Source organism: Peromyscus maniculatus, chromosome X (genome assembly GCF_049852395.1).
Source record: "Peromyscus maniculatus bairdii isolate BWxNUB_F1_BW_parent chromosome X, HU_Pman_BW_mat_3.1, whole genome shotgun sequence".
NCBI classification, from domain to species: domain Eukaryota; kingdom Metazoa; phylum Chordata; class Mammalia; order Rodentia; family Cricetidae; genus Peromyscus; species Peromyscus maniculatus.
The window spans coordinates 78688275-78760363 of record NC_134875.1 but is presented as its reverse complement, the minus strand read 5'-3'; the positions used below and the strand labels follow the sequence as shown (position 1 = coordinate 78760363).

Genomic DNA, 72089 nt, shown 5'->3' with positions numbered 1-72089 from the left:
CACTGTGACCATAATGGGAACCTGATCTAGGTCCTTTGTAAGAACTGCAAGTGCTCTTAACCACTGAGCCATATCTCCAACCCTCTTCTCAAAGATTTTAAAGAAAGGCATAGAAACTGTGTGTGTGTGTGTGTGTGTGTGTGTGTGTGTGTGTGTGTGTGTGTGTGTACATGCTCATAAACACAAAAAGGCATAAAGATAGAAAGTCTCCCATGGGGGATATTTTTTTTTTAAAAAAAGGCAAGGTAGGTAAGTGAATTCCTTTGTCTCAGAATGTTTGTGTTAACTCTGAAGAGAGCAGTTCTAAAACTGCTGTATGCTGGAAAGATTAAAAACAACAGCAACAACTAAAATCTGTTTCTGAGAGCCAAGACTTTTCTTTCATTTTTACTGTAAAGATATGGTGATACATCAAGACAAGACCCTTGTTATTATTGATATATTGTCTGGCTTTTCTAGCTTAAAGACATGCTTTCTCTGTTACCCCAATTTATGATGGACATAATGAGCTGTTACATACACAGTAGGAGTTAAGACAAAACAGTTTCGTTACAAGTATTTTTTATAATAACCACAATCCATTTTATCACTATTGATAAATAGATTAATAATATTTAGTATATGAATGGTATGATACTGAATACTTTTCTGAGCATATTCACAACTAATAAATAAATGCCCACAACTATTCTATGAATTAAGTGGAGCAAGACTTGTCATCTCTGTTTAACAGGTGAGAAAAAAATGCCTATATAATTTAGGTATCAACTTCAGATATTGAACAAGTTTGTATCTGAGATTACTCCCCAAGTTGAAACTCAAAGACTTTACAGTGTAAATGAGACTTGCTTTGCACTTTGCATCTAATTATATGTATCACCTATAGACTTTTAGCTACTGTTGTTTATAAATCAGTCGACAGAGGCACAAAATTCCTATTTTACTTTCAAATGAATGCTTGCTGCATAGTTGAAGAAGAAAGGTGCTGAGCTGGAGGTATACATGGGGCTTTCATGTTGCCAAAGAGTGTAAATCCTGAAGTGGAACAGAGGGCCTGTGAGGACTTACAAGGGTGGATAAAGGAGTAGTTCACAACTGTGGGAGAAATGCAAGGTTATGCAGCAACCTAGGAATTTCACAGCTCTAGGGCCAAATCTGCAGACTCTGTGGCTCAAGCTGGGTGATTGGAATGGAGCATGGGGAATGTGCTCCTTGGGCTCCAGGAGCTGCTGGAAAAGAGCTTCCCCAGGTATGAAGCCCTTCCAAAGCAAACTGACTCAGAGGATGCAGCTGCAGTGAAATCCAGAAATACTTAGTTGATTTAACAAATTTAGGTAGTTGCAAGTGACCTCAGAGATAACCTACCTTAGCACATCTTTTCATGGAGGAAGAAGCAAGCCTGAGTTCCATACAGAATTACAGGGGGAGCTGGGCTAAAAGGCCAGCCTACCACTCCTTGTCTGCTGTTCTTTCCAATGCACCTTGATTGAATGACTGCAATAGATTTGTAGCAAGCAAACAGCAGTCTGAGCCAAGGGACTGCTCAGTTAAATGAAACCTCCATTAGGAAACAGAATATGATTTCATTTCATATGCTACTTAAAAATATGCTCTCCAGCTGCCCAGAGAGCCTGAAAAGTAAATAATTTAGGTGTTCCTGTGTGCAGAGGGGATTTAATCATGGAAAGAGTACAAATATCTATGAAGAGGACAAGAGTGCTTTCCATAACAAGGGAACCAGCAATGCACAGCTGTGGGATAACAGAAGAGTTACAAAACATGCTTGGAATGTCACAGCTTTAGGGCCAAATTTGCAAAATCTGTGTCCCATCCTGAGAACACTGTACTGAGCATGGAAAATGTGGACCCCTGTGTTCCTACAGCTCCACGGTGGAGAGGGCTTCAGCTTTGGATTAAGAATACCTTTCAAACAGCAAATAGCTGCTTCTGCGGTGCTTATAATGAATTAGGCCATGAAACTTGTATGTTTTCTTGTAAATCGATCCAAAGTAGAAAGCATAATGCTAAAAATATGAGTAGCAACAAACAAGAATGATTTATAACTCATCAAGGGACTCTCTCAACATTCTATTACTAGTCCAGTGGATCCTATTTTGATACTCTGAGGCATCATTCACCCTTTCATTGCTCCCCATTTTCTTTGTTAGTCTCCTATCTTAGACAATTCTCCCCTGTCTTTCCTTTCCTTAGACACATTCTCCCATAACAATCTCTCCTTTCCTTAGTAGTGACTTGTCACATAACAGTTACTAACTCTAAATTGAAATTTCCATTCTTTTGAAGCTGATCAAACTCATTATATAATTTGGATCTATAGCAAACCCATCTATATAGCTATACCCTTTTGGCTATTTATGAATATTCCTTTAAGTTATTATTTGTATTCATTCTGCCTCAAAATATTACAGTGATATGAAATAGTCATGAGTCTAATTAAATTAGGAGGTGAAAAGTAATTTCTAGAAGAGTCCAGTAGTAAACATTGTACATTTTGAAGGCTCTATTGTAGGCCCTCAACTCTACCATTGAGTAGAAAATACGATACAGACAACATATGCATTAAACAATCAAATCTGTGGTAAATTAAATTATTTGTAAAGTGTTCTGTCTGTGTAAAGCACTTAGCAGATCATCTCCACAGAAAAACAAAAATTTAACTGGTTAAAATTATTTTAAACAGCATTAAGTTTTCCTGAAACCTCATCTGTGTAACACATTATAAATTATTGAATTATTTATCCAAAAAGATTTGTGGAATATAACAGTCGGAGTCAGAGTCACTGGCACTTGAACTATGACATTTTCTTTTGCTCTGTCCTTTGCATCTCTTTCTTATGGAAACTTTGTTTATGAGCTCTTTGGGGGCAGGTGTGAACAAAAGGAAGAACTTTCTTCCTTTACAGCTAGAACTCCACCCTGAGAGAAGCAAGATATAAGCTTATCTCAGCCATCACACATGCAAATTGCCTAAACTCTATATCCAGAAAACATGATTGTGAGAAAAGTGTATATTTACTCAAATTATTTCTATTTTTTTTCCTGAGACAGGGTTTCTCTGTGTAGTTCTGGTTGTCCTGGAACTCACTCTGTAGACCAGGCTGGCCTCAAACTCAGAGATCCACCTGCCTCTGCCTCTAGATTGCTGGTATTAAAGGCATGCACTACCACCTTGCTTCAAATTTTTTAATAAGGCCAGGATTTAACCCTAGAATTGACAGAGAATCCTAGAGACTCATCAATACCAATATGCTCATAGAACAGATGTTCCTTGCTGGGAGAGGCCAGCCAAGAAAACCAGGGGTTATTGTACTTCTCCACTTACCACTCACAAGTAGAAAAACGTTTCTTCCAAAACAAAGATGTTGTAATCTCTATCCTTGTGAAATGGCATAGGGGATATGCCTACTGAAAGATGTGGATCATGAAGACAGTTTTAACAGGTCTGACAGTTTTGGAATAGAGGTGTTAAAGAATAGAGGTTTAATATTCACTGTCAACTTGACAGGCTCTATGATCAACTAGGAGACAAACCTCTGGACAAGCCTGTGAAGGATTATCTGGATTAAGTTAATTGAAGTGGAAATACGCTTCTGGAGGGTGACACCGTTCCATAAGCTGGTGTTTCAAATTATGTAAAGGAAGAAAATGAGCTGGACACTTGCATTAATGGCTCTCGGCTTCTTGACCAAGGATATAATGTGACAAGCAGCCTCATGTTCCTGCTGCCATTGGCTTCTTCACTGCCATGATAGACTTTATTCTGGAACTGTGATCCAAAAGACACCCTTCCTTCCATAAATTGACTTTCCCAGGTATTTTGTTGCAGCAACAGGGCTACTAGCTTATATAAGGATGGAGACTAAGAGTCTTGTGAAAAGGGAAGATTTTGAAAAAGACCAACTAAGATACAACAAAATAGAAGATGATTCAGAAATTTAATAGACTTAATGAGGAGATGAGATAGCTTGAAACAGCTCTCTGGTAATGCAGTAACTCTTGGGGTTCAGAACTGTATATGCCTATACTACTTATAAATAATCAAAACAGGATCTAGATAGACTTGGAAAGCTTCCCCAAGCCACACGCAGATCACAAAGTAAAGAGTAGTTGGAAGGGTCTTGAGAATAACCTTTGACCAAAAACTGACTAAATAATAAACAAAGAACCTAGGAATAAAAATAAGATCACATTTAACTTTGGCCATCTATAAGACTGCATATGCCCAAGGTTGTTAGCAGAGTTAATTTCTCTTATGCATGGCCACGAAGTAGTCACTTACTAATCACAGTAAGAAAGAAGAGCAAAATAAGACTCACTTAAACTGTTGACATAGTCCTAAGACACATGTGCACATATAATGATAAAGAATGTAGTTCCACTGCCTCTGTGTATTTAACTATACCTCTGATTATTAAGTATTTTATGCTAAACTAGGGAATCCAAATTAAAGAAATTAGATCAAATGATATAATAGCACAGGGAAAGATTTGAGAAGGGTTGTCAGATACTGATATTTCAAGAGAAAAAAATTTTCATATATAGGAGTCAACTCATTGAACATAGATTGATAGCAAAATAAATAACCACAGTAATGACTGCCATAAAGGGGGATGCTTAGTAGCCAGTATTGCTATAAAATATGACTTCTCTTGTTTTTAGCAGTAACAAAAATCAAGATATATAAAGACATAGGAAAACATGACCCCTACACAGGAAATGTGACTCATTCTCAGGAAACGAAACAATCATTAAAAAGACATTTGAGAGGCTGGAGAAATGAAATGGCTTAGTGGTTAAGAACAAGTATTGCACTTGCAGATGACCAGAGTTTGGTTCCCAGCAACCATGTCAGCCAGCTCACAACCACCTATAACTACAGCTCCAGGGATCTGATGCTGTCTTCTGGCCCGCATGAGGACTCTGTTACACATATATCCACACAGGCATGTACACAGAGATGTGTGCATGCATACATACATATAAAGGAAAATATTTTTTAAAAAGACCTTTGGCAACACTTGGACTTTGTACTTTGTAAATAAAGTTATCAAATCAACTATTATACATATGTATAAGGAATAAAAACTGCTTTCAGTAAAACAATTAAGTTTATATAAAATGAAAATTCTCAAATGAAAGCTAAAATGAAGCATGTACTAGAGGATAACAAGAATGCATTTTGCTTTCAAATTGAAGAGTTACCAAAATTGAAGACAGATGAATACAGGTTGTGATGTATAATGAACAGAAAGAGAAAAGTATGAAGAAAAGAAGCAAAGCCCTAGAGAAAAGTAAGACATGATGAACAGTGACACATATACAGTAGCTATAGTAGGAATACAGGAAATAGACCAATAGTTAGGAAAAAATAAAGAAAGGATGTCTATGGATTTCATAAGCTTTTAAAAATCATTAACTGTCCAATCTAAGAAATACAATGAATATCAAATTGAGTAAACAGAAAGTCATATCACAGTAAGAATGTTAACAGTCAAAACAGAGAAAATATTGAAAGTAGCAGAGGAAAGGAACTACTGATACAGATACAGCCAAAATTTGATGAACAATGGAACAATGGAAATCATAAGAAGTGAGATGAACTACTCAAAATGTGAAAAGACAAAAGTATCAACTAAGTGTCAGTTGCATTCAATAATAACATCCTTCAAAAACAAAAAATTTAAGGCATTTTTAGAAAAACTGAAACAGATTTTATTGCTAGAAGACATGGTTTGTAAGAAATAGTAAATGAGGTGAGATGAAATCTCAATACTATTTTAATTTTCATTTTCCTAACTATGATGGTGAATACATTTGGGAATATTTCTTGACCATTTTTAGTTCTATTGAGAACTTGTTTTTTTAGATCCTGTCTTAGTAAGGGTTCTATTGCTGCAATGAAACACTGTGGCCAAAAAGCAGCTTGGGGAAGAAAGTGTTTGTTTGCCTTACACTTACCTATCACTGTTCATCATGGAAGTCAGGACAGGAACTTAAAAGGGGAAAGAATGTGGAGGCAGGAGCACAGGTCATGGACGAGTGCTGCTTACTGGCTTGTTCCTCATGGCTTGCTCAGGCTGCTTTCTTACATAACCCAGGACCACCAGCCCAGGGGTGGCGCCACAGGCTGGTCCCTCCACTGTAGATCACTAATTGAGAAAATTCCTTACAGAAAAATAGAGGCATTTTTTTTTTCAATTGAGGCTCCCTCTTCTCTGATGACTTTAGCTTGTGTCAAGTTGACAAACAAAAAGCAAACAAACAAACAAACTATCCAGCCCAAATTCCTTAATTGGGACATTGTTTCTTTGACCTTTTATTTTGGTGAGTTCTTTGTATATTCTGCATATTAATTCTCTACTAGATGTACAGCAGGCAAAGATTCTCTCCCATTCTGCGGGCTTCCTCTTCATTCATTTAATTGTTTCCTTAGTTGTACAGAAGACTTTTAGTCTTACGAGGTCACAGCTGTTGACCTTAATTCCTTAGCAAATGAAGTCCTTCTCAGAAAGTCCTTTCCTATACTCACATCTTGTAGGATACTGCCTATGTTTACTTCTATCAATTTTAGTGTTTCAGTTCTTAAATTGAGGTGTTTGATCCACTTGGCACTAAATTTAGTTTAGAGTGATAAATACAAGGCTAATTTCATTCTTCTTTATGTAAATACACAGTTTTCTCAGCATCATCTGACAAGGGCTTAATATAAAAAATATACAAGGAAGTAAGATAATTTTAGAAAATCTCAGACAACATGAATTGTAAAATAGCCGATAGATCTAAGTAGGCATTTCTCAAAGAAAGACATGCACATAGTTCACAAACATATGAAAAATCCTCAATATTGCTAATGATCATGGAAATGCAAATGAAAACCACAGCCATATAATTCCAGTAATTCTATATATTACCAAAGGTACTAAAATAAGATTACTGGTAAGAACATAGAGACAAGGGATATCTTTTGTGTCAGTGGTGTGAATATAAATTCATAAAGCCAATATAAAAATATTAAAAACTTAATCAAGTATTTAAAATAAGAAACTATATGGTTCACCAACCCCTCAATTGGGTATAGTAACTAAAGGAAATTATGTTAACATGCACTTTTATTATAACCCAATTCAAAATTGCTGCAATAAAATGGATACAACTTAGCCTTCCAACTAATTAATCATAAAAGAAAGACATCCTGACATGGTGACAATATAGCTGGAACTAGGGGTGAAGGTGGGGATTATTATATTAATTACAAGCCAAACACAGAAAGAAAAATATGTTGTTGCATTATTAGACATAATCTAATAAATCTCATTACCCAGAAGTTGAGAGTAGAATAGTGATAGCCAGAAGCTGAGGAGAGTGGGAGAAGGGGGGTGGAGAACGAATGATCAATGAATACTACATAATCATAAAGCAAAACTAAGAATTTCTGGTGTGCTACTGCAAAGTAGGATGGCTACAGATAATTATATATTGTATATGTGAAAAGGTAGAAGAAAGGAAGATGAGGGCTAGACAGATGGCTCAGAGGTTAAGAGCACCGACTGCTCTTCCAGAGGTCCTGAGTTCAATCCCCAGCACCCACATGGTGGCTCACAACCATCTGTAATGAGATCTAGCACCCTCTTCTGTATGCATAATAAATAAATAAATCTTTTAAAAAAAAGGAAGGAAGATGAAAGTATTATTGAATAATTTCACAAAAGGAAAGTAAACATTATACAACATGTATTGAAATATTATCTGATACTACATTGATATGCAATTAATAAAATTAATAAGCAAAAATGAAAGTATTCACTTCAAGTGAACTTAAAATACATTCAATACTAAAGACTCCATTGCTTTACAACTGGCCAAAACACAAAGAGTAAGTGACTGTGGAGTACTCAGCCACAAATAGAACATATCTATCATACTCCCTCTTCCCAAGACTCAGGGATCATCTTGAAAGATGGAGCAGGAAGACTGTAAGAATTAGAAGTTGGGGAATATCAGAGCAAAACTGTCTTCTGGACACTACAAGACTGCTATTCTTGTGAATTCACCACAGCAGCTAGGAATTGCCTGCATAGGACCTGTACAAAATCAAGCCAACCAACATTCTAGAACAGACAGGGGAACAGCTTATGAGGCTCCACCCTTAGCTGAGGAGCTTTTGACAATTGATGGCTTCTGGGAGACTGTAAGTCAGTTTTCTATAAGGGGTTGGTTCCTTGTAAGTCAGTGGATGGCCTTACACCATAGTCCAGTGGATGGCCTCACACCAGGAGGACATGGACCATCATAAGTTTGAGTCAATGAGTTATTAAATTAAAAAAAAAAGAGGATATGGAGTTGGGAGTGTGAAGGTGGTAGTGGTGTCAAGGGGAGGAGTTGTCAGCATGATCAGAATACACTTTATGAATTTCTCAAAGAACTAACAAAATGTTTATTTAAAGTGTCACTCAAAACGAGTGAATAAACAGCGGCAAATCAAATATGTAAGTCACAGCAACCAAAATCATAAAGCCTGTAGTTCTGACGGTGCCATTAATTTGTATTTTATACAGATTTTTCAGGGGACCTTTATTAATTTCAATTGTCCCATTAAACATTAAAATGCCTGTACCTATATTTAAGAGTTATCCTGCAAAATAATGAGGTAGTTGCTACAAAATTCTTTTTTTTTTTGGGGGGGGGGCGGGGGTTTGAGACAGGGTTTCTCTGTGTAGCTTTGCGCCTTTCCTGGAGCTCACTTGGTAGCCCAGGCTGGCCTCGAACTCACAGAGATCTGCCTGGCTCTGCCTCCCAAGTGCTGGGATCAAAGGCGTGCACCACCACCGCCCAGCTTACAAAATTCTAAGCACAATTCCATTGAGAGATTATGTGCTACACAAATGTAAACAATTCCTCCTATCTAATGTTCTCTACAACTAAAAACAATCCAAATTTAACAACAAAAAAGGACACTATTGCTGAAGACTCTACCTACTTTGGTGTCAGGGCACAGAGAAATGAAGCTAAAACTAAGCTGGAAACTTCAACTGCTGGGTTAGCCCTCAGAGTTCCAGAAGGAGAATTGTCATCATTAGTCCTACTCAGATGTGGCTCCTGTGTGATTACTAAGTGTTCAGGAAGTGTTGGTTCGCTGTTAAAACAGTGGTAAGTGTGGTATAGGGATGGCCAAATGCTTTCTGATTGGATTTGAGGTTGGCTCCACAGGAATATATCCATGTCCAGTACTATATACCTTATCAAAAGCTCATAGCAGAGGAGAATCCTAGAGGAGAAACTACTGCTGTCATATTGCTAAACTGATACAATGTGTCTATAAAATCACTTGCTAAGCATTTATCTTTATACCCACAGATTAATGATTTTATATGCAGTGGGTAGTGGTTAATACAGAGGCTAATAATGTCTTAAGATATTGTGAATAATGGATGTTGCCTGCTTAGGTTCCAGGACATCTACACCACCCGTCTCATCCCCAGGCTCAAGGAAAAACAGTTAAGAATGGGAAGCAAGAATGTAAGAGCTAGAGGAGGTAGATTGTTGTGGAATACTGTATTCTGGGTATAATGTTGCCATTGACTCTGGAACTCTCAGTAGCTGTGACTAACTGCACAAACCTTGCAAAAGATTAGGCCTGTCAGCATTTTTTTTTTCGAGACAGGGTTTCTCTGTGTAGCTTTGCACCTTTCCTGGGACTCACTTGGTAGTCCAGGCTGGCCTTGAACTCACAGAGATCCTCTTGGCTCTGCTGCCCGAGTGCTGGGATTAAAGGCGTGCACCACCACCACCTGGCACCTGTCAGCATTCTATCTTGGGGATGGTGTTAAGGAGGCCCCATCTCTCCTTGAAGATTTATAAGCAGCTAATAGTTTCTAGAGGAAGGAACTCACGAGACCTCACCACTCCCTGATGATCTATAGGGAATCGATGGTTGTTAGAAGAGAAAGAGACATTTGCATCAGTCACTGATAAGTTGCCCATGCTCCTTCTATAACCTTTCATCAACGTTCTTGTAAGCAATCCTAATTTTTCAACTCTCTGGTTCACACAAAAAAGTCATAAATATAGAAGAGGAACTACTTAGGAAAGAGAAGGGGTGTGCAAAAGTGCAAGGGAGATGAGGGGGTGAATAGAATCAAAGTTATATACTTGTGTGTGCTGGCTAGCTAGTTTTATGTCAACATCACACAGGCTAGAGTCATTTGGGATTGGAGAATCTCAGCTGAGAAAATGAAAACACCCACAGGTTTTTTTCTTGGTTAATGACTGATGTGAGTAGGCCTAGCTCAATGAGGATGGTGATGCACAAGAAAGTAAGCTGAACAAGCCATGAGTGGTAAGCCAGTAATCAGTGGTCCTCCATGGCCTCTGCTTCGGTTCTTTCCTCCAGGTACCTTCCCGGCTTGAGTTCTTGCTCTAACTTCCTTCATTGGTGGGAGTGTGATCCAAGAATTGTAAACTGAAATAAATCCTTTACTCCCCAAGTTCCTTTGGTCATGGTATTTTATCAAAGTATGGAAACACTAACTAAGCCAAAGTATGTTTATAATTTTTATTGCTTAATATTAGTGACATTTTCAGAATTGCAATATTTAACTTGCATGCAATATAAGTAAATACATTATAGAGGAAACCAAGCAATAACATATTATCATTTTAATTGGTACATATAATATGTTATAATTTTTATTGGCACCCAGTAAAAGGCTTAATAAAATAATTTTAATGAAAAACTATATAAATATGTTTTTATCCTTTATTTTTTCTTGTTTCCTTAAAAGAAATGATTATATAAAGATTATACCTAAGAACACAGCTTAAAGGAATATAAATGGGAACTAACACAGAAACCTAGAACTGGACAATGTGCAGAGACTGAGAGATTTGGGAACACTTAGTCCTAAATGGGACTCATCACACCTCTCCCACCAGTGTTCAGGAGGCTATGCAGAGGGGAAGATGGAAAGATTGTGAGAGCCAGAGTGGAGAGAAAACAACAAGGAAGCTGTGTCTTCCAGACACTACAAGACTGATGCACATATGAACTCATAAAGATTGCAGCAGCATGCACAGGACATGTACAAGTTCAAGCCAGATGGGGTCCCAGTGCTGAGGGGGAAGTGGACATGAGCTCCCATCCCTAAGCAAGAAGCTCACTCCAAATGATACCCATTTAAAATGAAAAAACTAGTTGTTTCCAATGAAGTTTCACTGGGTATACAAATCACGCTTAAGGGCAGACCCAATGCCCAGCAGCAGGTGGCCAATACAAAATGAACTCTGGTATTTTGTAGACATTTTTTGCTTCACTGCTTTGTTGGGGCATTTTTCATCCTACTGGTCCTTTGCTTATGTATTATGTTTTCCAGGTTTGTTCTTATCTTTTTCAACTTGACAAAATCTAGAGTTATCTGAAAAGAGGGAATCACAATTGAGAAAATACCTTCAAAATAATGCCCAGTAGATAGGGCTGGAGTGATGGCTCAGTGGTTAAGAGCACCAACTGCTCTACCAGAGGACCTGGGTTCAATTTCCAGCACCCACATGGCAGCTAACAACTGTCTGTAACTCTAAGATCTGACACCTTCACACAGACATAGATGCATACACCAATGCACATAAAATGAAGATAAATTATTTTTTTTAAAAAAAAGAATGCCCAGTAGGTAAATCCGTGGGGGAATTTTCTTTATTAATGATTAATGTGGGAGGCTCACTGTGGTTGTTGCCAGCACTGGGCAGGTGATCCATAGCAAGCTGAGCAAGCCATGGAGGGTAAATCAGTAATCAGCACTCCTCCATGGTCTCTGGTTCAGTTTCTATGTCCAGGTTCCTGCCTTGAGCTCCTGTCATGACTTCATTCAATGACTGTGATGTAGAAGTATAAGTGAAATAAACCCTTTCTTCCCTGAGTTGCTTTTCATCATGATTTTTTATCACGGCAATTCAAAACCTGACTAAGACAATGATTCCATTTACATGGAATATCTGAAATAAAGAAATCCATTATCAATGGTTCATTAGTGTTCTTTCTGCTATAAGATGGTATGCATGCTATGAGAAGAAAAAAGTAATTATCAGTCTCACCCATCTGTGATCCCTGTGAGCTATGACCTGACAAGATAGGCCAACTGATGCAATACTGGCATGAATGTTATGGGAGTAACTTTCTTATTGGATTTAAGGCCTGCTCCCTGAGACTGAACTCATACATAGCACTGATAATGGGGTCAAGGTTTTATGGTTAGATGTGTCAATACGCTATAGGGGAAAAATCAACTGCTATTATTCCATTATAAATGGAAATGGATGACCCCTAATGACTTATTGCTGTACCCATAGATTCGTACTCAACACTCATCATAGAAGCTTCTTCTCGTAGTAGATGGCAATCAGTAGATGGCAATCTATAACTGATCAAAATAAAGAAAATAAGAATTCAGAGTGTTCAGCCCTAGAAGGGTCATCTATACCATACACCCTTCTCTCCACAACTCAGTGATCATTGAGAAAGGGGTGAAAATGTTAAGAGCCAGCAATGATAGATAATGTCAAGGAAACTGTTTTCCAGATATAATAGGAGAGTTGCACATACAAACTCATAGCAATTGTGACAGTATGTACAAGACATGCACAATTTTAAGCAAAACAAAACCCTAGCATGGAGTTGTGGCAAGTCTCACCTCACTTTTAGCATTTGATAGCTACTGGGAGAGGGAATGCCAGTTCTCTTTAATGGTGTGACCCTTGGTAGGTTGACCACATTACAGGACAGGTCTCAGAGTCAAGAATATTTAGGCAACATCAATTAGACTCAGAGAGGGAAAGACAGAGAGACCGAGACAGACAGATGTGGTGGTATTGTGTTCCCCAAAATATTGTGTACTCTAATAAATTTATCTGGGGTCAGAGAACAGACAGCCACTAGATACAAAGGCTAGAAAATGGTGGCACTCACACCTTTAATCCTAGCATTCCAGAGATAGAAATCCCTCTGGATCTCTGTGAGTTCAAGGCCACATTGGAAATAGCCAAGCATGGTGACACACACCTTTAATCCCAGAAAGCCAGCCTTTAATCCCAGGGAGTGGTGGTAGAAAGCAGAAAGATATATAAGGCGTGAGGACCAGAAACTAGAAGCATTTGGCTGGTTAAGCATGTGGCTGGTTAAGCTTCAGGCTTTCGAGCAGCACAGTTCAGCTGAGATTCATTCTGGATGAGGACACAGAAGCTTCCAGTCTGAGGAAACAGGACCAGCTGAGGAATTGGCAAGGTGAGATAGCGGTGGCTTGTTCTGTCTCTCTAATCTACCAGCATGGACCCCAATAACTCGCCTCAGGTTTGATTTTATTAATAAGAACTTTTAAGATTCCTGCTACAGACAGAGACAGAGACAGACATGTAGAGACAGACAGAGACGTAGAGAGACAGAGACAGAAAGAGATAGACAGAGAGACACAGATACATACAGAGACACACAGATGACAGAGACAAAGAGACAGAGACAGAGAATGAGCGTGGAATTGGGTAGGTAGGGTATTGGGAGTGGAGGATTAAGGAGTTAATTGGAGGAGATAGGTTGAGTATGATCAAAATAAGTTGTATGGAATTCTCAACAAATTAATAAAAATATTATTAGAAAAGAGAAGATGTTTTGAGCCATCCCATTTGGTATATGGTTGATATTGTGTTCCCCAAAATAATGTGCACCCTAATAAACTTATCTGGAGTCAGAGAACAGAACAGCCACTAGATAGACATAGAGGTCAGAAAATGGTGGCATACACACCTTTAATCCTAGCATTCCAAAGGCAGAGATCTGTCTGGATCTCTGTGAGTTCAAGGCCACACTGGAAACAGCCAGGCATGGTGACTCACGTCTTTAATCCCAGGAAGTGATAGCAGGAAGCAGAAGGATATATAAGGCCTGAGGAACAGGTACTAGAACTGGTTAAACTTTTAGGCCTTTAGCAGCAGTTCAGCTGAGATTCATTCTGGATGAGGACTCAGAGACTTCCAGTCTGAGGAAACAGGATCAGCTGAGGAACTGGTTGAGTTGAGGTGGCTGTGGCTTGTTCTGCTTCTCTGGTCTTCCAGCCTTCACTCCAATACCTGGCTCTGGGTTTGTTTATTAACAAGACTTTTTAAGATTCATGCTACATATGGTTAATTTCTTGTGAACACACATAGCCTTTCAGAATGGCAAGCAGAGACTCAGCTACTACCTACATAAGAAGAAAGTAATTGCTGGAGGGCTTCTCTCCAGGCTCCACCAAGCCCCGCAGTCCCACAATCCACTTATGAAATAATCACTCAGACGCTTATATCACTTATAAACTGTATGGCCGTGGCAGGCTTCTTGCTAACTCTTCTTATATCTTAAATTAACCCATTTTTATAAATCTATACCTTGCCACGTGGCTGGTGGCTTACCAGCGTCTTCACATGCTGCTTGTCCTGGCGGTGGCTGCAGTGTCTCCTCCTCAGCCTTCCGCTTCCCAGAATTCTCCTCTCTCCTTGTCCCAACTATTTCCTGCCTGGCCACCTACTTCCTGCCTGGTCACTGGCCATCAGTGTTTTATTTATATAGAACGATATCCACAGCATAATTGTTTTGGTAAAAACAATGGAAGTTGCATTTTACTTGGTTAACCAGAAAGAAATGATGATTTTAGTTGTTAACAGTTTAATTGAAAACCATGATAAGCTATAGAAAATGACTATTGTTTAATTGGTGACACCAAGAAAAACAAGAACTAGTTGCTGATGAATGCTTTTGTATAGATTTATTCTTCTGCAGTTAGAAAGTAGTACAGCATCAAAGATATCTTTCATTACTGAAAATAATCTCCAAGCAGAACAACTTGGAAAATAAGATGAAACTATGTGAGACTTTCCAGATTTCAAACATAAAGATAGGAAGTATTATATATGAATACTATAGCTTAATTTAAAAACACTACACACATAACCAAGTTGAGTATAGATATTCTCTTCTGGTAGATTATTTCCAAATAATTTACTGGGCCCAAACTCAAAGAAACCTCAGCAAGCTCTTGGACTAGAAGGCAATATTGTAACCCATAAAGGCTAGTTTTGTAAGCAGAGGAGGATACTGATTACTCTTGATGTTTCTCCCAATATGTGTGGTATAGGAAAATAATACGTATAAATTACTTCAACTTCATATGTTTCAAAGAAAAAAAAAACACCCTCAATCTACTGTTATCTGCCCCTTTATATGAGAGGCATGAGGTGAGGCAGAAGAATAAACACGTGGTAACCTATAGCTACCCCTCTTGTTCTCAGCCCTTTCAGAGTTTCCAAACATAGAGACTATTGCCTACAAATCCGTGTTTTTTTACTTTTGTTAACATGTGTCTTTGAACAATCTCTACCATTCATCAGTCCTCCTCCCCAACCCATCACCCTCAGCTTCTTTGTCTTCCCTTTCTATTTAGCAGCAGATTATCTCTTTGTTTTATTTTTTTCCAATAACTTTACCCCATTAATTTATTTTTATTCTATTTTATTTCATTGGATCTTGAACAAGAACAGGCATTCTTGAGCTGGCAGGGTCACACTTCTTAGCTTTGCCAAACTCCTGATGCAGTCAGTTTCCTTCCTTCCTTCCTTCCTTCCTTCCTTCCTTCCTTCCTTCCTTCCTTCCTTCCTTCCTTCCTTCCCTTTCCTTACTTCCTCCTTCCTTTATTCCTTCCTTTTTCTCTTTCTTTCTCTCTCTCTCTCTCTTTCTTTCTTTGTTTAAACAAGGACTTAAAGGAGCAGAAACAATTCCTAAGATAACAGGCATTCCATTTTGAAAACTGCAAGCATGGGTTTAGGGTATTTTACTTTTTTTTTTTTTTTTTTTTTTTGGTTTTTCGAGACAGGGTTTCTCTGTTGTAGCCCTGGCTGTCCTGGAACTCACTTGGTAGCCCAGGCTGGCCTCGAACTCACAGAGATCCACCTGGCTCTGCCTCCCGAGTGCTGGGATTAAAGGCGTGCGCCACCACCGCCCGGCTGGTATTTTACTTTTTGAATATTTAATTTCTTAACTCTATTTGGCCTAAGCTGAAACTCCAAATAGTTGTGTATCATGTCAATTCACTGAGATATTAGGCAGTTTGGTGTATCCTATGGGATCCCAATAAGTGAAGTTTGAATTTACATTGTTCCTTGAATAATTCTTTTATTCTCCCATCAAATTCTGTCTCATTTGGATGCTTCAAAATAAATACATTGATAAATATTAGCTACTAGAAACTATCCTAATTTGGATTCTACAAAATTGACTTGAACCCTTTTGTATGTAGGCATCCTGCAGCATTAAATCTGGAAAACTAAAATCTAAATCATATTCACAGAGATACACATATGTTTTATTCATTTATTATTTTTTCAGCAAATATACAGGCATTTAACCCAGATAAAGTCAAGCAGATAAATCTCATAATACTTGAAAGAAGTGCAAGAAAACAGTACAATGTAGCACAAATCTTAAAAGGTTCTATTAATAAACACAAACCTGGACCCAGGTATTGGGGTGAATGCTGAAAGATCAGAGAAACAGAACCCGCCACAGCCACCTCACCTCGTCAATTCCTCAGCTGATCTCATTTCCTCAAACTGGAAGCCTCTGTGTCCTCATCTGAATGGATCTCAGCTGAACTGCTGCTAGAAGTGTAAAAGCTTAACCAGGCTCTAGTTCCTGGTCCTCACACCTTATATACCTTTCTGCTTCCTGCCATCACTTCCTGGGATTAAAAGCGTGTGTCACCATGCCTGCTGTTTCCAGTGTGCCTTTGAACTATCTCTGCCTTTGGAATGCTAGAATTAAAGGTTTATGTGCCGCTATTTTCTGGCCTTTATGTTTATCTAGTGGCTTTTCTGTTCTCTTACCCTAGATAAGTTTATTAGGATGCACAATATATTGGGGAACACAATATTACCACAGTACAGAATGGAAGCCATGTAGAAAAGTTGAATCTTCAAGAGATGATCGTGACCAAGGCATCTGATTCCCTTGGAGGATCCAGGAAAAGTGTAGCATTGGATTTCCAATGTTATTAAGTATTGCGTGGTAGGCTAGAACCATACTAGAGTTTCTATTGGAGTACTCTTACAACATGTCTGGGTTTTGATTTTGGTTGAATAGTCCTTGACTGTGGCATCTAAGGCCTGGTTTCAGAGTTTTGGTGATTAGTAAAATAAATCAATCCTCTGCTTAAATTAAGTACTGTCAGTTTTAGAGTGTTTCTGAAGACCTCTTTTGCAGCTGAAACCTATTGCCTCAGCTACAGTGGCTAAAGCCTTTTTAAAAACACATCATCTGAATGATTGACAGTTTAGAGAACTCACATTCATTTACAAATCCTTTCCTGTATTTAGTCTACAGTGTCCTGGTTTTAAGTACATTTGATCCGATCATTTCCATAAGCACAGAATAGGGAAAGTGCCCAAATGTACTTATTTGGACTAATAGAGTGGTTGAGAAATAGACTGCTTGCCGCAATGCAAGTAACTCTGAATGAAAAGGGAGAGGCTGAGTTCTAGCCACTCCTGACTTCTCTGCTTTCTGGCTGTAAGAACATCTTTGAGCCTTTGTTTTCTTTTAACTGAAAAATGAGGTCAGTGGTTTCCAATATTTGGGGGTTCATGAACTTTGAGAAAGTTTATGAGAGACATAAAGCCTTTTACTAGTAAAAAAAAAAAGCCTTACAGAATCCCACACATGTTCACAATGCACACAAATTTTGTATAGTTTTAAGAGTTTCTTTGAGAGAAAGAACCATTGTTTAAAAAGGAATCAAATATCATGGCTACTGCCCTGGTGATCAATGTTTTCTCTCCACTTTCATCACCTCATGTCCCCTGCATCAACCTAGATTTGAAAATATTAGCAACACCCTGAACATACACTTTACCCCTGACACTAAAGGAGAAGAGAGATCACCTCGCAAAAGAATCTCCTCTGAGCTCACTCTGATTAACTACGCTCTACTGGAACAGGGTTGCAACTGCCTGGCACTTTCATCACCTGTAAAATGAGGAAGTCACACAGATGTGCCATTTGTAATCATTTAGTGGATTACTATCTGAAAACCTTCACTGCTGGGCCCTTCCTGTCAGATCTCACTTCCTGTTAGCATGCTGCCCTAGGTGGTAGTGCTTATGAAGCCAGTAGTTGTTTTACATTTTTTTTTTGTTCTGAATCCTTTTGGGAATCCGATGGAAATTATAAAACTTTTCCCAAGAAAACAATACATATATGAGTGTATAAGAAAAATTTCTCAGTGTTTTCATGGATTCGGAGGCCTTACAAAGTCCATTCACAGCCCATTAGGGAAAGTTCAGAGCAAGGAACATACCTACAAATTCTTTGGCTTCCAGGACTCTAGCACATTTGGCCCAGGGCAAAATTTCGTGGCAAATACTTCCCTACATTCCTTCCCATTCTTCTCCAGCCTTTGTTTCTTGTTCATTCTCATGAAAGTTTCAGTGTAAATTTACCTGACAAACACACTGAGGCAGGAATCTGAAGTTACGCATTTTCCCTTCAGAATTTCTTGTACAAAAGGACACAGACAGAGAAAAGTCAAAGGGAAAAAACACACTTGAAATGATGTTATTTTTTTTTCTCATACTGGTAGCTGGTATGTGAGTTGACTCAGCCTGGGGGAGGTGCCTGACATTTGCATTGAGTATCATGTTATGTGAAGTAAGTGACCTTCTGTCTATAGACAGTGACATGAATACGGGCTGTCCAAAGTGACTTCTGTGGGCTTTTAGCTGAATTGTCTATCAACAAAAGTCTAATAGTGAAAACTCTCGCTAACTTGTGTTGATTTTGGCTTGAGGATATGATCAAAACACCCCCTTTTAAACATTCCCTTGAGAACTATTTATGATTGAGAAATCTAATGCTCATTTGCATGAAAACGGTGACTGTTTTAGTATAAGCACTTCTAGGCATTTTTACAACAATTAATTAGTTTCTTTTAGGCCCCAAGCATTCCATAACACATGATGATGTCATTATTTCTTGTGTTAGACACTGTTTCAGGCCATTTGTCTTCCCCTTTATTTTATGGATTAAGAATGAAAATTCAATTAACCAATTAAACATGATTTCACTGGTTTTCTCAATGGGAATAGACTGGAACAAGCTAGCATTTTGTGGGGGGATTGAGTAAAGTCCTGAGTATATTGTTTGACATGGGCAGAGCTGTGTCAGGGACGCTAATGCCTTAAACACATGGAAAATGGCAGAGCCTTCTCCAGGTTAGTCTCAAGGAAATGGCAAAGCCTGGTCCAAGTGAGAATGTTGACAGTGTATGCAGAAAATGTGCACTGTAGTTTTCTGCCCTTAGCTGTTGATGGCCTGAAGACTACTCCCCTGCAGAGACTGTTTTTATGTAGATTAGCTAAATTCCCCTCCTTGTTCAGTGGTATACCATAAGCCCTCCCTTTCTGTTCAACTGTCTCAATGACCCTACCTCCCTGCTCAATTGTATAATATAACCACACTGAGTTTATAGGGTGCTGCAGCTTTTCCATCTGAGAGCCCAGACCACCCTGTCCTAGCTTTTCTGTGTATCTTTTCTTCATTCTCCCACTGACCCAGCCAGCTCTGTCTCTGGAGTCCTGCTGGATGTGGCAATTTTGGATTTGGCCACTGGCCCGTTTGTCTGGGACAGAAACAACTCTCTACATATTCCACTTCACTTTCTGGATTTAGAAAAATGCTATGAGTTGAGATTTGTTTTCCTACCATCTTTAATAATCATTTCAGAGACATGCTGCCAAGAAAAACTAAAACATACATCCATCAAAATTGAAATATATTTCAAGGAAGGAATTAAAGAGGTGGTTTGCTCGGTAATTTCTTGAAACTGATATGAGTTACTTTGCAATGCCTTTAGGGCTATGTAGGAGTTCCATGAATGTGGAAACCTACCCATAATCAACCAATGCTACCATAACATTATAAACTCCTGGCACTGGGGATTTCTTTCTCAAGTCTGTGAATCTCCTGAATCAGAATTTGTAAGTTTTTATTGTCTGCTTCTTTATAACAACTAATAGAATCAACTATCAGTTATACTTTCCTAATAGATCACTCTATAGCTACAATATTTGTAATGATAGTCTCTGGCTTTAAATCTCCTTAAGATCAAAACTCCAAATTAGTGTTCAGTGTTTTCAGAGTAGCAGTTTGGGGAAAATTACTTACCATTTCTGAACACTTTTGAAAACTATAATGTAGAAACAAAATACTATGTAAGACATAGGCTATTTTTATGTATAAAATGAGATTATTATAACCCATTATGGTGCCTGTCACTTAGGCCATTAGATAAATAAGGCCTCTTGTGTTGGTTTTAAATGCGGTGCTTGTTACTGTGCAAGAAAGGTCACAAGGCACAACAAAACCCAGTATCAGAGCTTTATTAGGAGGAGGTGGAGGGACAGAAAAGAGTGACCAGACCAGTGAAAGACAAGTGCAGGGAGTCGGGTCGAACAGAGAGCAGAAGAGAGAGGAGGAGTCTGTGACCAACTTTTTAAGGATTTCCCTGCACATGCGCATGTGAGCTTAAGGAGCTACGCCATGCATGCGCAGATTGTGTAAGCACACAGCACATTGGTAATGTAAGATCCCTTACTTAGCTACTAAACTATGCACGTGCGGTCATATAGCTGGAGGAGTGGCAGAATCCTAACATCTTGTCCAAATGAAAAAAGTGTTTTACTTAAACAAGGAATGAGTATAACTATTTACTTAACTGATAGTAACCCCCGTCACACAAAATAATTTAGATATTTAAATGTGTTTAGTGAGTTAATTACAGCACTCTGATGTTTAATTGATGATGAGGACATATTAGTTGTTTTCTCTAGTATAAGAAAGCATAACATCCTTTGCAGATTTCAAAGTGCTAAACAGATGTTAGTTATAATTAAATCACAATTTTAACAAATTAAAATACTGAAAATTTGTGGAGTGGGAGAATTCCTGGTATTTAAATTATAGGCCTGGTAGTATAAAGATGTTTAGAAAGCTATGCTAATCATACTCTGTACTATGTCATATAATATTTTATGAATATAATGACAAAGAAGCTAAGCTGAAACTTAGTAATTTTAGAATCATGAGGCAGACATTAGGAGATAATGAAACATTCATTAAAAAGAATATTGCATCTTCCAACTGATAATAAAAGCTCAAATTTTCTTTTATTTCCACCTTAACATATTTTCTATTTCAGAATTACACTATAGACAAAGAATGAAAGAGTGGACTGTGTGTGTTTTCTTCATCTGCATGGGCTGGACTCTTTTTTTTTTTTAAAGTAGAACTAAGTGAATCAATATGCCTTTTATATGTAATGACAGAGACATATAGACCAATATTTGAGTACATAGGATGTTTGACTTTTTCTCTGTAACTAAGTAAGATTAAAGACTGGCCACAGACAATGCAAATATAGGTAAATTACCAATTTGGTAGATGATATGAAGCTTTGACCAGATAGCCTTTACTTTTGTGAGGACATTGTAATATTTGAGAAACTTAAGTTCTGGTCTCAGTTTTATCAATAGTTTACCCAGAGACTTGAACTGTGTTCTTTCTCTTTTACTTTCTTCATCTTTAAAATGAAACCTTAGACAAAATCATCATTTGGCCTTTATATGCTATTATTTGACCAATTTGGAATAAAATTGAAGACATTCCTGTAGGGGCGTTCTATTGCTTCTGATCAGACTAAAATTCCTTGAGTTAAATAGAAAAGATAAGTATAATCTAAGCCAGGAAATTTCACCAGTGGATATTTTATTTCCAACTACATGTATGTGTTCTAAGGCAGCAGACTGAAAACCCAGAGGCCACACTCTATGTAATAACAGATATTCCTGGAGTGGAAATGATATTGAGAGACTCTACTCCAAAGCAGTGAGAATTAGGAATTTTGACAAAACTTTGCCCTTTTTTTGAGAAGCAGCTTTATCCATAGTACAGGACCAGTTTTGCCCCAGACTTGTGGTGATCCTCCTGCCCTAGCCTGCCAAGAGCTGAGATTAGAGGCATGCACCACCACACCCTGCCATTCTTAAAAGCCCCACCTATACCCTACTCCTAGACTTGCCCAGCTTCCATACATAAATCCCACCCCTTTCAGTAGCCTTTCTGGATGCCTGAATTCCTCCGATATTTTACAGAACTAGTTTTGACAATCTTAGGTACTTATCACATTTATGTTGTTTTATATTTGAGAAAATTGCAAAATAATCTTATGTGTTTTACTAGATTGCAGAAAGCTGCAGGAGCTGGTACCCTTTCCTTTACATCATCTACCTCCATCCTTTGTTCAGCATTTTTCCTCCCCAGCTCTTTTGATCTACTGTTTTACACATAGCAGGTATTCCATGGATCTAGAATAGAAGTCAGCTTATATGAGGGTTAAGATCACCACACTAAATGACTGTGGAAAACCTACATTAAATAAACAAGAAAAACTTTATCCTTATGGTACCCCAGGCCCCAGAGTACAAAATAAAAAAGGCAAAACAGGGCTAATATATTTCAGTCTGCTGTACACATATTTTGTTAAGTACATATTTGGATGACTTTAATTACCCCTCTATTTTTTTAAGCACTTGAGACCTTTGGCATTGTCTGTCTTGGACAGATCACTTTTTTCATTGGTCATCTCTAGGTTTACCTTATATTCCATTCCTACTACAAATTTCTTTCTAGTTTTGATCAACATTCCCCACCAAACTCTTTAAGTCAGATTAATTGTTTGAGCATTAGAATTTTAAAATCAAAATTTCAGAAATGTTTATTTATAGAAGACTAATCTCTGAAGCACAGCAAAAGAGTCCTTTGAGGCAGAGGGTCTTCAAGCATCCCTATAGTACACCATCCAGGTTCTGTCCTAGACTGAGGCTGGACTTTCGCCCACATTCATTTTTCCATGGCTTATGGAAAAAGGTCCTAGGTTCTGATCTGGAGTTACTATTCAAGGTTTATGGATTTCCACTTTTTCATCCTCCTGTGTCTGGTGGAGAAAATGTTTGGTGCTTCATCTAGTGTCACACTGGGCACAGCTATACATGGGTTCAGTGATTTCTTGGATCATCATCCTCAAGAGCCCAGGAATATGGGCATATTTTACAGAAAACCAGCCCCATTTGACCAAAAGTTCTCTAACCACTAGGAGGAAATGGAGGCCTACCTACACTTTCTGATCACAGGGACAGAGAGGAAAACAGAGTGGCTGAATAAGAAGTGTAAGGGAGATTATAGTTCTAAATACCTATAAGGAGTGTAGTATTCATTTCAGTGTCAGTATGCCACAGGTTTGTGTATTCAGGAACGCCCTAAGCGGAGATTATTCTCTCACTGACCTTTACTGTAGGAACCTACTGTATATTTAGAGAAATGTCCATCAGGTACTGAAACACAAATGCAGAGCTGTGAGAAAGGATCATACCGAAGCCTGCAGTGGTCTAGTATCTACGGAAGGGGCCTGAGGGCACTCAGCTTCTGCAAATGACACAATAAACAGTCTCTGTGTTATCACAGACTCAAAGCTCAGTGCAACCACAAAACTGGAAGACAATGCATTATGGCCCTATAAATAGAAAGGACCATTTCTTCTGCTAAATGTGAAGCTTTGCAAGTGCTATGTACAGCCTGTTGTGTAGCCTTGCATCATTAATGAGAGAATGAGAGAAAGGGAGAGGAGATGAGAGAGAGGGAGGGAGGGAGGGAGGGAGGGAGAGAGAGAGAGAGAGAGAGAGAGAGAGAGAGAGAGAGAGAGAGAGAGAGAGAGAGAGAGAAGGGGGGGCTCTGCTCACCCACTGGAAAACGGAAGTGTTCAGTGTGATGAGAACAGCTTTCATATTTCACTCTGACAACTCACTACCATATTTTCCAACATGGTAGTGGGTTGGTAATCCTGAAAATTTTACCTGCCCTTTTCCTTTTGCCTTCATTGTTTTCTTTTGGTCCTCCTCCTCCTCCTCCTCCTCCTCCTCCTCCTCCTCCTCCTCCTTCTTCTTCTTCTCTCTCTCTCTCTCTCTCTCTCTCTCTCTCTCTCTCTCTCTCTCTCTCTCCCTTTCCCTCTCTCTCCTTCATTACTTTTGGAAGGGAGTGAATGAGGACTGGATTAGTTGTTTTCAGAAAAAGGAGCTGTATCGACACACAGATCAGTAGCATCCTTGTTGAAGTGGCTGTCACATGAATTCTTTGGAGACTTCTGAAGAAAAGAGAAAAAAACTGAAACGGTAGGTTCAAAATTTGTTAATTCATAATTAGCTCTCATATGTGCCTTTCGCCCTTGGTATCTAGAATTGGACTGTTGGCATCAGGTTCTAGCTAATTTGTCAGGTCTAAGTAGTTACAAATATAATAAACTTGAACCATCCACAAAGGTTATTTCCCTGGAGTTTGCACAAGCAACAATAATCATATGGTTGTCTGCTTCAGGTAGGAGGAGGAATTTTACCTTGAACTTGGAAAAATGTAAGTTTGAAATGGAATGTTTCTTTTTATAATAATGTTTTTAGCTCAAGTAATATCAGACAAAATAGGATAGTGAATATTTGTAATTTAGCCTAGCATGCATTAAGAAAGGTTACTGGGTGATTTTCATCTACACTTTGGTATAATATTTTGATGATGATATTTCTTAAACTGTTGAATGATTAAAATAGTTGACTCATTGCCCCTTTCAAAATTCTTTAGAAAATGAGTACTATAGTACTATAGTATCTCAAGACTTTAACCAGCATGAATTCATTTTCCTCTCTGTATGAGTTACATATTTTTATTGTAAAAGTGAATTGTAGTTAATAGTAACTGTAGAGCGATTCTACTATCAAAAAGCAACCTGGAAGAGAAAGCATGCTTATAATGCGAGAGGGGAAAAATAAGACAAACAGGCACAGCTTGTCTGATTCTCTTAGATAAGCTATGTGTTATTAGAGCAAGCAATCAGTACAATAAAAAAATGGAGAGTATGATTTGGGGTTTCATTTACATTTCTGATCACTATAATTGACTTAACTTGTTTTCTACAAAATCTAAGTTGGGTTGTTTTATCTTTTGTGGGTTTTTGCTTGTTTGGAAATATTAAGAAAGATGCCTTCTAACTTTAAGCAAATATGAAGCTATCATTGGCATGTAACTGCTAGGAGCTGTTTTAGAGATTAAAAGTAAGAAAAAGGTGGACTTCTATGTGTGATAGGGCAGGGATGAAGAGGGATTTAGAACATGACCAAGGATTAGATCTCAAGTAAGTGTCGTCTTGCTTTGCTGTCAAGAGCCATGTCTTTGGATTTGCTTTTATACTGGGGTAATTTTCCATGGGAGGAAAGGTATAATTTTATTGAACAAGCAGAAATGGCTATTTCAGAGAGCTTGGGTCATTCAGCAAAGAGTAGCTCTTTCCTCTAGCTGCTGTGAAATTGAGATATGCAAAAAAATACATTAATCTAATCGGATGAATTGAAATTCTTTAGTATAAGCAGACAATATGCTAGTCACATTGCCAAATATTTACATTATATAAAAGCCATCCTTCAAGAAGTCTGTGTTGATTGCAGAAAGTTTGTTTTGTTCTTGGGATACATGTCCCTGCCTTTTTTTGCCTATATGTTTGCAGTAATCTTACTGTGGTGAATCATCTAATATATCCACTCTGGTGGGAACTCTTTAATATGGTGCTGGGTATTGTAAGGGCAGAAAAAAAACCTCTAGGAACATAAAATGGGATATTACCTGCTCCAAAATGCTCACTGAATTTCACTAGAAGACTTTCAGGAATGAATTTAGTGCCCTTTCTGCTAGGTAGCTGAAATGCATGGGAAAAAAGAATATGTCTTTTTTTTTCTTCTGGTATAGTACTGTCTCTTCTCATATCAATCAGATTACTAGAAGCAGAAACAGAATTTAACTCTTTTCTATGACTGCTATGCAGTCCTGAGAAATGGAGTACAGGCAGTTCCACTTCCCTTGCCTATTAAAATGAATTTCCTTTTAAGGTTGGTCTCTCAAAAGTCAGTCTCCTAGGAAGAGAATAAAAACTTCATCAGAATGTTACCCTGACCATTTGTGGGAATGAGAGGTACTTCTTTGTGGTTTTGAGAAGTAAAAAGCTTATATTTTACAATTGGAAAAACTGAGGCTCAAAGGACTGAAATGACTAGGCCAAGTGCTTCTTTACTTGAACAGAGAAAAGGCTAAAATTCTAGGTCTCTCGGCAGCTCATCCAGTGCTCATTTGACTTCTTCCTGCTGCCTAACAAGGCTCGTGGATGAAGATTCATGCATTATTCATTTGGAAATGTTAAAAGATGTCATTTTGAAATCACTCAAGAACCTCTCAATATCACGATGCACTCCAGGCTACCCCCAAGGACTCCAGTGGTGTAACAGACTTGATTTTCTGGGCTTTACCACTATTTCCTTGTAAAATAGGAAAGAACTATTCCTACTTTGCCTATATGTAGAATAGTAATAAAATGTAAATTGATACTAAGTGCTTTAATAAAACAAGAATACATATGTGGCCATGTACCTGATGTGTATGTGTTATATCTAGTGTCCAGAAAATTGTGTGGTCAATACAGAAGGGAAAGAATGTATTCAGGAAGTTATGAGATATAGCCATTCCAGATTTGGGAAGGTAGTGGAGATTTCAATATATCTGCCTGGCTAAGGCAAAGGTGTGAGAAGGCTGGATAACTAGAGTAATTGCTGGGGAGCGAGTCCAAAAGATGACATTCTAGTTAGTTATTTGATTGTTATTCACATTTATCATAAACCCAGGCACCGTTTGGGATTCGAAAATTGAAGTAACTTTTGTTTGTATAGTCCTTGTAAGCCGAGTGAAAGAGGGCAGTGTGCTTCTTTGGCAGATTTTCCATGTCCACCACAGCTACCTTTGCATTAGCCAAGAACCAAAATGCAAATAAAGTGTCCCTGAAATAGGAGTGTAAGCTACTAACGAAAATCAAGTCTGTACAGACTCTGAAAACTGGGGCCTAGATAAGGAACTTCTCTCCCTCTCATTATTTAGTAAGGAAGTTTATGTTGATTTATTGCCCTGGTCAGGTCTGGGTTACATAGAAGCACTCTCTATTCTCAGAGCAGAAATGTGGGCTTCTAATTCAAGGTCAGCTTGCATCTTGAACAGCAGAGTTACTTTTCTTACTGGGAACAAAAAATATGTCAGCGTCTACAACTAAGTAAAAGAAAAAAAACATTCACTCATTTCCTTTTTGTGCCTTTATAAGTTTTTAAAAATTATTATTTTTATACAATAAGAACATGATAAGATCATATTCTTTCCCCTCCCCAACTCTTGTTCCTCCCAACCTCCCCACCCACCCACCTCATTTCCTATTTTCTGACAATGAATGCATTTGCTTCTCCAAAAGGCTTTTGTTTAGTGTATAATATGTATGGGAGACAATATCAGAATTCAGCAACAGATGAGTGGCTTTAAAATAATTATAACCACAAATATTTACCTAAAATTATTTTATGTTTAATTTGACAGAGCAGATCCAAGTGGTTTTTAAAAGCTGATGGTGGTTCAGTGTGAGATATTTCTTATAAGTAAGTGATTTTTTTACATTATAAAATAATTCTTATTGAAAGACAACAGCAATGACAATGGTTTACTACTTAGTGGATTTGCTCTTTGTTAGGTGATACTAGGTGACTTATATATAAGGTAGTATTTTCCTAAATGTGTAGGCTCTTTGAAGGGCTGGGCTAAACAGTGCTCTTGAAAAATGAACCGTGTGGGAAGAATAGACTTAGGTGTGATTTTACAATTGAATATTGTTACTACTAAATTTGATTAAGAGAAGAAAATGCTCATAGAGGGAAGTTTTCAAACTTCTGCTTTATTTGAATCTGTATCTATCTGGATCCTTTTAATTCTTCTACCAAGGATCTTTATTTAATCTTGTAAAATACATTTATTTGGCTTCCCCCACATTTGTCTGTGATGATAGCACCTTAAGTCTACATTCTCGAGTCTACTTTTGGTTGGAGTTTTTCATCTCACCCACTGTGTCTTTTAAACCCTGACATACTCTGATTCCAAGGGCACCATAGATTTCTCAGTCTTCCAAGCTAAATAAAGATAAATCGAAGACAGGCTTATTTCTCAACATGCCAAAGGAGTCTGTATAATAAAAACTTCAGCTACATTGTCTAGTATCAGCTTCTTTGAGGAAGAGCTACTAAGAGAAGAAATGGCTGGTTTATCAACGGTAGGTACAGCCCACATCAAGGCATCTGATACAGTAATGCCTTCTTCTGTCAAACACTATGACCTCCAAACATTCACAAAACTGAAAAGAAAAATCTATCTAGATGAAGCAGTATGAATACGATAGTCTAGTTTTGAAGTGGCAAGTCTAGATAAGTAATGTAGGACTAGAACCAATAGTATTCTGAGTGCTTCCCATATCTTGGGTGTGGAGCTCCTCTGCTTGTCTCTGATCACCTGGTAAAAAGTTCCTTTTGGTCGTGGGAAGCAGTGTAAACACCCTTCAGCGTAATCTCTCAGAAGACACTTAAGAATCTGCAGGGGGAACTAAATTGTTTTTCAGAATACAATTTGACATGATCATAGTTGATGTAGAATTCTTTCTTAATACCCACCGTAGTTCTAAATTTCAGTTGAAAAAAATTACACATTGAAAAATATCTCTGTGTCTGTTTTAGTCTTACCTAGAGAAAAATCACCGATGAAACTTAAAACTGCCTGGCTTTGGGGAATCATTAAATTTGAAAGTTCTGTGACATACTCCAATAGGCAAGAGATATTAAATTTGATTACCTTAGGTTGTAAGTTCCTCTCTGACTGGGACGTGGGCCAGTCACATATGGGTATAGTAAAACCACAAGCTAAGCAAATACCTGGATATGTGCATGATGGCTATGCATTCTGGCTCCTCCCAAATGCTATGGCACTACCATTATGCAAAATGGCTTGGAAATGCTAAATACAGATGCAATCTTTCTTCCCCCTTTTCATTTAGTGGTATTTATTTATAGACATGAATAGGAACTTGGAACTATTTGCACACATATACAAATTCAGTGCTAAGTCATCCTAGTACATAGTACTGTAGGATGCTACCTTGACAATTTAAAGTCTAATAGTAACAACTGCAAACATTAGCTAAATTGTCATGTTTGGCCAAAGGATAGAAAATGCTGATTTTAAGAAGTGATGATAATTCATTATATTTTTTTTTTGTAAAATTTCAGTGCATTAGTTAAGGGATATATTTTATTTTCCTATCTAAAAGTTGGTTCCTGACAGAAAATTTTAATTTCACACAGGCTTTTTGTTGATGTGGAGTTAAAATTACATTTGAAAAAAAATGTCTAGAAAGTAAATGAGGTTTGATCTGATCAATCTCAAATCCTAACTGCACTAACTTTATGATGTTTATGAAGGATTCGAGTCTTTGCTCACTGTCTGTTCCCTCAGCTCTTGGTGCTCACTCTGCTTCCTTTAACAAAGGGAAAAATATTCAGAGCTTTGCCAAAGTTTGGGAAGCATCTGTGAGTTCCCAACTCCTAATGGTTCTGGATACTGGCTTCAAAGCAAGGCAAACATTTCACCAGGTTCACACTATCGTCAAGCTTTGATTATTTTCATACAAATGTAACTGTGCTAATATATGTTCCTAATAACAATTTTAAGTTAAATTATTAAACACTTAAGCAGCTACTCAGAATCTTGATTTTGCAGGCCTTTGGAGCTTATCTACTACTGGTCCCAAATTTTATCTTGAATTCTTTTGTTTATTTATTATTATTATTATTATCATTGTATTATTTTGTTTTTCAAGAAAGGGTTTCTCTGTGTAGTTTTGGTGCCTGCCCTGGATCTCGCTCTGTAGACCAGGCTGGCCTTGAACTCACAGAGATCCTCCTAGCTCTGCCTCTTGAGTGCTGGGATTAAAGACGTGCGCCACTGCCGTCTGGCTTATCTTGAATTCTTAATCAAACCTATTATGACCCTTCCTTATTGTGTAGTACACTGTACTAAAGGATTGGGAAAACTATATTACATTTTTACACCCAATTATTTTCCTTCATTTTAGAAATGAAGAAATTTTTGCTAAAGAAGTGAAACAACTTGCTCAAATTATAGCAATTGTCTTGGTTCTGTTGCCTTTTCTGAAAAACACCTTACTAAAGTATGATTGACATTTGAAAATTATGAGCATCTTGATTTCAAACCAAGTTCTTTTGCAGGTTAGGGCTCTTTCCATTACTCTGTTGTCTCCATATATGAAAACTGCCCATATTTACTACTGCGTTTGGGCCTTTTCACTTGGTGATCAAAAACATTTATATTAGAGAGAGTCCAAATGTATAAACAATTTCAAAACTGTCGATTTATGCTAAGTGAACTTGGGAAGGGTTGCTAACCATGTATATAAAGGGAACTAAAGAATAAGATAGGGATTATTAGCAGCATTATTTCAATTAAACTTTATGGTGTGTTTATTTTTCCTGGGTAAAATGAGAAACAAAAGGAGGCATGTACCAAACGCTTATCCCAATGAAGCATATTTGAATGGGGAAGATAAACTACACATATGACTATATAAGTGGGATTGACAGAACCCTTTGTCATAAACAGGGTCAATACACGGCTTTTTAAATTTTTAATTTTTTTTTTTAAATCACTGCCTTCAATGAAGCTGGTATGATTTTGAAAGTAGATTAGATCAAGGATATCAGAACTTTCATAAAGCTTGGCTTGATTGTACCTAATCTATGACATGCTGGGGTTTAAGAGCAAGGGCCCTATATTATAGCTATAAGGCTCTGTGAGATATTAGAACAAAATATGTGGTTCTATGTGTAAGTTAATACGAACACAAGGGAAAGGCCTAGGAAAAAACTCTGCCCTAAGCTTCTCTATATAGAACTTTGGGACCAATTTTATTTTTGTATGTAGTTATTTTATGACCTCCCGTTGAACTCTAAGAATTATGATGCTTAAGAATTGGAGGGAAAACAGGATCCTCCATGAAGAGAACCAGGGTGAAACAAAATCTGTGAAAGCAGACAATAGAGCAAATGTTGTGCCTGTGAGTAAATTGTTGCATCAGCAATAAGGATAGGAGTTGCCTGTTTCAGGCTCATAGCACAGTCTATGAGTATATTAGACAAAGAAATAACTGCATTCTAACTGATTAGGAACTCACTGGTGGAGCCATCTTGTCAGCTCTGAGCTCAGAGATTAACACAATACTACATAATACAAGAACAAGGTTTTAGATAGTCTCCTCTCATTGTAAATTAGTCTGAATCATTTTCTCCAGCTCACATTATACTTAATTTCATGTTGACATTTCATATCTAAGAAGGAATAGGGGGAGAACCTTGGGAGGTCAACTTCTGAACACTTTTATAAATCATAACCAACCATTGCTGGAGTTTTAAGTCATGCTCCTTTGTGTCTAGCTAGGGGTATAAAAGTGAACAAAAAAAACTAAGCTTCCTCATTTCTCTGTCTGCAGAAACAGTATGAGTGAGGGCACTACTCTTTTGCAAACAGGGATCATTGTGCTGAAATGAACAGACACTTTGCAAAACTGGTCAGAACTCCTCTGTACAGTTTCCAAAATACAATGTTATTGCTTTGCAATCACACTGGGAAAATTGAGTCTCACCTTCCTTTCCTTGACAGATTTTCTTCAGCACACGGAAGCAGTATGCTCAGTTAAGCTTGCAGCTTGAAATGCTTATGCACAGCAAAATAGTTACAAAATCTGCAGCTGAGTAAATGGAAAAGAGTAACATGAGGATTATGGATCAGTGAAATCACTGCCTTTGGACATGCCTTGTGATTGCTTAACTACCTTAAAATTTATTGTGGGTGTGTATTCCAAATCTGTGCCAATCTTCTATAGGTCTTCACGTTTGACCTATTCAATTTAGGAATTGATTTTGCATGTTTCTTGTGACTCTCGGGTTTTTGCTGTGAGGCAATATGTTTTCTTAGCCAGGGTTTAAGTTTTGCATGAAATCTACCGTGCTGACTTAGTTTGTAAACAAGGTGTTATTCATTTTACTGCTGAACCTCTTCTTTTTTGGTCAGTTGTTTAGCAGGTTGTAGCATTAGAAAAGCAGTCAAAGAGTCCCATTTCTAGTCTTCAGTGCCAATGAAAATGGATACACTAATGTAAAGAATGTGCATACATTTGTGGGAAGACAGGGAGTTGATGAGAGGAATACATAGCTGTTTGTTCTGCACATCGTAAGGAACGCCAGTGTCCAGAATATTGAAGAAAGTGGAGTGACACTGAGTTTTAGTGGTTTGTATGTGGTTGTCTGATTTACAGAAGTAATATTTCTAAATAATGTAAACCCTACTTTCAAATGATGTGACTGTATGAAAGAGGAATATCTACACACAGGCAATGTGGCAATAATAGTGGGAAAATACGATATAAAAAAAGGAAATAGGCTTTTGCTTCAAAACAGGTTCCAGGCCTGGCTCTGCCATTAACTTATTAGATAGTAAAGGGTGAGTCCTTTAAGATAACTGCTTCAGTTATCTTGTTTTTAAAGCTAATGCATCAATAGATTTTTAACACACTATTAGCAAAGTTTTAATAAAGGATTAATAAAATCTAATGTTAACATTCTTAATCTGTTTCAATAGTACATTGGAAATCACAATAATATTTGCTGAGTTATTATCACCATCAGGTATATCTGTCTATATGTGAACTGGCTTAATTTGTAGAGTCTTCCTAGGAAGTTTTTGTTTATAATACAAGGCATTGGAGCTGTCTATAATCTATCATCCCATGAAAATGTGCCTAAATCAATAATGACTTCTATATTTTTAAATAACTCTGTTGAGAAAATACCTGCATGCTCTCTGTGAAGATCATGGCGATTTCCTTCAGTACTACCGCTAATGCATTAGTTTAAATTCACATATGAAATTACAGTAGATTTGACTTTAAAAGTAAAAACATTGGTTTTAAGGAGATAAAAATGCAGTTAAAAACCAACAAAAGCTATAATCCCTGTTTATGCTTGTCATGTGAAAAGGGCAAACCAACACTGCTTAGTTAAGTGGGGTACATACGAGTTTTCTTGCCTGTCTCCTATGACAGGTCACCTTGCATTCTGAAGCCTCTGGTGATGCCCTTTTTTTACTCATCCTCTTTGGGTGTCTTTTTATTTTACTTTTTACCTTATTCCAAAGACAAAATTTTTTGGCTGCTCAATTTATAGCCTTGAACTTCTCATCCTCCTGCCTCCACCTCCTGAGTTTTAGAATCCATTTCTGTGTCAGCACACCCAGTTCGACAAAATAATCAAAACAGACCTTTAATAGTATTTATTCTCACTACTATTCCTTCTTAGTGTTTCTGAAGCATTTACTGAGACTCTCCTGTGTTTCTAGAATCCTGTTTTACAAGTGACAGAGGCAAAAAAGAAAGGATTGACAGTATTTATTGAGCACCTATTTGTGCTAAGCCACATTTCACTGAATTTTACCTGCGAGAGCTCATGTAATCTTAATGATGCATTCTAAAAGCAGGAGTCTTTTATTCTATTAACTTTCTAAGATGAAGAAAGTGAGAATATGAGGCCAGGTGACATGGGGCAAAAGAAAGAGGAAAGGGTGATTGATTTGAGATTCTCCTAGAGAAAGTTTCAATTCATGTCTTCAGTAGGAAGTGCTTGGAGTAACCGTATGATGTTAAAAGGACAAACTCACCCTATATAGAAGCAGCCTACAAGCATGATAAGGGCACACGGGAGGCAGCTTTGTGAAGAAATTCGACTTCTAGCACCAGCTATGCTCACAACCAGTGGCCAGCTGAGTCTTCTTCCATGTGTGTTACCAGGAAGTGGGACAACTGCAGTGAGGAGAACCTCAGAAGACTCCTGACAGATGAAAAGAGAGCTACTTCCCTCCACTAATGCTGTGAGTTTGACTAGAGACTGTGGGATTTTTCTAGGATAACTCATCAAAGTTGAGAGCACCTTGTGACCAGGGAGTGACTTGTGAAGCCTGCCAGTGGCATTCCTATCTTCTCTCACTCTTTGCAAAGGCTGCCAGGTCAAATGAGATGTCAGATGGGAAAAGGGCTGCTACACATTCTACCTTGCAACTGCTAAGGGCTAGATGTAGCTATCTCTCATTCCCTTTTGCCTCTGGTAATCCATTCTGGTGTCTCATAATGCACAGCTGCTGAAACTTCCTAGTCCTCCATGCTGCACTGGATCACTGTTTTGTGTTCTGTTTTGTTTTCAGGCATGAATGAATTAATCAGCCCTATTCTCACAGCATCTGCAAGGGACCTGATTGGGGTGATTAAGAGCTTCTATCAGCACTGGATAAAACAGTAGGTACTTAAACATTATCTTGACTTTTGTTCCAGAATCCCTCTCCCCCAAAAATTACTCTTTCACCCAAAGGTAACCAGGCAGATACTGAGAGCCTCCATTGGCTACCTGCTGCGTGTTTACTGTTCTATATAGTAAATTACCATGTAGTGATAAGGTTATAACAGTGAAACGATATAGCCTTGTATTACATGAAAGAATTTGTTTACTAGAAGATTTGGTAAAATGTGGTACTTTAATTTTTCCCTTTGGGGTAATATTAGAGCCTAGGCAAAGCTAAAATTAATAATTACCCTGTTTTTAATTGCTATTTAGATATTGTGTCTACTGTCAATACTTTTGGTATTGTAAAACATACTGCTTACAATTGTTGCTAGTTTTTCCAGCCTCTGAAGTCAAAGGGGAGTACTTAAGTTATTTTATTATAAACGTGTCCCTATTGGTATGAGCTGTTTATTTCATAGTCTTAAAAAACAAACTAGAAAATCAGGGTACCTAGCCTTTACTTACATTTGAAATTAAGTGTACTTAATGATTATATAAACATTTTCAGTGTTACACACACAAACATGTACCACACACTGGCCTCTCTCTGCATAGACAAAAATAAATAGAATAATAGTTGTATGTTGAGGAAGAATATGACATTTCCTCAGATGGAAAAGTGTAGTGAGCATGAACAAATTACATAAATATTAGGCAAATGTGTACTCATTGGTTGGCAAGTCTCTGGCTGGACACATATTAGAAAGGTATAGATTTCAGAATGAGAAGTGTGGGTACCTTTTTTCCTTCTTATTCTAGAGCTCTGCTCTTAGAATTATATTACTCAAGCACCAATGTAGATATATAATCACTGTTAGGAGATATGTATAGTGCTTATGGTTTTAAAGTTAAACATTTTTTAAGCTAAAATAATGTGCAAAGTAGAAAGTGGCTCTTTGGGAAATAGAAGGACTCCAGCAGGAGAGAGGAGGCATGAGAAAGGGTAATTGGGGTTGGGAATGACAAAAATTTTTTATGTACATATATGTATGAAGTGGCCACAGGGTAATAAATGAGTAAATAAATCATAAGCAAAGTAACTGCATAGATAAATTAAACATGGTTGTACTCTTCTACGGATATACCAGAGTAGAACAAATTATTTCCTTAACCAGGAAGTTAGGTGTTTAATAACCAATATTACTACTATAGTACACATGTCCTCTGCATGGGAATATGTTTATATTTAATGGAATGTATTTCAGTATGTATTCAATTTGGGGCATCTGGAAGCCACATTCAAGTTATTGGACCCATTCTTTCTAGTTGCATGTTCTCCTAAAAGAGGAAAGATTTTTTTTCTTGAGACTTTCCTAATATAGTGAAAGTGAGTATTAACAAGAGACAGGAGAAATAAAGTCAGGCATGTGTCCACAGCATATTATATATTACTGAAACATGGCACATAATAGAATAGCCTATATAGTAAATGACATGTAATTATTATCAAAAATGACCATCTATTAGCTCAAATGAAGTACTATATGTGTATTGAAAGTATTAGTGGTTGAAAGTGCTGGGTAATCTTTGTACTTTTGTGGAAATATGAAATTCACTTAAACAGGGAAAAATTCAGATAGTTATTTATTAATTTCATACAGTGTGTTTTGATCATATTCATACACCCCCAACTCTTCCTTGATTTATTTTCCTTCCTTACCCATCCAACTTTGTGTCCTTAAAAAAAAACTTCAAGATAATTTTTGCTGCCCAAATATGCTTGATTGTGTGGTGTTTCACTGGAGAGTGATTGACTTATTAAGGGTACACTCTTAGAGAAAACTGTCTCTCCTTTTTCCAGCAGCTAACAATTGCCTGCAGTTCTATGGCTTCTGGCAGAATTCTGGTTCCCATCTCTCCTCTCCATGCTAGAATTGGATCTGGCTAAGGCTCGCATAGGTTTTGTGGGTGCTATTTTTTTTTTTTTTTTTTTTTTTTTTTTTTTTTTTGGTTTTTCGAGACAGGGTTTCTCTGTGTAGTTTTGCGCCTTTCCTGGAGCTCACTTGGTAGCCCAGGCTGGCCTCGAACTCACAGAGATCCGCCTGACTCTGCCTCCCAAGTGCTGGGATTAAAGGCGTGCGCCACCAACGCCCGACTTGTGGGTGCTATTAAAAGCACTGTTTGTATGTGCAGCTGTCCTGCTGTGTCTAGGAAATAATTTTTCTTTGTTGTAATCAATCCAGGCTCTCACATCCTTTCTTCCTCCTCATTTACATTTCTTTCTGAGCCTGGGGAGGAGTATTTGTGGTATAGATTTTCCCTTTAGGGCTGAGCATTCTGCACTCTGTTATTCGATGCATGTTGACCAGTTATGGTTCTCTATGTTAGTCACCATCTACTGCAAATAAAGGCTTATCTGATGATTGTTGGGAGATGTATTGATCTATGGGTATAACAATAAGTCATTAGGAGTCAGTTTAACACTGTGCCCGTTTAACAGATTAAAAGTAGTAGGTTCTCCCATATAGCCTATGATATGTCTAGCTATAAGTTCTTAGTCTGATAATAGTGCCAGGTAGGGTTTTATCTCATGAGGCAGGCCATAAGTCCAATCAGAAAGTTGGTGGTTGTTCCCATGATGTTTATACCCATATTACATCAGTGGGTATGTCTCCCCCAACCCATTATTATTGCAGTTCACAGTGTTTACAATTAGGTAAGACTAATTATTACATCTCTTTCTGGTAGCTTGCATGGCACCATCTAGCACTACAAAAGTTAGAAAGTAGAGGTGGAGTTTCCAGGTCAGTACCAGCTTGATATCTCCACGTCCTACTATTCAACCATGTGATATCTTTAGCAATATGGTTTTATTGTTAAGTTCCGGAGGTTAACCAAGAGCAATGCAAAAGTTTTTAATATTTGGTGGTCTATTGGACCTCAATAGTCAACAAATATCCTCTAGTAGATATATTGAGTGAGCGAGAGAGAGAGAGAGAGAGAGAGAGAGAGAGAGAGAGAGCTCATACAAGATGATATCCCTACTAGAGGCTAACAAAAAACTCAATGATGTGTATAAGTTACTTTTTTTGTAGTTGTTGGATATATGTGTGTGTGTGTGCATGTGCGTGTATGTGTATGTGTGTGTGTATGTATGTATATGTATACACATATTAATATATATACACTAGCAGGTTTTCATGTGTTTATTTTGAAAGCTTTTTGATGTTATTTTCTCTTCCCATATTCCCTTTTCTATCCTAACCTCTATTTCCCAAACCTAGGTTAACCCTTCCTCTTCAATTATTCCTTTTTAACCCTTTATAGATGTATATTTTATCTTCCCTCACTTAAAAGCCCTTCTCCATAGCTCCTTAATGATTTCATGACCTCTATGGGTATTCCTAGTGAAACGTGTATCTGAAAGAAAACATGTGATGTTTGTATTCTGGGTCAATGTTACCTCACTTAGAATGATTGTTTCCAGTTCTATCCATTTACTTGAAATTTCACAATTTTATTTTTCTTAATAGCTGAATAATAGTCAAATGTGTAAATATACCACAGTTTTATTATCCATTCATCAGTTCACAGATATCTAGACTCTTTCCATTTCATGGCTATTGTGAGTACAGCAGCAATAAGCATTGACAAGCAGGTAGCTCTACAGTAGGACATGGAGTCCTTTGGGTATATTCCTAAGAGTGGTATAGATGTAACATGTATAGATCTATTTTTAACTTTTTTTTTGAGGCATCTCCACACTGATTTGTATAGTGTTCGACCAGTTTGCAGTCCCATCATCAGCAAATAAGTGACCTCCTTTCCCCATATCTGGGTCAGCATTTGTCATCATTTTTTTAAACTTTAGCCATCCTGACTGAGGTGCTTTTAACTTGTGTTTTCCCAATGAGTAAGAATGTTGAATATTTTAAAAATGTTTCTCAGCCTTTTATGTTTCATCTTTTCAGAACTCTCCATTTAGATCTATGCCCTAATTTTTAAAATGAGTTAGTTGTTTTCTTACTGTTTCCTTTTATGAGTACTTTATATATTCTAGATACTAACCCTCTGTTGAATGTATAACTGTTCTATAGGATGTCTCACTCAAATGATGATGTGCTTTGCTGAACAGCCAATTTTTTGTTTCATGTAAGTCCGATTTATCGATTTATTATGAATAGAAAACAAATAAAGCAATCCAACAAACAATAAAACCCTTAAGAAGCCATTTTGAATGGAGAGTTAGATGAAATGCATGACAGAGAAAAGATAAAGCTTATATTTCTAAAGTCATAGCAAATCAGGTATTAATGGTATCAGTGGTCTTCTCAGTTCAAGGACTGTTGAGGGAGGGGAGATAGCATGCACTGCTATAAAGGGTTAAAAGGGAATGACAGAACAGGAAGGGAAACTGGGATGAGTGAGTGGATGGTAAGGTAGAACAGGGAGTATAAGGAGGGAGAAATAACACCTGTATGGAAGAGAAGTGTCATTGTTTTAAGTAAATTTACTCTCAGGGTTGTAAACTGTTTTAATTTTCTAGTAATCCCATCAGTGAATGCTTATATAAATGATGGCCAGAAAGATATAGAAATAGTTTAATGGATCAGGGGCCAATTATAGAACAAATAATAGGTGTACCTGACTACTCTTTATTGTAAAATGATTTCTCAGATCTGGAATTACGTGGTCACTGACATAATCACTGAAACAATTACTTATACCCTAACCTCTCAAAGAGCTATATCCAATATTTTCTCCCCTAATATATACCTTAGTTGGTAAGTACATTGATGCTATATGAATTCAAGTGTTTGCTGCAGGTTAGAAGTGTTACTAAAATGTTATAAAATAAAGAGGTAGACATTTTAATGAACTCAACCTAAATGAGTCTCAAAATGTGACTAGTCAGTTTTCATTCCAATGAAATAGATGCCTAAAATTAACCAAATATTATAAATAATATCCTTCACTGAAAATACCCCTTATTTTTGTTACACATTTTAGTTTAATAATCTCTTCTTTCTTTAGCTTTCCATAGCTTGTATTTAAGAGAAGAAAACTATAAATTAACAAGTGGGAGGTGAGTGCCTAAATTATATATAAACTCACCCTAATCCAAATGAAGTCACCAAGCGTACTGCGGTATCTGGAAGTACTGGTTTGCATTCTGAATGGACAATGGTGTAGAGTTAAATATTTAGCCTATGGAATAATTAAAATAAGTAAATCAACATTGGAGCTAAAGTCAGAGACAAAAATGTGTATCTTAGCACGCTTTGTGCTGGGATAACCTTGCATGGTGGAAGCCTAAGAGAGAAATAAGAGATCGAAAAAAAACAGAGAGAGAACTCGGTTTTCAATGTTATATTTTCAGGCCTTTGCAGTGTAGACATGTGAAAGGTTTGCAAATTGCAAGGAGATATTTTAGCTTCAATCTGATTTAAAAAAAAAACAACTGTAGGCATGTCAGTCTAAAATAAGAAAGTCATGTTATTTAACAAAACAAAAGGGAAGTAGGGCTATCACACATGTCAAAATGTTGTAAACAGAGATGAAATATGAATATTTGTTCGCTTCTGAAATCCTGTTGTGTATTACTGGGTATTTTATGCCTCAAAACCATAAAAACTTGTATTTGCCAGTGAGGATTCCTTATTTTCTTGCCGTTCATCTTAGGTGGAAGAGGCCCTTAGTTATTTGAGCTAATTTGAGCTTGGAATATAAGTTCATATTCTTTCTATAAATATATATGCTGAAGATTGAGAAGAGGACATTCTCTAGATTTCTTAGAGATTTTAAATTCAAACAGGACATCATTAAAATAAGTTGTAATGTATTTAGTTTTAAAGTCAAACAAGAGTAGCACATCATGTTGCCCTGATAATCCTCTCATTAATTCTCAGTGCCAAGTTGTATTATACACTGAAATGATGAATATCTAAACTGTACAAATGTCATAATCATTGCCACTTATTGAAAAATTATTGAGTAACAGAACATTATTTAATACGTAAGTGTATAAAATTCTGGTTAAATATTGCCTTTGCATCAAATTTTAAGACCTGGCCTGGTCCAAGCAGTAATTATGATGACATCTGTAATTCTTTAGGAAACATCATCCCTGCCCTGGAGGAGAGAAAAATTGCCATGTCTTTGAATCTAGTAACTAAAAGATGAATTGTGGGAAGAAAAGAGTCATTTGTAAAGGACTCATTTCACATATTTTATCATTAATGGACCATTTGTTGGATGCCTTATCATACAAATTTATCACAAATTCAGTGAAGATCTATAGTTTTGTTTGATGGCAGATATTTTAAATATCTGGGTGTACTTATTACAGACCTGGAGTGGGATGGCACCCAAGTGAGTATGTCATTACCTGGGTACTTGAAAAGAGGTTATAATGCATTTGTAACAAAAGTCTTTGTTTTAAGGCTAATCTTGGATTCTCTTCATCTTACTTCTATATCTTTCTTTGGATTCAGGACAATGAGTTATAATTTTTTTGTTTGGTTCATTTTACTCGATTATAAATGAAAAACGGTTGGTAGGAGGTACACTAGCAATGTACTGCTCTATGCTTCTACCAAAGCCAAGAGGAGTGTGCTACACACAGAATTACTACTGGTAGAAAGTCAATCAAGGAATCTATCTATCTTTATTGTTTTTTGAGACAGTGTCTATGTACCTGAGACTCTTCTCATCCTCACAATCCTCCTGTGTCTACCTACAAGTGCTGGAACCATAGACTTATAAGCCATACACAGCTTTCCATCTTTAACTTTAATGTCACTCTAGTGGCAGGAAATAAGAAGATGACCATGAGAACAAATATCTGGTTAAAAATGTTCATTTGATTTCACTAATCAAGAGGCTAATTAATGCTGCTAGATCACAATACTGCTTTCTGGCATGTTGCCACCATCCAAGGAGACTGGGGGGTTTGCCTTGGATATTTTTCTGTTGTGATAAAAACAACATGACCAATGCAATTTATAAAACAAGTCATTTAAAGGTTTGCAATTCCAGAGAGTTAGAGTACATGATGGCAGTGTGAAGGCATGCCAGCAGAAGCAGCTGAAAACCCCCATCTTAAAACAGAAAACAGGAGACAGAGAGAGTACTGGGAATGGCTGAAGGCTTTTGAAGTCTCAAAGCTTGCCCCAGTGACACATTTCCCAAACAAGGCCACAATCTCCTCATCCTTCCCAAACAGTTTCACCAACTGGAGACCAAGTAATCAAATCTATGAACCTATAGGGGCCAATCACTGCAAGCTTATTTTCTGAAGTGTCTCATTTAGTTGGCACTACCCACGCTGAAACAATAGAAATCGTGGTATTAGATGAAGAAGTAACTAACCAGAATCCTTTTCTCTTGGCATATCAGAGGGTCCCAGCAAAGGAAAAGCTGTGTCACTAGGGGAAACTGAAGCTCATTTAAAAAGACAGTATTCAATGTTGTGTACCTCCCCCCTTTACTTCCCTTAAAGCCTAATATAAAATCATTATCTGCCATTTAAAATACAAGAGTGATGAGATCTTCATATTTTAGATTAATGTCATGATCCTGGGATATAATTTTCTTTCACATGGGAAAATTTAAGTGTAATTACTGAGCAGTATGTATTTTGTTACTGGTGGTGGTATTTAATATTTTAAATCTTAAATTTAAGTCATTTCCCATGACCATTCTTTTTGGAATAGCTGAAGACCTCAGTGTCTGTCTCTAGACAAATGGTTCTCAACCTTCCTAATGCTGCGACCCTTTAACACAGTTTCTCATGTTTTGGTGACACCCAACTATAAAATTATTTTTGTTGCTACTTCATAACTGTGATTTGTTACTGTTATGAATTGTAAATCTAAATATCTGATATGCAGGATATCTGATATTTGACTCCTGTGAAAAGGTCATTTGACCACCAAAGGGATTGAGAACCACTGGCTTAGAGACTTCTCATTATTCTTTGCTGTTCGAAACAAAATGCTATAGAGTTTGGATAAAATGGAAAAAAGGTCCCCAAATATAAATGAAGTACAAATAACCATGGAGGGGAAAAGATACCAACCAAAAAGACTAGGGCACACTGATATTGTTAATGAGCTAAAAAGCAAAGGCTGCAAAAGTTTTGGGACCTATTATACATGCTCCAGAAATTGTGAGTGTGTGAAGGTATTGACATTCCTTTGAGAAAGTTGTCAGATTTGAGTTCTTGAGTCCAGGTCCTAAAGATGGGAGTCTGACATTTCCAGCCTAAATGCTTTCCATAGGGTAGATAGCTTACCCTTATGAAGAAGGAAGATTAGGCCCTAGTCAACAAATAGGAAATATTTTTCTTTTACTGAAGGAAGGCTTTTTGGTTCCTTAAAAGTCATACCACGTAGGTAGCCACCTACACACAAATCATGGCCAATCCTCGGGTTAGGCCCTGGGGACTGGTTTATTTTCCACTCCACCCTTGCTCTTTCTACCAGACCCCATAAGGTTGGTTTCCTTTTTTCCTTTCACAGGCTATTAATCCTGTGAAACAGTGGATAGGGCACACACTCAAAGAGAAAATTTTGAGGAGGACGGCAAAAAGTGCAAAGGGCCAGAGGGATGTGATTATCTTGGACGTTAGTTTATTTTATGTAAGCTTGGAAGCTCATAACTTTCCTGTAAAAAAAAATCCCCTCTTCTTGTCCAAATGCTCATGTCTGGTCTGAGACACAAGGTGAACATTCAGAAAAGCTGAGGAAAATCCCCACAGCCCTGTCAGCACTGAGAACAGGAAATGCATACAGTTTTCCCACTGCAGTGTAACCTGTGATCGCCTCATCACTTCTACAAAGTAAAAATATTAAAAAAAAAATAGTGTGTAAAATGGAACTTCTTATAATAGTGGGTTCGCCTCGAAAAGAAAAGAGTTGGAATACACAAACACAGAGTGGCAAGTACCCAAGACACTGATAGCTTTATTTAGGCTAAACGTAATTTTAAATAGCTAGCTAGTGTTTTAGAGAGCCATTAAAAAGCAAGTTAATACTTTCACTACTGTTTTAATAGTGCATTGATATAAAAGTGCTTGAGTTACACTATGAATGAATGGCAAGTTAAACAACAGTCAACCAGTGAAGGTTTATCAAATTGTTTACAAGAGATTGTAGTATATGAGAAACATAAAAGCATCTTACCATTAGATTATCCTTTGGTCTAAATGCTCAATAAAGTTACTTGCATTTGAGATTCAGATACACAAAAATGTAGCTGGGGCTTTAAGGATACCAAATTTCGGTAGATATAGATAGAGTAGACATAGAGCTATTGAAACCAAATAATATTCAAGAATATGGAAGAAAGAGATAGGGACAATTTTGTAAAAAAAAAAACTTGACTTTGAGTTTTATGTTATTGCTTTTTATACTCAGAGGACACTCTCAAATTTGAGTGTACATTGAACTTGTTAAAATGTAGATACCTTTCAACATTTTGTCAAGTATTATTCATTTCATGCAGGAATATATACTTTAAACACACAGTGTAGTTATTCTAGGGAACAGAATTCCAGAGAGTTTAGAGAAGAAATGAGATATAATAAAGATAGATTAGCAAAACAATGCAAAGCTCTTTAAGAACAATTGGTCTTATCATTTTTTATGGATAGAAGAGGAAAGAGATTCTGGTATTGTTAGTGCTCAGTATAGGCTTGAAAAGTCTTTGAGATTGTACATCTTCAGTACAAATTGATTGTGTACTACTCCCCAAAGTATAAAGTAATTTAAAACTAGTATGTCTAAGGCAATGGCAATATAACTAGGCTTTATTCACTGATGATGTGAGGCTGTGAAGCTTTCTCTAGAAGTACTGAGGATACTTCTAGAATTGAGGAACAGGATGAATTGTCTGCTGGAGAGGAAATAGCCTTCAAATCTCAGCAGAGACATTGGACTTAGCTAAGTGAAGTAATGGCAATGCTCACAACGACTCCATTGTCTGCCTGTGTGCATCTTTCCTCCATACGTGAAGGTGAACTCAAGGAGTCTCAGAGAAGGTGGTGAAGCTTCTAGAAATGGCACCTTGGTAGAACACATTTTTTATAATAAAAAAAATCTGGTGGAACATCTAGTGTGCCTGACCAAAGTAGTAAATTACCTCTGATAATTAATCACAAAATCATTTCCCCAAAATATTTGCTTATCACCATGTAGCAGTTACCAGACAGCTTTCCCAGGGAATTTGTGAGATATTTAACTTCAATTTTTTTTTCAGAAATCAAAAGACCTGGAGATTTGCACTGCATGCTTTGCTGATCAGAATCTATAAGAATTTGCTCTGCTCTCTTCTCCCTAGAGATGTGATTGCTCATGTAAAATAATGTTACAAGCGTTTCCTATACACATGCACACACCTGTTCCGCCTTACATGGTTTGTAGGTACTTGTTGAGGAGTCTATATTATCTTGGCTGGTTAGTATGAATCTAACCAGAACTCTAAAATAAAACTGGTTTTTCTGCAAGTGATTGCCTATGACTTGGGATTAGGTGGTCTGGGGTTTTGGTTTTTGGTTTGTTTGTTTGTTACTGTTTTGTAAAGCCCACACCCCAAAATAGCATCTCTATTGATAGTACATCTTTAAAACTACAATTTGTAGTTAGATGATTTTGTTACCTTGTATTTTATAATTTGAATTTTTAAAATTTAGACCCACATTTTTATGGAGAAGAGAGTCTTAAAGTATGAGCTAATATATTCTTAGATTATAACATCTTAAGTCTCATCAAAATGATACACAAAGCTTTCCTTAATATTCATTTGAGACAAGAAGTAAAGAAAGATACAATATATCTGAAAAAAAGCATATTCTTGAAGCATCAGCAAAATTCAGCAAATCTTCACATTTGTGTACACACACACACACACACACACACACACACACACACACACACACACACTAACTCCACCCAATGACTATAGGAAATATTTTCTGACCTGTATATCACTGGAAACTTACAGCAGTGATTTGGGGCCTTTGTGTCCTTCTCTCATCCCTTTTATGAAGAAGGATAGGTCCCCAAAATAAGGACAAAGTGTTTTCGAAAAGTTTGGCATGGTACTTCAAATAAATCTCTCATTTAAAGTCAGGGTATGTTCAGATACCTGTTACTGTGTGGTTCTTTCTTATGAAAGGACCATCTCCATGAATAATTTTATATGTTGAAAACAAATGCCCCTTTTTTTCATCCCCATAATGCTAGAAGAAGGAATATTTGTGTTTTGTATAGGACAATGGACTTAAGATTTTCCAATGGTTAGAAGTTTCATTCAACTTTTTCCACTAGAAAATTATGTTGGCTAGTGAAAGGAGAGCATCAGCTGCACTCAGAGGTAGCTAGAAAAATCTTAAGGGAGATGCTCTACTGTGGGGGACCAGCCCCCACCTTAACCTGGGTACTCTTGAGGAGTGAGGGATAAGAGATTTAGATAGAAATATAGAGGGGAGAGAAACAGACAGAAACACAGGATAGCCTTGGGAGGGCCTGGATCCTTATCCACTGGCCCAGAACTTTATTCAAAAGGGTTTTTATAACAATGCCAAGGGGCAAGGCAAAAGATCTTCTCCTTGCTAGATACAGCCAAGTGTAGATGCTTCCAAATACCTGGTACCCAGGCCAATGGTCCAATCATTTTTGTATGCAGTCCTGCTGGTAAAGCAAGCTCAAATCTCACTAGGAAACCTCTGTGGGCTCCCACACTCTTCTTAGGAGCATTCCTGAGTTTTACGTTGAAATGTAGAGATGGAAATTCATCAGATAAAAGTAGCTCATATACATGTACCAAGGTATCATAGTCAGATATTTGTACAACAAATATACATTAATAAAAATTGTAGTCAATAGTGTGGGAATAAAAACAGGAGGAGTATAAACTTTAGGAATGTGTAGTCTTGACTTTCAGTTTAATTTACTTCAGCAACCAGCAAATATGTCCTTTTTTATTTACATTTTTTAAATGTTGGGATTGTAATTTTAATTACACATCTTTCTTTCATCCAAACCTGCCAAATACCTCTTTTCACTCTCTTTCAAATTCATCTTTTCATTGTTGTTGTTTTTTTTGGTTTTGTTTTGAACTGAGGATCGAACCCAGGGCCTCATGCTTGCTAGGCAAGCACTCTACCACTGAGCTAATCCCCAACCTCATCTTTTCATTGTTATTGCATATATATATATATATATATATATATATATATATATATATGTAAATATTACCTGCTCATTCTGTATAATGTTACTTGTATATGTGTTTTCATAGCTGAACATTTGGCACTGGACAACCAATTGGTGTGTGTGTTCTTCCCTGGGAAAGATCACCTGTCCCACCCCCAGCTTTCCTCAGTTGCCTACAGTTCTCTGTGTAGGGTTGAAACCTCATGGGCTTTTCTCAGTCCAGTTTGGCATGTCCATCAATGCTGTCCTTGTTCAGCTCATGTTTGGGTGGTTATGTTGGTGAGATTTTATGGGTATAGCTTCTGACATTACCAGGAGACACAATTTCACAGCAAACTCCCTGATCCTCTGTCTCTTGCCATCTTCCCTCCTTCTCTTCCCCCAGTGTCCCTTGAGCCGTATGGAAGAACAGGAAACTTAAAGAAATTAGAAAGAAAATAAAGTAAAAGAAAAAAGAAAAGTAAAGAAAAGAAAGAGGAAGGAAGGAAGGAAGGAAGGGAAGGAGGGAGGTTGGGAGGGAGGGAGGGAGGGAGGGAGGAAGGAAGGAAGGAAGGAAGGAAGGAAGGAAGGAAGGAAGGAAGGAAGGAAGGAAGGAAGGAAGGAAGGAAGGAAAAAAAGAGAATTAGTGGACAAAGAGATACTGCAGGTTAAGGCAGCATCAATATCACTGCTGTCTGTGAAAACTAAAAAGGTGATCTGAAGAGTATGACTTTGCTAGAATTGTGTATTCAGTCTGCTAGAAAAATAGCAGGAGATAATAACTTTGTGAAGGTACATAGAACTGTTATAAAGATTGATTTCCATGCTACACAGCTTCTGATTTGTAGATAATAATAAAGAACTAACCTAGAAAAAATAATGAAAATAATGAAAGCCTTCTGTAAAATGGAGCATAATAAAAACAGACAAAGAAATAATTAAGTAATAAAGACATAAACTGGGGTAAAAGATGGAAATTTTAAAATGGGGTGATAATAAGAATGCCCTTGCAGAAAAGTCACTTAATGTAAATAATGTTTATTGAGCAGTTATTGTATACTCACAATGTACTAAATGTATTACCTATATTAGCACAGTAAATTCTCATACTGTCTCTCCAAGTTTGATACCATGATTATTGTCATTTTAGTGTACATGTGCTCATGTACTATCGAATCTGTGCCTGACTTCATAGTTTACTTAACACATTTTTTCCTCCATATGAAGCAGTTTTGTTGCAAATGACAGAATTTCCTTATTTTCAAAGACTGAATATCATTGAGCACATGCACAGATTTTTTTATATATTCATTGTTGATGGCTACATAAATTCATTCTGTATATTCTCTGAAAGAGATGATGCTAAAATGAACATGAGAGTGTTGTTTGTTTTTGGTCTTTTTGGGGGCCCACCACCTAGCTCCCAAATAAATGACACACAGAGGCTTATTTTTAATTATAAATGCCTGACCTTAGCTTGGTTTGTTTCTAGCCAGCTTTCCTTATCTTAAATTATCCTGTCTACCTTTTGCCTCTGGGCTCTTACCTTTTCTTCTGTATACCTTACTTTCACTCTTACTCCATGGCTGGCTGTGTAGCTGGGTGGCTGGCCCCTAGCATCATCGTCTCCTCCTCTTTCTCACTCTTTCTTCTTTTCCTCCCAGATTTCACCTCTTTATTCTCTCTGCTACCAGCCCTGCCTATCTTTTCTCCTGACTTGCTATTGGCCATTCAGCTCTTTATTAAACCATCAGGTGTTTTAGACAGGCAAAGTAACACAGGTTCACAGAGTTAAACAAACGCAACATAAAATAATGCAACACATCTTTACATCATTAAATATTCCACAGCACAGACAAATGTAACAAATCTTAAATATAACACACTAATATTCTACAACATGAGAGTGAAGATATTTCTTCAAAATACTGATTTCTTTTAGATAGCTACAAAGAGTAGGAATATTGAATCATGTGATGGTTCTATTTTAAATTTTTTTAGGAACCACAAGCCACTTTTTGCAATATGGCACCAGTTTATATTCCCTCCAATAAGATAGAAAAAATAAATTTCTCTACATTTTCACCAGAACTTGTTTTTTTTTTGAATTGTTATAAAAGGCATTCTTAATGTTGTGAGTGATATTTCATGGTGGTTTATAATTTACACTTCCCTGATTATTAGTGATGCTAACATCTCTTCATACACTTCTTATCTGCCATCTAAATTTCTTTATCACCGAATCAAAATCACCACATGTGAATATATTTCAAAGATATCATCTCTTTTCAGAACTGGACTGTTTGTTAACACCTCTTTCACTATCAATTCTATTCTTTAGAGTAATACATAAATATTATAATACCAAGTTTCTATATCTTCCTTACTTGAATAATATCAAATATTTAACATCTTCAAGCTAAATGCCTTTTAAATAAAGTGAGACCCACATTTTTAGGCAAAACGTGATATTTTACTTACCAGGCAATTTACTTACCAGGCAAAATAGCAACAATAATTCCTTCAAGGGCTGAATCATGCACACTTCAAACCACATGGAGTTGATAATCCAAACCAGGATGTTTCATAATTCTCTTTTCATTTTTATTCTTCCCACGTATCTTTAAAGTCAGTTAAATCCTTCTAGATTTCAGCAGCCTTGAGGCAACTATCCAAGTCTCTAAACTAAATTTGTTTACCTCAGAAGAAGGGTCATGGGCCCAGCTGAGTCAGCCTTTAGGGGATTTGATTCTCTGTTCTGGTGCTCTGCTCTCTTGTCTTGGATAATTAAGAGGTGACTAAATGTCCCATGTAAATGGAAATATTTAAAGAGAGGCTGGTTTCCCACTTGTTTTCACAACATCTGGGAAGGATTTGAATAAAATCACTGGCCCCTAAACGATGCTTCAAGGACAAATACAATGCTGAATATATCAGAATCATATGGGAAAACTTTTTAAAATACAAATTTCTGGCCTTACCTAAAACATGTTGAATCAAAATCTCTAGAGGAAACACCTGGAAAGCTGTATTCATTTTTTGTTATTTTAAAGAAAAAGTCTTTCTCACATGGGTCTGAAGATCGGCTAAGTTCATGAAACAGTGGTGGAGATTAGAGTTTCAGAAGATTCAACTGAGTGTAGTTGTTAAAATGCACATTTGGATTCTGCAGGTCCTGAGGGAAGAGCTGAGATTCTTCTGAATTTCTAAGAGGCTTCCATATTTGTTGGCTCAGACATTTTTAGTAACAAAATGCTGGATTATCTTTCATTTTTTTCTAGCTTTATTTTTCTGCACTTTGTAGAACAGTGGTTCTCAACCTTCCTAGTGTTAAGACCCCTTAATATTGTTCCTCATGTTGTGGTGACCACCAACCATAAAATTATTTTCATTGCTACTTCTTAACTGCAATTTTGTTACTCTTGAATCATAATGTAAATATCTGTGTTTTCCAGTAATCTTAGGTGACCTCTGTGAAAAGGTCACTTGACCCCCCCAAAGAGGTCACAACCTACAGGTTGAGAACCACTGTTATAGAACCTTACTCACTTCTATTAAAAATAATGTATTTTATACATAGACTTTATTTTCTTAGTTTACCTATATACAATAGATTTTGATTATATCCATATCCCACTCCATCCCACCTTCTCCAGATCTCTTCAATATGTCTCCTTCCCAAATTTATATCGTCTTCTGATTTTTAAAATAACCCACTGAGTCCATTGAAAGTTGCCCATGTGTGCATGTGTGTGGGGTCATCCACTGGAGGATGGGCAACCTATCAGTGGCTACACCCCCAAAGAAAAATGATTCTCTCTCCTCTTAATAGCCATTAACTGCCAATAACTCCTCATCTAGGGATAAAACCTTCTGAGCTCCTCCCCTAAATTTATACTGGAAATTTAATTGGGTTAATCTTGTGCAGGTAAACTCAGCTGTTCATAATTTCATGAGTGCAAAAAAGAAATTTCAATCCAGATAGAGGATACCCTCCATATGGGTTCTTGGTAAGGGCATCCCCAACCCCCCCTCACCCAAAATAAAACAACTCAGGCTATTACCATTGCTCTTAGTGGCCCAGCAGAATTAGATTGCAGGATCCTATTGCTGAACATAACACATACTTTGGTTGTAAGACATAGAGGAATTATTTTTTCTTTTATTCTTCTCTCATACATTACATCCCAACCACAGTTTTCTCTCCCTCCACTCTTCCCCCATACTCCCCTCACCTCCCCTCTACCCTATTCCCACTATTCCTCTGTTTCCCTTCACAAAAAGAGCAGACTTCCCAGGGATATCAACTGAACATGGCATAATAAGTTACAATAAGACTAAGCACAAACCTTCATATGAAGGCTAAATGAGGCAGCCCAGTAGGAGGAAAAGGGTCCTAAGAGCAGACAAAAGAGTCAGAGACACCCCCTGCTCCCACTGTTAGGAATCCCACAAGAACACCAAGTTACACAACCTTATCACATATGTAGAGGACCTATCTCAGACCCATACAGGGTCTATGACTGTCAGTTCAGTCTCTGTGAGCTCCTATGAGTGCTGCTTAGTTGATTTTGTAGGTTGTATTCTCATGGTGTCCTCAAGCCCTCTGGCTCCTATACTCCTTCCTCCCTCCTCTTTTACAGGGTTCCCCTGCTCTGCCTAGTGATTGGCTGTAAGTCTCTGTATCTGCTCCTATCAGCTGCAGGAGGAAGCCTCTCTAATGATTATTGGGCTAGGCACAGATCCTATGAGTATAGAAGAATATCATTAGGAATCATTTCATTGTATTTTCCATCCAGTTATGTTTGGCTCTATCCTAGCTGTCTGGGCTAACCAGCCCCTGGTTCCTGGCCATCCAGATATTTCAGGTATGGGTTCCTTCTCATGGCATGGGCCTCAAGGTGAACCAGTCATTGGTTGGCCACTCCCACAAGTTCTGCACCACCTTTACTCCAGCACATTTAGGTTGAAGGCTTTGTAGCTGGGTTGGTGTCCCAGTCCCACTGCTGGAAGCTTTGCTTGGTTATAGAAGATGACTGCTTCAGGCTTCATATCCTTCATTACTAGGAGTCTTCACTGGGGTCACTCTCAAAGATTTCAGGGGGTTTCCAAATCACCCCCTAGTGCTGCCTCCATTTCAGTTGTCTCTCCCAGTATTCTCTTCCTCCATGCCTCTCCCCCTGCTCCTCTGGTTCCCATTCCCACCCACCCCAGTCCACTTGCAAAATCTATTCTATTTCCCCTTCCCAGAGTGATCCATGTGCTGACTCTTGAGCCCTCCTTGTTACTTAGCCTCTCTGAGTCTTTGGATTATAGCATAGTTATCCTTTACTTTACAGCTAATATCTACTTATAAGTATGCATGTGTTTGTCTTTCTGGGGCTGGATTACTTTACTCAAGATGATTTTTTTTACTTTGATCCACTGACCTGAAAATTTTATAATGGCATTTTTTAAACACCTGAGTGTAAATGTACCACATTTTTTTTATCCAATCTTCAGTTGAGGGACCTCCGAGGTTGTTTCCAGTTTCTGGCTATTATGAATAAACCTGCTATAAACATAGCTGGGCAAGTATCCTTGTGGTAGGGTGGAGCATCCTTTGGGTATATGCCCAGGAGTGGTATGGCTGGGTCTTAGATAGATTGATTCCAAATTTTCTGAGGAACCACAATATTGATTTCCATAGTGACTATACAAGTTTGCACTCCCACAGCAAGGGAGGAGTGTTCCTGGATAGCCAACTTTCATTGTGTCAGGTGGTATTATATAGGCCTCTAAAGGAAAAGACATCAATGGTCTTCTTCAGTACTGGACACTCTATGCTGTTCTACTAACCTGAGGAAAAAAGATGTGCCCACTGGTACAATAGTGGCACACATGTTAGAGAGATAAACAACTGCATTCTGATTAGGTTTGAGGCCTGTTCCATGGGAGCATATTCATGACTGGCACTATAAAACTTTCCAAAAGCCACTGGCTAGGAAGGCCATCAGTTCTAGAAGGGAATTTACCCTTTTGTTTTGCTTAATGGTCATGTTATCAAAAATGCCTTCTAAATATTTGTTTATACCCACAGATCTGTGCTGCTTTCAACCTTGATCAGAAAAGCTTCTTTTTGCAATGGGAAGCAATTAATGCAGAGCCCCATAACTGACCAAAATGCTAAGAATAATTGACTGTGACTTCTCAGCACTAAGTAAGATATCTATATCAGCCACACAGTGAGGCTCAGCGAATATCTTTGAAAAAGAGACTGAAGAATGTAAGAGCTAGAGTATGGGGAAGACTTTTGTGAAACATTGTCTTCTGGATATAACATGACCATCAAATGCAGGGCTTTTCTCATTTAAAAGTGCCATGTATAATGGGCTTATTTTCTTTTACTTGCAGGTTTGTCTTTTTTTCCTCTCACTTGTTCAATTTCAATATAGATCTGAAAAGGTCTCAGAAAAAAAAGACCCACCAAAGTTAATCATCCTGGAATAGCAGCAGAACCACTGTGCACTGACGCAAACCTTTCTTCTGTGTGAACTGGGCCAAAAAGAATCCACGAAATATACTTCCAAACATCTGTAAAGTGATGATCATCACATGGGAAATTGAGAAGCTGACATATGACATAGTTCTGAACCAAATGGGAGATATCCAACTGCCATGATGTTCCAGAAGGCCTTACTACAAAATAAACAAGAGTAGAAAATTTTAACCATGTTTCATGTGTGCTTGCACACTAGCTTTCTGTAGATATTGTAGACAAGTCGAAGGCAAGCCTACAACCATTTTTTTAAAGTTCCCAAATAATATACAGAGGCTAACTATTGTGGCAAAAGGTTGTTTTATATTCTGTCCCTCTTACCCATTGATCAGCCATCTTGTGAAAAAAATGCAGCAGTTACTTATGGATTTAGATTTTTGAATGATCATTAGGCAAAGACCATTTCTCTAGAAATAATCATGATTGATAATTATACATGTAACAAGACTGATGGAGACAATACAGATTTTCGGTACTTCATTTATGCAGTGACATACACTGTTATTCTTGTGCCAGGTCTCATAGGAAACATATTAGCCTTGTGGGTATTTTATGGCTATATGAAAGAAACCAAAAGGGCTGTGGTATTTATGATAAATTTGGCCATTGCTGACTTATTGCAAATTCTTTCTCTGCCACTGAGGATCTTTTACTACTTGAACCATGACTGGCCATTTGGTCCTGGCCTCTGCATGTTTTGTTTCTATCTCAAATATGTTAACATGTATGCAAGCATCTACTTCTTAGTCTGCATCAGCGTACGAAGATTTTGGTTTCTCATGTACCCCTTTCGTTTCAATGACTGCAAACAGAAATATGACTTATATATCAGCATTGTTGGCTGGCTGATCATCTGCCTTGCCTGCCTACTCTTTCCTCTCCTCAGAACCAATGATGATACCCCAGGCAACAGAACCAAATGCTTTGTGGATCTTCCTACCAGGAATGTCAATCTGGCCCAATCTGTTGCAATGATAACTATTGGAGAGTTGGTTGGGTTTGTTACTCCTCTTATGATTGTCCTATACTGTACCTGGAAAACAGCTTTATCATTACAAAATAAATACCCCATCTCTCAACATCTTGGAGAGAAAAAGAAAGCCTTGAAGATGATTCTGACCTGTGCAGGGGTATTTCTAATTTGCTTTGCACCATATCACTTCAGCTTTCCTTTAGATTTCCTAGTTAAGTCCAATGAAATTAAGAGCTGCCTAGCTAGAAGAGTGATTCTAATATTTCATTCTGTGGCCCTGTGTCTGGCAAGTCTGAATTCCTGCCTTGACCCAATCATATATTATTTCACCACCAATGAGTTCAGAAGACGTCTTTCAAGACAAGATTTGCCTGATAGCATCCAACTCCATACAAAATCGTACAAAATTGTGAGTAACAATACCACTTCTACAATGGCAACTGAACTATGCTAAATAAAACCCCAAACTAAACATGGCCTAGAATGAAAGTACCAGAACATGTTTGCAATATTCCATCAACAAGATAGTACTCACAAAATCAGTCACAACTTTTAAATGTGTTCTATATTACTTAAATGGGGAATGCACATATTTATGGCAGGACCTATTTAGAACATCATGTTTCATTATCATTGCTGGTGATATGTCTATTCAGTAATGTATGACCAAGTCTTTAAGACTTGAGTGATAAAATTTTAATGACACTCTACGCACATATGCTCTCAGCTAGGGTCATCAGCTTTATCTGTGAACCTAAGTCAAAAAGAGATTACTAGCTCAAACTCACCTTAAGTACTGAGTTTTCTTACCTCAGATGATGAATTCATCAGAAGGAATGCAATCGTCTATTTGTGGTAGTGATCACAATTTGCATTCCAACAACATTTGGTTGTTTAAAGTGGGAGGGACAATACTTTATGTACACATAACATTACAAAAATAGAATAATTTTTATCTCCAAGGTATGATTCCATTCCATGATTTGAAAACTCCTATGCTTGGCTTCTTTGGTTAGTGTCAATATGAAATACTGTCACATCTAATGAATGAATGAATGATATTATGAAATCAGGCTTTGGTATATTTAAACTAAGAACAACAAAACATTCATGACACACAATAATTTTCCGTGATTGTATAAAATGCTACATTGAATATCCCAGGGCAGGTAGTTTTCTAGAGTCAACCCAATATGACTCAGATGGCCTCTAGGCTTAAGGGAAAGGAAGCAGGTGACAATCACAGTTCTAGCTCTCTTAAACTAGTTCCGAAGAACAACTTCAGAAATGTATGAACCTGCCTAGGAGAGGGATTTTTCCCTCGTGTTTTAGAATTAAAGAAATCTAATAGGTTACTGCACTTACTGAGCCTATGGAAGAAACTGCACCAATTATCCACTAAGCTTGGGCCGTTGTGAAAAGATGAAGCAACTATTGTCCTTCATTCCCCAAGCTAAGTGGTTCCTGTCAATGCATCTACACAAGCCAGAGTAGGGCTTGAAGACACTGGTCATGTGGGCTTTCAAGTCTGCATTTTTTTTTTCAGTTAAGTTTTACGATTATAAAGCCTACACAAATTACCTCTCAGAAACTGTTAAAAAGCAATTCTTTCACCTTTTGAAAAAAGTGGAGATCTTTCCAGCAGCCTTAGGCACTCCTTACAAAAGCTTTGCCTACTACCTACTTGGTACTATTGAGCAGGAAAAACTGGGGTATGTGGCTGTAAGTACTGGGATAGTCTGAATCATGCTATACATTACAAATAAGATTACTTTTTAAAATGTTTGAATAAGAGAATGGAAAGATAACACACTCTTCTTTACATTGGAAAAAATGTGGAAACCAAGCAAGGAAATTTTTTATATCCAAAAAAAATAGTTTTAGGCATATAGTTAGTTATATGTTGGGGCGGGGAGAGAAACTGGTTCAATCAACATGAATTCTAACTCCTAATGCTACCAGAAAATTTCTAAAGTTTTTTTTCTGAGCAAGTATTGATTATGCTTGTACATTTTTATGAAAATAACAATGGAATAGAAAAATGACTTTGTGCTGCTAGCAACAGTATATTTATGTATTTCCTAGTTATTCCTTGTAATGTACATATGTTTTGATGTATTAAATAAGTGTTGAATTTTATTTTCAAAAGGAACTATAAATGTGTTTGGTCTGTTTGTTTTAAAGTGACTTCTGTTTGAGTATAATTTTATGTTGTAATCATTTGTGGAACTACGAAACAAATGTGGGTGCTTGGAATAGAACTCACTTTTATAATGTCTACGCTTACTATTTTTTTTTTTTTGTAGCATGGATTACACTTCTTTAAGTCACTTTGGGAGATCACTGTTTGAACTTTTTCTAACATTGATTTCACTATATTCATACTATTTTTTAAGGGAGAGGAAATATTTATAGGATATTATTGATAATCTTGGAGTGGTTGAGGGTACAGCTCATTTGTTAGGCAGTCCCTTTACATCATTTAGGTAAAAGACAGGTATGTAATGATTTTATCCTATTTATCTACCCAGACATGCCCATCCAGGTTTGTATTCAGCATCTGGTTTTCCTGATTCTTCATCTTCCTCATCAATATTTGGATTTTGCTCTATCCCCCACCCCTTCTGATCAACTTATCCACAATAAGGTGCTAATTATTAATGTTAACTTCATATTAATTTACCAAGAAATATCTGAAGTTCATACCACAGTAATAGGCATTAACATGGAGTGGTGACATGCAATGGAGAGATTGCAGGCACAGAGAGATGAGCTGGAAGGGAAGACAATGGAAAGAGTCTTAGAGCAGTCCTTTAAGATAATGCAGTACAAATAACAGTCTACTTTGCTTTCCGTTGTGAGGATGCTAAATTCCAAGAAATATCTCCATGAATATGGATATAAATTTCCCAGGTTTTTGCTCAAAATTTATTTTCCCTCTCTCTGTTCTAACACAAGACTTAGTTTTCAGAGGAAAAATCTAATGTAGGAGAGAAATAAGAAATAGTATTTCAGGTACTACCAAGCAGTTACCTCTTTTCTGATGTTCCACTCTCCTGGAAAAGTCTCTTCCGTGGTTCTCTTATTTATCATCTTGAGTTTTATATGACCGAATACAAAGAGAGTCTTAATTGTGATAGTGTATACTTAAAGATAAATCATCTCATATTTCTTTTATAAAGATTTTAAAATTTAGTCTCAAAATTAAGCGAATTATTTGAATAAAATTTGAATCTAGAGTGTTTTGCATGCTATTGATATTGTCTTTATTTTTATTGCTTATATTATTTTAATGACATGGTTTATGTGTTGTGTATTTTCATTGTCATGCAATGAAACACCAAATCCTATTAACTGGTGGTTCATGGGGAGGAGCTATTTGCCCTGCAAACAACCATGCTCTGTCAAGATTCATCAGTAGAACTCCATACAACTTAATTTTTATGCCACCTTTTGGGTTACCTTCGAAGATACTGTGAAATGTTATATCTGGAGTTTATTTACAGCTCTTATTTATCACATGAATTTTAATAATAAAGATTGTCTCTGTAATTAAATAGAAATGTTCTGACTCTGGATGTCTTGTGTGAACATTTCTTTCATCAAACTGATAGACTTGAGGACTGATAGTGGGGTCGCATACATGGACTTATGTTCCTTGGGGTCTATTCTTCCTTTTAACCTACTGGAGTGGTAGATTCCATTCTCAAACATCAAGATGAGTCATTCCCTCTGTGTTATCCTACCTCAGGCCTCCACTAAGTCTAACTTTGTTTTGTCTACTTTAGCAATTTACTCCTCATTGTGTGTAAAGTCCTAGGCTATTTGTGAAGCCTAAGTGCCTTCAGTAATAACTGAATTAATTGTTATGAATTATATACACATTTTTAGCTGTTGCAGAAAGACATTCTTAGGATACGGTATAAGTGTGTTTTTTTAAGTGAAACGTCTGACACTTTGGTAGATCTAAAGAAAATAATAGAACTATAAATACATGAACTGCCTCATGCTTCAAGTACCCTCAAACCACTTAGAAAACTTTCCTGTGGCCCTGTGAAACCATATAAGAAGTAACTTCATCACCTTCAAAACCATATTCTGCTAGAGTAATGGTAGGAGGAAGAAAGTGAGAGACAAATTTGTAAGAAAATGTAGCTGTTTAAGCTTACATATTTTCTCAGTTTTTAAAGGATGTGGTCTGTGTGAAGGGGGAAGGAGACTATATGGGCAAACTTCCTTGAACTTCACAGACCGTTTCCTCAACAGAACCTCTTTAGCTTTAACTATTATTTAATTTTGCCAAGACCACATACTTCCTTATTGTTGGCTATATTAATTTCTTCTCACTCTTAACATCTGACCCATCTATAGGCACAGCCCACATTTAAGTTCTGTACTTACCTTCTTGTGCACATTCAAAGAACAACTGAATAACATTTCCATAGGAGGACCTGTCTTTAGGCTTGGTCATCCAATCTCAATGCCTTTTTGTTTTTCTAAGAGTCTTTTCAGTTTGATTTGGGAACATAATGATATGGTATAAGTTTTAAGAGCTTTGCAATGTTTCATATACAAAATTTATAAGAATACCAATAGTATTGAAAATAAATCAAGTAAGAGGAGCAAAAGTAAAAGTTTGAAAAATTTTTGTCCATGTTGTGAATTTAGGGAGTGTGAACATAAAGTGGTTTTACTGTAAACTCCCCATTCTGTCTTTGAATAATGTAAAAGATATAATACTAGACAAAATAACCGAATCACACTACTGTCTACTTCATTTTGCCATTCTGCTATGGAGAAGTTCAAACATGTTGAAGGAGAATGGATATAATGAATTCCTACTATTCAGCTTCATAGAATATCTACACATGACATATCCATGGCACTGATTTTTATTCCCCAGATATTGTTTACATTTCAGACATTACTAAATTCCATTTGACAACACTCAAATAAATAATAATAATAATAATAATAATAATAATTAAATGAACTATCTGATGTATTGCAAAAGATAATGAATAGAAACTAATTTTAGATATTTCAGTAAGGATACCAAACACTAGATTCCAGCAAGTAAAATTCTGTTTTGAGGAATCCAAACCAATTCCAATGTATTAACCTGTTTCTACTTCATTGATGTTGATCTTCTCTCTATTGCAGAAGTGTGATGGAGACTATTGCTGAACCCAGTTCATGTATTCTTGGCTCCAAACATATTATAATAACAAACTATAGCCATCATGGGAAGGAGTCCAATACTGTGAGAGTCACTGAATGTAAAAATACTAGTATTGGCAGACTGTATTTCTACATTTTTTTTTTTGTTTTTTTTCGAGACAGGGTTTCTCTGTGTAGCTTTGCGCCTTTCCTGGAACTCACTTGGTAGCCCAGGCTGGCCTCAAACTCACAGAGATCCGCCTGCCTCTGCCTCCCGAGTGCTGGGATTAAAGGCGTGCGCCACCACCGCCCGGCCGTATTTCTACATTTTAAGGAAAACTGAATGTTAGAATTTACTTATGTAGATATACAACCTGCATTTTTTCTGAAACCTGTGGCATAGTTATGTGAACTTTATGACCTATTTTATTCCTCATAATCTATTCCGATAAAGAAGAATCATCTGTGGTTCAGATAGTGTTAATAATTCTGTGACCTGAACTACACACATACAAAAAAAAATACAGCTTGTTTATATAAAAGTTTTAATCAGTATGGTGGGAAATCAGACTTTTGTCTTATGGCATCAATATTTTTGGATGTTTCTCTAGTCTGAGTCATGCCAGATATTGTTTTTCCACAAAAGGTAGTTCTGTACTTTTATCTTTTCTCTCTGCCGATACTGTACTTCAACAGTTCTTTCTCTTATCTCAGTTTTGATAGCACAGTGTTTTAGAAAGGGAATCAATCTTTGTCCCCATCAAAGGATACAAAATAAAGAAAATGTAACATATGCACACAATTGATTTGTATACAATTACAAATAAAATTTCTACATCATTTGCAAGAAAATGATTGGAATTAGAAATAATCATGCTAAGTAAAGGAGGTACACTCATAAAACACTGCATGTTCTATCCTATGGGGGATTTAGAGAAAAAAGGAAATAAAAATGAAAGGAAATCTATTAGGGATGTTGGATTGTAAGAGACAGGGGAAAAGGAACAGAAAAGACTAATATACATATAATAAATATTCTATATTATGTAATAAATATTATGTATGTTTTATATGATAAAAAACCAGTTTTTAAAATAAAAAGCAAAACCTCTGATATGACATTATGAGGCAAGGAGCCATAATCGGATTTTAGCCTTTTGTTGGATGTGGAGTTGGTAGAAATCTTTTTGATTTTGTAGGCTGCCACATTGTCCAAATGATATTGTCCTTTGACTTACAGAAGCTTTTCAGTTTGAAAGGCTCCATTTATTAGTTGTTGTGCCTATGCTAATGGTGTTCTGTTCAGAAAGTCTTTTCCTATGTTAATGAGTTCAAGGCTAATTCCCTACTTTCTCTTCTCTAAGACTCAGTGTATCTGGTTTTATGTTGAGGTCTTTGATCCATTTGGAGTTGAGTTTCATACAGGGTGATCAGTATGGATCGATATGAATTCTTCTGTATTTAGCTGTGTAGTTTGACCAACACCATTTGTTGAAGATGCTGTCTTTTCCTCCAGTGTGTATTTCTGGCTTCTTTATAACACATGCCTTTAATCCCAGCACTCGGGAGGCAGAGCCAGGTGGATCTCTGTGAGTTCGAGGCCAGCCTGGGCTACCAAGTGAGCTCCAGGAAAGGCGCACAGCTACGCAGAGAAACTCTGTCTCATAAAACCAAAAAAAAAAAAAAAATCAGGTGTCTGTAGTTGTGTGAATTTATGTCTGGGTTGTCGATTTGATTCCATTGATCAATTTGTCTGTTTTTATGTCAGTATCATGTTGTTTTTATTACTTAGCTATGTACTATGACTTAAAATTGGGGCTGGTGATACCTCCAGCACTTGTTTTATTATTTGGTATTGGGTTAGCTATTGTGGGATTTTTGTGTTTCCATATGAAGCTGAAAATTGTCCCTTCAAAACATGTGTAGAATTATGTTGGAGTTTTGATGGAGAATGAATTGAATCTGTAGATTGCTTTTAGGGGGATGACCATTTTTACTATAGTAAACCTGCTATAGTAAATCCATGAGCACAGGAGATCTTTCCATCTTCTGGTATCTTCTTCAGGTTTTTCTTCAATGTCATAAAGTTTGCTCATTACTGCAAGGGGTGAGGGCAATGATTACTAGTCAGGGCAATGCCTGAGAGCTCAATCTGGCAATAAGGACAAGAGAGAGCTGGAAGGCTGACCTTACAACTACCTAGGCCCAGAACTAGGGTTATGAGTTGGCCCACGCCAACATCTACCCCATCTATGATCTACTGAAGCACGTGAAGGGGCCAGTCCTACACATCCAAAGCTGCAGGATCTCCATGACACAGAGCAACAACAGGATATCCAAGAGGAGTCCCAGTGAGGGCCCAGCATCATAGTGTAGCAGAAACCAGAGGCCTTAAATCAGACCAATGACTCTGTAGTGAACATTTGCAAGCAAAGCTATATAGATAAGAGGGTTTTTTATCTGGGTGACTCATTGTATCACACTGCAGCTTCCATGACTAGACTGATTTTTTCCTTTTTCTTCTTTTTTTCTCTCAAACTTCATTTTATTTTCTTTGAGAGGAAAGTTGCAAAGGCAGAGGACAGATATGAAGGGATGGGATGGAGATGCATGATGTGAAAGATAAAAAGTAAGTTTTAAAAAGATTTTCCAATTCAGTGGAGTACAGGCTTTGATTTTCTAGATATTCTTGGTGTCTACTGTTTTATCCTTCTCTTAATTTTGACTTTAAATTTAAATATTTTCTCTCTGCCTTTTATTTATTTTGGATAAGGGTTTGTCAATCTTATTGATTTTCTCAAAGAACAACCTCTTTATTTCATTGATTTTTTGTGTTGTTTTTATTGTTTTATTGATTTCAGGTCTGAGTTTGATGATTTCTTGCCATCTACTGCTTTTTGGAGTATAATTTCTTCTTTTTATTCTAGATGTTTCAAGTGTGCAGGAATGTTACTATTATGGGATCTCTCTATTATTATTTTTTATGTAGTCACTTAATGCCATGATCTTGTCTCTTAGAATGACCTTCATTATGTTCCATACATTTGGATATGTTGTATATTCATTTTCATTCAATTATAGAAAGGCCTTAATTGTTTCTTAATTTCTGTCTTGATCCATTTTTTCATTCAGTAGTGAGTTGTTCAGTTTCCATATGTTTGTAAGCTTTCTGTTGATCTGATATCCAGCTTTAATCCATGGTGGGCAGATAGGATGCACAGTGTCATTTCAAATATCTTGTACCTGTTGAGACTTGCTTTGCATTCTGAGCGTGTAGTCAATTTTGGAGAAAGTTCTATGAGGAGCCCAGAAGATGGTTTATTATTTTGTGTTCAGATAAAATATTCTGTAAATACCTATTAGGTCCATTTGATTTATAACATCAGTTAGCCCCAGCATTTCTTTGTTTAGTTTTTGTCTGAATGACCTGTCTGTTGGTGAGAGGGAGGTATTGACATCTCCCATTACCAGTGTGGGAGGGTCAACATGTAATTTAAGCTATATGAACTTGGGTACCCTTGTGTTCTGTGTACAGATGTTTGGAATTGTAATATCTTTTTGTATTTTTTTCTTTGATGGGTATGTAGTGTCCTTCCTTAACTCTTCTGATTAGCTTTAGTTGAAGTTTATTTTGTCAGATATTAAAATGGCTACATCAGCTTGCTTCTCAGGTCCATTTGCTTGAAATATCTTTTCCTGTCTTTTTACCCTGAGGTGATGTCTATCCTTGATGTTAAGGCTTGTTCCTTGGATGCAGCAGAAGGATGCACCCTGTTTCCACACCCATTCTGTTAGTCTGTGTCTTTTCTGGGGCATTGAGACCATTGAGAGATATCAATGATTCATGTTTAATGATTCCTTTTATTTTGTTGGTAGTGGTGATGATTGTGGTGGTGGTGGTGGTGGTGGTGGTGGTGTGTGTTTGTGTGTCTGTGTATCTGTTGTTTCTCTTCTGATTTGCTGGTATGGGATAATTTATTCCTTGTGTTTTGTTTGGTGTGCTTAACCCCTTTAGTTTGGATTTTCCCTTCTAGTGCCTTCTTTAGGGCTAGATTTGTAAATAGATATTGCCTAAATCTGGTTTTATCATGGAATGCCTTATTTTCTCCATGTATTATGATTGAAAGTCTTGCTGGTATAATAGTCTTGGCTGGCATCTGTGGTCCTTTAGAATCTGTAGAACATCTGTCTAGGCTCTTCTGGCTTTTAGAGTATCCATTGATAAATCATGTGTTCTTCTAATATGCTTGTTCTTATATGTTACTTGGTCTTTTTCCCCTACAGTTTTTAATATTCTTTCTTTGTTCTGTATGTTTTGTTCTGAGGGTACATTCTACTGGATGTTTTCTATGTGTCATGTACCTTGATAGGCATCTCTTTCTTTAGGTTAGGGAGTTTTAATCTATAATTTTGTTGAAAATATTTTCTCTGTCTTTGACCTGGGATTTGTGTCCTTGCTCTATATTATTAGATTGGGTCTTTTCATAATGTCTCAGATTTCCTGCCTGTTTGGTCCAGGATTTTTTTAGATTTAATATTTTCTTTGACTGAGGTATCTATTTCTTCTATCACATCTTCAATGCCTGAGAGTCTTCTATTTCCTATATTCTGTTAGTGGGGCTTGCCTCTGAGTTCCTAAATTTTTTTCATTTTCAGATTTCCCCCAGTTTATGTTTTCTTTATTGATTGTATTTTCACTTTCAGGTCTTGCACTGTTTTATTCATTTCCTTCCAGTGTTTGTTTGTGTTTTATGGATTTCTTTAGGGAACTTATTAATTTCCTCCTTAAGGACCTTTATCATATTCATAAAGGCTATTTTCAGGTCTTTTTCTTGTGCTTCATCTCTGTTACAATACTCAGGGCCTACTGTAGTAGTGTTTCTGGGCTCTAGTGGAGACATCGTTCTGGTTGTTATTGTTTATGTTTTTATGCTGGCATCTAAGCACTTGGGTTTGGGAAGATTGTAATTTTAGCGGCTGATATCTCTGTTGAGTAGGGTGTTTTGCTCCTTGGTTTCTGTTGCCCTTTCTGCTTCTTAGGAGGGTATCATATGTGTTGCATGATAGGAAATTCTTCTAGTATCCTGCTAGGTATGGCCATTGGGGGTTCTGGTAAAAATGTGTTTCTAAGTATTGGGAACTGACTCTTAAGAATAGGGAAGAGCTAGAATTGGGGTACTGAAGGGGTTTGCAGAAGGGATGAAAGCAGGGTGTTCCACCAGGATCTTCTTAGTCCTCTAGTAATGGGGGCAGATAGTTGGAGAAGTCACAGCAGGTGGTCTATTACAGAGAACTGGAACTGAGACTGTGATTCTGGATATAGAAGAGAGGGGGGAGGGGGAATATAGGAAGCTGGCCTACTTGCCTCACTGGCCTCCTCACTTCTCTAAACAGAGAAATCCTTGCAAGACCCTACACAAAGAACTATAGTCAAATGAGTATAGCTGGAAGCAGGAGAGATGGTCTTCTCCAGGGAAGAGCACACCAATTTGTCATCCAGTATCAAATGGTCAGTCCTTAAAACATACGTGCAAGTAACATTATACTGACTAAACAGGTTAGATTTGGGAATACATATGTATATACATATACATATATGTGTGTAATAACAATTAGTGAAAAGGGGTTATGAATCTGAAGGAGGGTGGGGAGGGATAGATAGGAGAGTTTGGAGTGAAGAAAGGAAAGGGAAAATGATGTAAATAAATTATAATCACAAAATATTGTGTTTTAAGGACCATACTTCCTTTTAAGCAAGAACCTAAATGTAATTATTTAGATTTAAAGAAAAATATACCATATGAATTGCATTCTTTTCATTTTCATTAGTGTTTTTTGCATAGATTGATATTTAGGAGCTGATGTTTGATAGGTTTTATGAGACTGATGGACTGCCTACTACATCAAGAATGTTCTATGTTTAACAAGTTTTAGAGATTTTTCCATTTACTAGTTTCAAGTGGAATAGTGATGCTATTCATGACTAAATATCAGCTCTTTCAAATTATTACAGCACTCCAAGCAAAATATGCATGTCAAAAATAATTTTTCCAAGGAGCTTTAAGCACAGATTGAAAATATCATATTGTACATAAAAGAATTAGAATGACTATCATCAAGAAATCAAATTAGCTGGGCAGTGGTGGTGCACGCCTTTAATCCCAGCACTCGGGAGGCAGAGGCAAGCGAATCTCTGTGAGTTCAAGGCCAGCCTGGGCTACCAAGTGAGTTCCAGGAAAGGCGCAAAGCTACACAGAGAAACCCTGTCTCAAAAAAAAAAAAAAAAAAAAAAGAAAAGAAAAAGAAAAGAAAGAAAGAAATCAAATTATACCAAAAACACTAGAAAGGATGTGGGGAAAGAGAATCCCTTGTTCACTGTTGGTAGGCTTATAAACTTTGTGCAGCCACTAAAGAAATAAGTATGAAGGTTTCTCAAAAAGCAAGAAACAGAACTACCACAACATCAAAATACACCCCCCCTTGACAAATATCTATAGACTCTAAATCCTACTATAGAGATACTTATCCATCATGTTCATTCCTGATCTACTCACGATAGCCAGAAAATGCCATGAGTCTGGATGTCCATCAACAGAAGAATGGATAAGAATAATGTGGTACATATATGCAATGGAATTTTATTCAGCTGCAAATGAAAAATGAAATTGTCACATCCTGTATGACTCTAGAGATTGACCAGCTACGGTGGTAAGGGGACGAAGAAAGGGTGGATACATAGAAAAATGTACAGAAAAGCTAAGATCGGGTGATCTAGGCTCTCGGGTGGAGAAACGACAGTACCCCAGCAGTGTAGTGTGTTTATTCTATACAGTTTAACGGGGGATGGGGTTATTGCATACCTGAACAATCAGGCAGGTTTAGCTAATCTCAGTGGGAGCATTCTCTGTAGGGGAGCAGTTTTCAGTCTGTAAACATCTAAGGAGTGGGGAAAAGCTATGGTGGACATTTTCTACACACACTGTCAACACTGACACTCAGACCAAAGGAAGGCTTTATTCCTCTTAACTTCATCTGTGGAAGTTTTTGACACTCCCATGGGACTGACACATTGGATCCTCGACATGATCATGCCCATGTCAAACAATACACATTCACTCAGGACTTCGATCACTTGCTACATGAACTTATGAAATTTAAATGTAAATGGGTCAAACTATGAAAAACTAAACTGAGTGTGGCAGTACAGACCCAGAAAGACAAATGCCACATGGTCCATCTTATATGTGGATCCTGGCTTCAAACATTGATATTTGTGTTTAACTTGAATGATATGTAGAAGCTAGGAAACTAGACATGGTGCATTGGAGAAGATAATAGCATACAAATGATATGAAAAAGTTAATATCATGCAAGTGATATGAAAATAGAGAGGGATAATGGGAATGGAGGGATTGAGGAGAGTAAAACAAAACAATGAGTGCATGCAAAATTCATCTGGAGACATTCTATTTTGTAATTCAATTTTAAAAATGTAAGTTACAAAATAATAATAAATTACAGTTAGAGGGAAATATCTTGCTTTACTGTATAATGCTGCTCTTAGAAGCCATGGTCACTAAACAAAATTTCAGGCCCAGGTATTGAAAAGCTTCTTAAAAGTTGTTGATCAACTTCCTAAATGTAACACTAGTAGCACAGACACTGAGAGTAACAATTAATAAATGGGACCTCCTGAAACTGAGAAGCTTTTGTAGGGCAAAGGACACTGTCAATAAGACAAAACAACAGCCTACAGAATGGGAAGACATCTTCACCAATGCCACATCTGACAGAGAGCTGATCTCCAAAATATATAAAGAATTCAAGAAAATAGACATTAAAATACCAAACAGCCCAATTAAAAAATGGGCTACAGAGCTAAAAGAAAATTCTCAACAGAATAATCTCAGATGGCCAAAAGACATCTAAGTAATTGCTCAACATCCTTAGTTGTGAGGGAAATACAAATCAAAATGACTCTGAGATACCGTCTTACACCTGTCAGAATGGCTATGATCAAAAACATTGATGACAGCTTATGTTGGAGAGGATATGGAGCAAAGGGAACACTCCTCCACTGTTGGTGGGAGTGCAAACTTGTACAGCCACTTTGGAAATCAGTATGGCGGTTTCTCAGAAAATTGGGAATCAACCTACCTTAAGACCCAGCCATACCACTCTTGGGCATATACCCAAGGAATGTTCAATCATACCACAAGGACACATGCTTAACTATATTCATAGTAGCATTATTTGTAATAGCCAGAACCTGAAAACAACCTAGATGCCTCTCAACATAAGAATGGATAAAGAAAATGTGGCACATATACACAAGCTGGACAAGAACAGAGTGGGAGAGCAAGGAGATACCATGATAAATGAAGACATCATGGGAATAGGAAGAAACAGGGTGCTAGGGAAGTTCCCAGGAATTCACAAGGATGACCCCACCTTAGACTACTAGCAATAGTCAAGAGGGTGCCTGAACTGACCTACTCCGGTAATCAGATTAGTGAATACTCTGTCATCATAGAGCTTTCATTCAGTGACTGGTGGAAGTAGATGCAGAGATGTATGGCCAGACACCGGTCAAAACTCCAGGAATCCAATTGATGAGAGAGAGGAGGGATTCTATGAGCAAGGGATATCAAGATCATGATGGGAAAACATACAGAGACAGCCAGCCAAACTAGTGGAAACCCATGAACTGTTGACCAATAGCTATGGAGTCCCCTTGGGACTGGACTAAGCCCTCTTGATAGGTGAGACAGTTGTTTAGCTTGAACTCTTTGGGGGGCCCCCAGGCAATGGGATTGGGATCCATCCCTGGTGAATGAGAGGGCTTTTTGGAGCCCAGTGCCTATGGTGGGACATCTTGAACACCCTTGGTGCAGGGGGGGAGGGGCTTGGACCTGCCTCAACTGAAAGTACCAGGCTCTGCTGACTCCCCATGGGAGACCTTGACTTGGAGGAGGTGGGAATGAGGGGTGGGTTGGGGGAGAAGGCTAGGGGGTAGGAGGAGGGAGGAGAGGGGGATCCGTGGTTGGTATGTAAAATGAATAGAAAATTTCTTTTAAAAAAGTCAAAATTAAAGGAACAGAGAACTGAAAAAAAGTTGTTGGTGAAGAAGGCCCTAGACATCACCAAATAATACAGGCTCTTGGCATTCTTCTTGGTTGCCTACCAGAAATAGGTACAATGATCATATTACTGAAGTGAGCACATACCTTGGTTAACAATAAAGAGAAATCAAGTTGGACCTAAGTTGGAAGTACTTTTCAGGCTTCTGGAAAACAAAAGACATCAGCGATCTTACTCAGCTGAAAACACTACAAACTATATGGAAGTTCATCAGGAAAGGGGTGCCCATTTGTTCAATAGTGGCACAACTGTTATGGGGGTTACCAATTTCTTACTGATTGTATTGAGGGCCCATGTTACAGGAGGAAGTTAATGGCTGGTACTGCAAACATGGATCTAAAATCCCTGGCTAAGGAGGTCATAGGATTTAGGGGGCAACACAATCCTATCACTTAGCTAAATCAATATGTATCAAACTGCCTTCTAAACATACATGTTTATAACCATAGGCTACTTACAGCCTTAATCATAGAAGCTTTTCTTTATAATGAATCATGATAAATGTAGAGAATTTTGGCTCTTCGGGGACTGTAGAATGCTCAGCTCTAAAATAGGACATTTACAACGCCCCCTTTAAAGTCCAGATAATACAATGGAAGAAGTGATGAAAGATTATAAGCTCCAAAAAAATAGAAAGAAGGCCTGTGAAATGTCTTTTGGGCATGACACAGCTCTTACAATCACGAACTCACAGCAAAAGGAGTTACCTATATCGAATTGTATAACACTGGACTTGTCAATAGCTAGTCATAGATGGAGGGAAGGCTCATGGGGCTCTACTGTGGGGGCCCAACCTCCACTTGTTTCCCCAGGGTACTCTTGAGTATGGAGAAGTGGGAAATATTTAGATAGAAATATAGAGGACAGAGACAGAAACACAGGATAGTCTTGAGAGGGCCTGGGTCAAAACCCACCAGCCCCTTCTGTCTCTTCTTTGGGCTACTAAAGGAATGCCAAGGGGTGGAGCAAAAGCCTTCCCCCCAGCACAGCCAAGTGCAGACCCTTCCAAACACCTGATAACCATGCACGTGGTCAATCCCTTTATGCAGCCCTGTTGTGTAAAGTAAGCTCAGATCTCACTAGGAAACCTCTGTGGACCCCAACACCCTACCCTTCCCCCACTGAACTAACTGGCTACTGATGAATTCTGGATGTGGAGAGATACTGCCTTTAGATGTGTTCCCACTGGTGCATAGTTCTATACCCATGATCATACGGATTGTCTTGGTTAAACTCACTGTCTTAAAAAACCAACGAAAAGCCGGGCGGTGGTGGCGCACGCCTTTAATCCCAGCACTCGGGAGGCAGAGCCAGGCGGATCTCTGTGAGTTCGAGGCCAGCCTGGACTACCAAGTGAGCTCCAGGAAAGGCGCAAAGCTACACAGAGAAACCCTGTCTCGAAAAACAAAAAAAAAAAAAAAAAAAAAAAAAAAAAAACCAACGAAAAAGTAATGAACACGGGGGAAAGTTTTGTAGGAAGGAGGAGTATGGTAGGCATAGGAGGGGAATAAAGTTGAATGGGGAGTGAGAGAAATAAGGATGCATTATATTCATACATGAATGTAGGTGGAAATATCTCTCCCACTTGCCTGTTCCCAAATACCCAGCAGTCGCTTCCCAAATAATTGACTCAGAGGCTTAATATTATTTATAAATGCTCAGCCGGTAGCTCAAGCTTATTACTAACTAGCTCTTACACTTAAATTAACCCATAATTATTATCTATGTTTAGCTAAGTGGCTTGGTACCTTTTCAGTGCAGCATTCTCATCTTGCTTCCTCTATGTCTGGCTGGTGACTCTTGACTCTGTTCTTCCTCTTCCCAGCATTCTTACTTTGGTCCCCCTTCCTACACTTCTTGCCTGGCTACTGGCCAGTCAGCATTTTATTAAACAAATTCAAGTGACAAATCTTTACAGTGTACAAGAGAATTATTCCACAGAATTTCCCCTTTTTAGTGGAATTAAAAAGAAAGGTTTTAACTTTAACATAGTAGGATTATATACAACAAAAAACAATGATTAAGTAAGAATTACAGTAATACTATCTAACCCATATGCATTTGGCATAATTAGATAAAATACTTAATTATCTATCTTATCTTAGTGAGTCTATCTCACTAAGATAAGTTTTGTATCTAATTTATCTTCCATTATAACTAAAGAAAACTATAACTATCTAGTCTTCAACTCTATCAAAGACTCCAGAAGGATAAAATGTTCCCTAGTGACAGGGACATCAGGCTGCCTGGACAGTCACCCAAAGTTCCTCTGCAACATTGGGGCATCCATCTTCAGCCTACAGGCCTAGCATATCTGACAGACCTTTTTCAGAAGCAGGAAATTTTGAAGGACTATCCTATTTTGTCTTGGCAAAGTTCACAGTCACTTTTTTGTGTGTGTCCTGCTTGTCTAATTTGTATAGCATACTGTCAGCAGTTGAGGCAAGGACACTTTCTTTGGCCACATGGCTAGCTTTTGCCATAAAGAAACAAACTTCATATAGAGTTTCTTCAATGCCATCATCCTCTTTGAAGTAACTGGTGCTGTCAGGGGCAGATATGTCTCACTGTCAAGAAAGGTCTAAGTTAAAACATTTTAAATGCCATATTCTGTAGGTCTTCGAAGTATTTAAAGATTGCTTATCTATCTGAAATATATCTCTATATGACCTTGAAAACAAACCTAACAGTGACTATAAGTTTGCTATTATAGATGACTCTTAATCCATATTTCTTAACTATATTACATTTTTAAATGAACTGCATAAACATAATACTCTACATAAGAGTAGAAATATACATACAGTATAACAAAATTAACTTTAATTAACTTTAAATTTGTATCAATAAACTAAAATCCATACTGATGTAAAATATGTAAAATTAACAGTTGCTGTTTTAGATTAAAGTAGATTTAATAATCTACGCCCTTTTCCCCATTATTTCTACATCATACCCCCCTCTCTTCTTTTAGAAAGAGATTGACTATGACCAATAACACTTTATAACCAAACCCCCTAAACAAAGACAAACATCCATAATCCATTTTGGGGGAATGTGAGTGTAGTTTTCTAGGATACTTCCTGCTGATTGTGGGTGCTGGTAATATTACGAGGATCCTGAGAAAATTATGGTCAAGTCCTGAGTGAAGTATGTTGTGTGCTTGGTCCATCTCAGCCAGTAGCTTTGAAGCCTTTCTAGATACAGAACTCAGAGAAAACTGCAACAGAGGTGCTCTGAAATGTTGGATCATCTGGGCCATCTGTTCCCATGGAAGATTTCAGAATGTCTTCCTCTATCAAATCTGATTTTTCTTAACAAAGAATGAATATACAGCCTCTCATTTCCTGTGGAAATAAAAACATAACCTCTTCTACAAAGTTACTTATCTTTTGACTTAAATTTTCAAACCAAGGCATTTTCAAAATATGTAGATTGGATTAATCCAGCAACATTTATAACCACATGTCTCTTAGCAGCTTTTGCTCATTCCTTGGCTGTCAAACTATTCAGAAACAGCACAATAACATTCAGTATACAGACTCTGTGTAATTTCCATCTTTATGTGGCTTTTTTATATTACTTTACTCCTTTTTAAGGACTTATTATTTTAAAACTATATATTTCCTTTTTATGATTGTCTATA

General features: G+C 37.4%; 1 protein-coding gene across 7 annotated transcripts; it reads left to right on the top strand.

Annotated features, from left to right (window-relative positions):
- Nucleotides 1-23897: 23897 nt before the first annotated feature.
- Gpr174 (G protein-coupled receptor 174) lies at nt 23898-57796 on the top strand. Of its 7 annotated transcripts, none has more exons than XM_076561433.1 (5): nt 23898-24312; nt 27590-27648; nt 33948-34027; nt 34358-34448; nt 53025-57796. In XM_076561433.1, the coding sequence occupies exon 5, from the start codon at nt 53589-53591 to the stop codon at nt 54594-54596; it is 1008 nt and encodes a 335-aa protein (XP_076417548.1). In that variant the 5' UTR covers nt 23898-24312; nt 27590-27648; nt 33948-34027; nt 34358-34448; nt 53025-53588; the 3' UTR covers nt 54597-57796. The 7 variants fall into 7 exon arrangements, with proteins under 7 accessions (XP_076417548.1, XP_076417550.1, XP_076417551.1 ...); XM_076561435.1 differs by having other exon boundaries at nt 34358-34452; XM_076561436.1 differs by lacking the exon at nt 27590-27648.
- Nucleotides 57797-72089: the final 14293 nt, after the last annotated feature.

What these genes read in the sequence shown, in the direction of transcription:
- Gpr174 (XM_076561438.1), top strand. Translation starts at nt 53,589, where the DNA reads ATGATTGATAATTATACATGTAACAAGACTGATGGAGACAATACAGAT.